A 72,089-nucleotide genomic window follows, 5' to 3' on the forward strand; every position below is an offset into this window, starting at 1 on the left:
AGATACCAGTGGATGGATTCAAAGTCAAGCACAAAACCCTGTTTAATGCCAAGCTCTGTGATATTGAAAGCAGGCTGACTGGTAAACTTCCCAATGCACCATACATCCGTCTTTTGCTGCAGCCTGATCGACTGAAGCTCTGATGTGCATCCTCTGCGGTAGAACCTGTGTGCAGCCTCTGCTTCCAGCAAGTTGGTACCAGTGCTATTCTCACTATGGCTGCAGCACACTTCTGCCTGTTGTCTCATTATCCATAGATCCTGTAAAATACATACTATGTCAATATTTGAGTTGGTTGCTTCGAGTATGAAATTGAATGCCTGTGTGCCTTCATGATTAATATCTTCCATCACTACCTGGACAGGTTGCAGGTATTTGATATCCAAAATGACAAAGGGCTGAAGGAAAGGTTGTGGCAAGGGGAAGTGGAAGCGTACGCCATTGGGATGAGGGGGAAGTGAGATGTGAGGAAGAGGATCAGGTATGAGGATTGTTTAAACTTCAACAGATTCACTTCCAGCGGTCATCATGGCCTCAGCAATGATCCTTCCTATATTGGTCAACACTGACTCCTCCGTAGACATGTCCTCTTCCTCACCAGATGCCTCTGGTTTTGCAACATCTTCTTTGGATTTCCCACCAGGTGCGGGGCATCATTAATTGCACTCATGTGGCTATGAAAGCACCCAGTGCTTGGCAATGTCAGCCTGATCAACATGAAGGGCTTCCACTCAGTCAACCTTTAACTGGTCAACAAGAACTTCCTGCGTGCACTCATTATGCTGGCAGCTGTGATGACCTCTTCACTCTCTGGCAATCCAGGCTCCTTCTGACCTTCACTTCACTACCAAAGTCTGCTCAGGACAATGTTATCCCTTAACAGATGGCTACTGACCCCTCTTTGCACCCTGCAATACGTTTTTGCAAGTGTCTCATTCATTGTGATGGGCTGCTACACTTTTCATAATATGATGCTCCAGAGACATGTGGGCCGTGAAGATGGTGATAGCCTGGAAAGTGACAGGTCATTGGAGGGAGAGAAGGATCAGGATGTGGAAGAGATTGAGGAAGAGAAGGCAGAGGAGGATTCAGATCATCGAGTTACTCCAGGTTCCAGTGAGGTGGCCAGGCCCAGCTTGAAGAAATCATCAGAATGCCATGACAGAGGGACCAAGGATGTTGAAAATGATGAAATTAGGTGCGGAACTGTCATTGTCCCCAATGGTATCCTTGATCCTTGGCCGGTGCTCCCCATATCTGCAGAAGAGCAACAGGTCGGGCACAACTGGCAACTCCTCCAGCATCTCTGCCCCCTGAGTGCCACTACCAGAACAATTCAATTAATCTTGCTCTCCCATCTTTTTTCTGCAGCCCTGAATTATTTTCTGTTCCGATAATCATCCATCTCGTTTTTGAAAGCCATGATTGAATTTCCCTCCATCACCCTTTCAGGCATTCCAGTTCCTAACTACTTGTGGTGCAAAAATGTTTTTCCTCACATCACTTTTGGTTAATTTGTCATTCACTTAACTCAGTGTCCTCTGGTTCTCAACCCTTCTGCCAATGGAAACAATTTATCCCAATGTACCGTGTCCAGACCCCTCATGATTTTGAGCACTTATATCAGACCTCTTTTCAATCTTCTCTTTAGTCAAGAAAATAAACTGAGCCTCTCCAGTCTGTAACTGGAGTTTCTCATCCCTGGAACCATTCTCATGAACTTTTTATGTACCACTTCCGATGCCTTCATTTCCTACTTCAAGGGTGTGTCCTACAGTGGACACAATCCACCAGTTGAAGCTAAAACAGTGTTTTATAAAGATGACCATAACTTCCTTGCTTTTGTATTCTACTTCTGTGCTGATAGTCACTCTTACTGAGTAAGAGGCACATGATCTGACCAACCAATCAGCACCTAGCGCAGGGAATCACTCTAAGGGGAGGAGCTTTCCTCGATGGAAAGAGTGTACTATGGATTACCCATAGAATTCTTACAGTGCAGAAGGAGGCCTTTCAAACTATCAAGTCTGCAGCGACTCTCTGAAAGAGCTGGCTCGAAGCATGCAGTTAATGAAGCACCTTGTAAATAAAGTTTGCTTGTTCAACATAAGAAGCCTGTGAGAGCACATCTTTACACCTGACAATGAGGATAAATAATCTTGGCTCTCCCTCTAGCCCTACACCTGACAGTATTATATTTTAAATGAACACTGAAGGGAAAAGAATCCTACTCACTAGAATGCCTCTTTTCAGGTGAATAGACCCATTCAACCCCTCCATGGGGGACCGGCATCAATACATTAAGTCCCTCAGGTTTTATTTCCAGGCAAACCACAATAGAGGAGGAGTCAAAGGGCACAGAATTCTCCTGAGCATCTGTAGAAGTCAGACCTAAAATCTTATTCGTAGTCTCACAGCCCCAAGCACACTCGATTCCAAATCATTCAGTGAGCTTTTGGAAGTAAGAAAGTGTCATTTGAACCCAAACCAGTCATAATCCAGAGATTAAAATTTAATTGGACCCCAGGCAAATCAATCGCGACTTCCATTGCTGAATTAAGCAATTAATAGAGCTTGTGATTTTGGAGCCACCCAAAATAACATGCTGATGGACTGGTTAGCTTGACAATGGCTCCATAATACAGCACCGATTATAACCATAAGTCAACATCAATTTCAAACGAGTAATGAAGAAGATTCATAAGAGCTGCGGTGCACACAAAATGGTGCCATATTCAATTAGAGTGGAAACCTGTCGCCAGCCATGGTGCCAAATCCATCAAAGTAGCTGCAAAGTGGGAAAGATTTCAAGTCACGCACAGAACAGAAAGATACAGCTGAGGAAATCGGACAATGATTCTTAAGGTGAAATCCTAATGACGTGGGGGTAACCACGCTCCTGAATCATGTAGATTTAAAGAGACTGAGGGCCCAATTTTACCATTTTAATTCTAAATTCTGGGCGGACTTGAATCGGGCAGTATTTCAGATCCGACGTTTAAACCCATTCTCCGGCGCCCCCATGCACACTCTGCTTGCAAAAAATCAGCGATTCTGAATCGTGCTGCAGAAGCCTGTGGGCAGGTCTTATTGCGCCCGAAACCCTGCAGCTCAGATCGGAACCTTCAGCTGCGCATGCGCAGTAAAACAAAGTGGAAAAACGCTCCCCTGCCACACCACTCCCGGGCTGGATAATGCCTCCCTCCTGGCCCCCACAGACATTGCCCCACCCCCACAACATTACTGTCCTCCCTATCTCGCCACCCACCCGCTACCCAGCCCGATCGCAGCCGCCTGCCCTTTTCCCCCCCACCGATCGCACATAGAGTGGCAGCGGACCCCGCCTCCTCCACACCGATCACACGCAGAGTGGCAGCGGACCCCCTTTTCCCCCACCAATCGCATGTAGAGTGGCAGCGGACTCCCCCTGCCCCCCAATCCCCACCCACCAGAGAGCCATCTGACCCGCCTCCCTCCCCCCTACCAGAGAGTCATCTGACCCACCTGCCCCCAACCCCACCAGAGAGCCATCTGACCCGCCTCCCTCCTCCCCCCACCAGAGAGTCATCTGACCCGCCTCCCTCCTCCCCCCACCAGAGAGCCATCTGACCCGCCTCCCCCCCACCCACCAGAGAGCCATCTGACCCACCTCACTCCACCCCCCAAACCACCGATCTGAGTCAGCGAGCCACCGGAAGCTCAGAAGCTGGAGCACCCGAATCGGACCTTTGCGGACCATGTCTGTTTCGTGCCGAATCCGGACGGGTGAACGTGGTAGTAAAGGGGAAAGTGCTGGTAAGTTTGGGTTTGCAGCCCATTAAGTCAATTTAAATGCATTTTGGGCGCAGTCCAGATGGTGGCCATTTTCGACGATTGGTCAAGGGGGAACGGGCGCGGAGGTGGGCGCGGATCGTGCTACTCGCCTCACGCCAGACTTTACCAAGTTTTTGCGCCCGAAAACGGGCACAACTTGATGGTAAAATCAGGCCCTGGTGTCATTATAGTCACAAATGAAAAAATGGTGCAGAGTTAAATCAAGACTGCCGAGTAGCCAATCAGCCAAGATGTTACAAGTGCCCAACATGGGAGAGCCTGATGCCATTGATTCTGATATTTACTCTTTTCAATCTTAAAGCAGTCATAGAATCATAGAAACCCTACAGTGCAGAAAGAGGCCATTTGGCCCATCGAGTCTGCACCGACCACAATCCCACCCAGGCCCTGCCCCCATATCCCTACATATTTTACCCGCTAATCCCTCCAACCTACGCATCCCAGGACACTAAGAGGTAATTTTTAGCATGGCCAATCAACCTAACCCGCACATCTTTGGAATGTGGGAGGAAACCGGAGCATCCGGAGGAAACCCACACAGACACAGGGAGAACATGCAAACTCCATAGAGACAGTGACCCAAGCCGGGAATCGAACCCAGGTCCCTGGAGCTGTGAAGTAGCAGTGCTAACCACTGTGCCACTGTGCCACCCAGTTCCCAGTCATGCCAGACTTTACTACTGCAACACTCTGTATAAATAGGAGGAACAACGGGACTGACCAGCTGGTTGCTCGAAATAAGCTGATCTGTATCTTTCATGTAGGTGAATCCCAGCTGACAGACGCTGCCAACGCCAATGGGAATCTTGGAATGACAAAATCATACAGAACAGACTTTTGGCCCATCGAGTCTGCAGCGACACATGAGAAACACCCAAACTCCCATCTAATCCCATCTACCAGAACTTGGTCCATAGCCTTAAATGTTATGATGTGCCAAGTGCTCATCCAGGTACTTTTGAAAGGATGTGAGGCAACTTGCCTCTACCACCCTCCCAGCAGCGCATTCCAGACCATCACCACCTTCTGGGTAAAAAGATTTTTCCTTACATCACCCCTAAACTTCCTTCCCCTCACCTTGAACCTATGTCCCCATGTATCTGATCCTCCAACTAAAGGAAACAGCTGCTCCTTATCCATTCTGTCCATGTCCCTCATAATCTTGTACCTCGATCAGATCGCCCTTCAGTCTACTAACCCTACCCTACTAATCAGCCCTTCTGCCTTCAGAGATCCATGGACAAACATGCTAAGACCCCTTTGTTCCATAGAACTTCCTAGTGTCCTACCATTCACTGGGTACTTTGTTGTCAAATTACTCTTTCCAAAGTGTATCACCTCACACTTTTCAGGGTTAAATTCCATCTGCCACTTATCTGCCCATTTGTTCATTCTGTCTATATCTTCTTGTAGCCCAAGACACTCTGCCTCACTGTTCACCACCTGGCCAATCTTTGTGTCATCCGCAAACTTACTAATTGTACCCCTCACATAGTCATCAATGTCATTTATATAAATGATGAATAATAGGGGACCCAACATAGATCCCTGTGGTACGCCATTGGACGCTGGTTTCCAGTCACTAAAGCATCCTTCTGTCATCACACTCTGTCTCCTACAACTGAGCCAATTTTGAATCCACTTTATTAATTATCCTGTGTCCCTTGTGCATTTACCTCCTTTACAAGTTTCCCATGTGGAACCTTGTCAAAGGCTTTGCTGAAATATATATAAACTACATCAACTGCACTACCCTCATCTACACACCTGATCACCCCTCAAAAAATGCAATCAAACTTGTTAGACATGATCTCCCTCTGACGAAGCCATGCTGACTATTCCTGATCAAGCTTTGCCTCTCCAAGTGGAGATAAACACTCTCCTTCAGAAGTTTCTCCAATAGTTTCCCTACCACTGATGTCAGACTCACTGGTCTGTAGTTTCCTGGCTTACCTCTATTATTTAACCTTTCTTAAATAGCAGAACCACATTAGCTGCTCTTCAGTCATATGGCAACTCCCGTGTGGCCAGAGAAGAATTGAAAATTTGTGTCAAAGCCCCTGCAATCTCCTCCCTTGCCTCCCACAGCAGCCTAGGGTACAGTTTATCTGAACCTGGATATTTATCCACTTTTAAGGCTGCCAACTCCAATCACTCCCGTTTTCCTACCCACCTGGGTACTTAGTTCTAATTCAGGAGAATCATGGTCATAGCTCCCAATCAAAGGCCTTTTGGGAATCCAGACTGATTACACCTATTCGATTCCTTATATCCATTCCCATTGTCCTCTCTTCAAAGAATTCAATCAGGTTGGTCAAGCAAGTCTTTTCCTTTTGAAATCGAGTGAAGTGAAAGACCTCCAGGGCATGAACATTAGCCTGGGAAAAGAAATATGCTTTTCTCTGATCTGCATGTATGTGGTCAAGTTATCATGACAAATTGTGCACTATGACCTTGGAATGGTTCAAAGTCTTTTCAGAAACCAGTCACTGATATTCTTTTTTAAAGCTCTGAGCCGATACATTCGAAGATGGGAGGCAATCACCAGATCAAAATGGGAAACTTTTTCTGGAATATTCTGATAAAACATAATGAGGCATGACTCAAACTACATTATCTGTTAATGTGAAAAATGTCTTTCGTATGTCCCTCCTGACCATAAGTTTATCTTTGACTATGTGTACGAGGATGATACCCGATCCAGGCTTCTCTGCCTCTTACTGCAACACAATTGAAAATTCAGGTCGCAAAATTATGATTTAAATGGACAGAGGTGGTCAGAGACGTAGACAGGCATTTACAAATTCTATGCACGAAGTAGGTTCCTTCAGAAAAAAAATCTTGATAGTTTAGTTTTTAATCAGTTTAACCCAATGCATCGGGCCCGGTTTTACCATTTCGATTCTAAGTGCTGAATTTGGGCGCAATTCAGATCCAACTTGGAAACCTGCTCTCAGGTGCCTCCATACGCACACAGCCTAAAAAAAATCGCGAGTCTGAATCGCGCTGTGGGCGGGGCTTATCTCGCCCGAAACTGCTCCTATCGGAGTCTTCAACTGTGCATGCGCAGTGAAAAAGAAAATTGAAAAACGCGCCCCTGTCACATTGCTCCCGGGCCGCAAAAAGCGGATAAAGCGACTCGGGAGTGATGGCCCCCACAGACATCGACCCACCCCCACAACATAACTGTCCCCCTTATTCCCGGATCCCCCCCCCCCACTATCAAGACCGATCGTAACCCCCTGCCCCCCTTTCCCCCCACCAATCGCACACAGGGTGGCAGTGGACCACCCTGCCCCTGCTTCCCTGCGCCCTCCCCACCAGAGATCCATCTGGCCTCCCTCCCCCCCACCTGAGAATGATCGGGCCGTCCTCTTCCTCCCCACCCCTCCCCCACCAGAGAGCGATTGGGCCTCACTCCCCCCCCTCCACCAGAGAATGATCGAGCCTCCTTCCTCCCTCCTCCCCCGTCAGAGAACCATCTGGCCTCCCTTCCCCGCCCCCCCCACCCGCCCCCCCCAGCAGAGCTACATCTGACCCGCATCCCTCCTCCCTCTCCCCCACCAGAGAATGATCGGGCCTCCCTCCTCCCCCACTCACCAGAGAATGATCCGGCCCGCCTCCACCCCCCCCCCACCCCCAACCTCCCCACCCCCAACCTCCCCACCCCCAACCTCCCCACTCCCACCACCGATCTGAGTCAGAGAGCCACTGGAAGCTCTGAACCTACCTCTTCAGAAGCTGGAGCGCCCAAAACAGACCTTTGTCGAGCATTTCTGTTTCGTGCTGAATCTGGTCGGGCGAACGTGATGGTAAAGGGGGAAATGTTGGTAAAGTTGGGCGAGCAGCCCATTAATTCAATTTAAATGCATGCAAATGCATTTCGGGCACATTTCGGATCACGGCCATTTTCGGGCCTTAGTAAAGTGGGCATCTGCACAGGCGTGCATCGCGCTAATCGCCTCACGCCCGACTTTATCAAGTTTTAACGCCCGCAATGGTAAAATCGGGCCCATCATGTCTGACTCTATACAAAGGCAGAAGATTCCTCTGGCATCCCTAATAGATCATTTTGGCTGTCAGGAAACTCCAACTGCTCTCCGATGTTATCACAAATCCTTATCTAATAATAACATTGAGATGTGATTAACTTTGCGGGGCAATATTCAAATTCTATCACAACTTTAAACGTGCGAGGGTGAGGTAAAAAATATGCGTGTTAAGTATGAGATAGAGGTTGTGCGTGGGTAAGTTTTGTGTTGTGTTTAATTGAACAGTAGCAGAGGCAAGTTGTGCAGTTTTTGAGATACGGCACATGCATTCACTGAATGTGGCCACTAATCTGAGTTCATCAAACTTCTCCATCTCGTTTCTTGGAGTCCTGGCTGACCCGTGTGGCTATCCATTCCCACTGCCCTGCCACCATGCACCTGCAGGTGGGCTTCACTCCCCTTGAAGAAAAAATATATCTTCCTCTTTTTTATTTCCCTACAGTGTAGCATCCAAAAGCTTTGGTGCATACTCTCTTCCATGGTCAGCCATTCTTTATTCTTTCCCAGGTCAGATACCGTAGCATGCCTTCCAGCACATGCTCCAGCCACAATGCACTTCCCCTTGAAGAGACATTGACTAACTTTAAGTAATGCAGGCTAGCTTAAAGATACTCATGACTTTGGGCCCCCTGCTGATGCCTTGGGATTAAACACAATTTCTAAATTTGCTGAAAATATTTACTTGATCAACCTCATTGAATTATTTGAAAAGAAAACAGCAAGAGTAGGCATGGGTAGATGTAATAAGTCAAGCTTTCCGAAAGGCTTTCCATAGGGAACTACATAATGGGCAAGATTTTATACGGCCCCCCCCCACAGTGTGGCGAGGGCAGCCCATCATTGGCCAAAGGCGGGATCTTCTGACCCCACCACTGTCAATGGGGTTTCCAATTCGATGCACCCCCCTGCCACCAGAAAACCCATAGCGGATGTATGCTGCCAACGTGATCATAAGGTCCCGCCGGTGAAAATGGCTGGAAAATTGCAGCCAATATCCTTGATGAATAAGGTTAAGTTTAAGTTTAAGAATTAGTGTCACAAGTAGGCTTATATTAACACTGCAATGAAGTTACTGTGAAAATCCCCTAGTCGCCACATTCCGGCATCTCTTCGGGTACACTGAGAGAAAGTTTAGCATGGCCAATGCACCTAACCAACATGTCTTTCGGACTGTGAGAGGAAACCAGAGCACCCAGAGGACACCCACGCAGACAAGAGGAGAATGTGCAGATTCCACACAGTCACCAAAGCCAGGAATCGAACCCGGGTCCCTGGCACTGTGAGACAGCAGTGCTAACCATTGTGCCACCGTACCATCCATGGAGTCAGAAGAAAGAAGCAGAATGGATAGCTAGTTAGCAGCAAGGCAGAAAAGAAAGAGTATTGGTAAAAAGTAGCTCTTCAAAAGCAAAAGTTGATAAATGAGGTACCACGAGAATCATTGCTGGAACCATGATTAAGAATTTATATTAACATTGGAAATAAAACAATTTTCAAATTTACTGACTGACACCAAATTGGGTGGGGTAATTGCAGAGAACTGCAAAACATTACAAGAAAACAGTGAAGATTGTGGATAATCATTATAATGAACAGGCACTACAGAGTATGTGTCCTGTCCACATTACACTGAACCAAGATTGGTTAATTGTGTCTGGTTTTGCCATTCTTGGATTCAAACTTCAACATCGAACTGTTTCCAATTGCTAACACAACTCCTTCAATCTACCGTTCTCAATTTAGTCATCTTACCACTTTGCACCTTTTCCTAACCCACTTAGAGATATAAAATATTCTTTCAACCTCCAGATGTGTGTATTTTAAGACACGAAGAGAGGTCATACGACATGTAGCGGGCTCCCTCTTTTTAACTCCACTCGTGGGCTTATTTTAGGTTTGGTTCTCCGTTACCAATGCCCGAGTGATTTTCTCTCTCGCCGATGGAACAACGGCCACCTTGCGCTTACTTCACTAGAGTAGCGCTCCCAAGAGAGAGAAAAGGAAACTGCTGCCTATCTACTACCTGGCAGCCTTTCCTGAGTGGGCGGGTTCGAATCGCCCAGAGTCCCCTCGGTTCTCGACTCCGGAATTATGGTAAGGGATATTAAAATGTGACCTGACCAGAGATAGCTGATGAGAAAATGAAAGAGCAAGATGGGCTCCAATCGAGTTCAAATCATATATCTTTTATTAAACACCAAAATTAAACCTCATCAACACCAGAAAACAACATATAGTTATCTTATACTCTATAACTATGAGAACAAAAACTAAAAGGGCACAACGTCAATTCTAATTTTAAACAGTGTTAGCAATATCTTATACTATGAAAAGGTTCATGCACCCACCATTCCCACAAAAGCCTCCACTGCTATGTTACCCTCGGGAACTTCACGAATTACTAGGAAATACTCAGTTGAGCTGACCTTGACCTTCTGGGCTGGCTGTGTGCTGGAAAACTGCTCTCTGCAACACAGTTCAGGAGGGTGAGAGAGTTGCCATGCTGGTCCGAAGAGAAAAGAGAGAAAATGGCTGCAAAACCACACTTTTTAAAGTTCAGATTTCAAAAGTCCCGTGAGCTCCGCCCCGACCAGCAATTGCAAGAACAATGGTCCTAGATCGCTATCAGCTCCTGTGATAGCACAGTCCATTGAAATCACAAATGGCTGAGACTGCCTTGTCCAGTATGAATGACCCATCGATGTTCCTAATCACTTTACCGGGGCTTACAGATTGTTTTCCCATCATGGAGATGGGTTTCTCCTTACTGCTGGATAGCCCCATTATCATATCTATTGTATCTTATCCAGGTATATTGTGGCTGGTATTGATCTTCCAATCTCGATGCAGGTCTAGTCTGGTGACGTCATCTGCTCCCTTTGTGATTCAGTTAACCTAATCAGCAGCCCATCTGGACTGTGACTGTGAATTTGACTGGAGGCAGGCAGGGCTGAGCCTGCTGGGAGAAAACAGCCAGTTTCTGCAGCCAAACGTGGCCACTTCTACCATTTAAATGGTCAATGTGCGTTTTACAGTCCTGATATGCGTTGGTGTTGCCCAAAAACTTACAGACACCAGGTTATAGTCCAACAGGTTTATTTGAAATCACAAGCTTTCAGAGCACTGTTCCTTCGTCAGTTCAACTGATGAAGAAGCAGCTCTCTGAAAGCTTGTGATTTCAAATAAACCTGTTGGACTATAACCTGGTGTCATACGACCTTTCATCTTGACCACCCCAGTCCAACACCGGCATCTCCACATCATGGCCACTATTTTAAGACAGTTAAAAAGTTTCCTCTTTTTCAGTCTGAAAAATTTGATTTCCCCATCATTTATTCCTTATTTTGTCATTCCTGGATCTGGTTTTGGGTCTAACCAATTTCAACCACCTTCCTGCACCATCACACCCCCTCCCCTCACCACCTGCAGGCTGCTTATTTAGCAGCTCTACCATTCCTGCACTCTTCAATCCAAGCTTGCTTCCTTCATTGCTTAAGTGGACATATCGTAGGTGGCATGGTGGCACAGTGGTTAGCACTGCTACTGTACAGCACCAGGGACCCAGGTTCAATTCCAGCCTCGGTCATTGTCTGTGTGGAGTTTGCACTTTCTCCCAGTTTCCTCTGGGTGCTCTAGTTTCCTCCCACAGTCCAAAGATATGCGGGTTAGGTTGATTGGCCATACTAAATTGACCCGAGTGTCAGGGGGATTAGCCAGGGTAAATGTGTGAGGTTACGGAAATAGGGCCTAGATGGAACTGCAGTCAGCACAGACTCGATGGGCCAAATGGCCTCCTTCTGCACTGTCGGGATTCTATGATTCTATGATCCCTATCCTGACTATCCACCTACTGTTAATGTGCCCATTTCTTTCTATAAGTGAATCAATTATCTTGAAACCGATACCAGCTCATGGCTGCAAGTAAAATATTAACAGATGAATGAAAGTGTCATTTAACAATAACATTCATCATAAAACAGGCATATTGTCTCAAAACCTTCAATACATTTTATTGTGCCTGTTCTTTTCAGAGACTGAGAACTGAATTACTTTTGATGGACAGAATATACGTAGATTTTACAGGAAGTGCGACAAAACTTTTAAGTAGCATTTCATGTAAAATTTACAGTCTCAAGCAATTTAAATGCAAATATTTTGTAATATGCAATTATTTAAAAAAGGCTGAAGGGTAAATTAGTCTTGATGAACGGAAATGACAAAACAATTTTCAATGAATAAACTATTTTAATTATGCCGCTGCAATATATGATAGTTTTCTCTTTAATAAACCACTATTTAACTTTGATGAGAACTTAGTTTAATTAAATAATTTTAGAGAGTAAATTTTACATTGGGTATTCACAGAGCACGCGAAGCACAAGTTATCCTTTCCCATTCATGAGAATGCACACAATTTAAATATTATGGCATCTGTCCTCTTTGAGGGGGCACTGACATGCATCAATGGATTTGTGACCTTGTAATATTATTTTACACGTAAGGATGGATCATACGTGCAAAGTTGTTTTAAACATCCACGCTGATTAAACAAAAATGAATCATTTATTAGGAAATCGTATCCAATTACCTTTAGCCTTGCTGTGGTTTTCGATTTGTTTATGTTGTGGCATTGAAACAATGACAATGCTTTACTGATGGATATGAAGAGATTAGGCGTTAATGCACAGAGGAGAATATATTTCTGAATGTCACTATATGTGGAATGAAATTCTTTGGATATTACTTCAAAACAGTTCATAATCTGTCTACATGCTTGAGTTGACACCCACCTAGCACTATACTGCAGTCTCGGATATTTGAAGATGAACCTCCAGAATATTGCTGAGACTTGGGAGAAAAAGCAGCTTCCAAAATTGTCTCCTTCAGACACTTCCATCCATTTATGATAAAATGTTGATAATAGGGAAAATTATGGCTGGAATGAATACTGTCAGGGCAGTGGAGGCACTGATGAAGGACTGGAAGATTGGGGGAATGCTCTCTTCATCAATTTTGGGAGCCCCCTGCCACATTTGAGGCCCACCTTCCCGAATGAGCTCCCATTAGGGCTCCAGTCGCTTTGGAGATTAGAGCATGTCTCCACACCCAAGCACGAGACACAGCAATGGGCACAAGGGGCATAGGGGGTGGCTGGGAATGACATGGGCGGTGGGGAGAGGGGGGAGTGGCTTTGCATGAGGTTGACCATTGCCACAGTGGACCATCTTTGATTAGCATTCATAATACTAAAAATTAAAGTGGAAAACATTTATCATATGTGCTTTCCTTCAGGATCAGGTCATGTCAGGAGCCTTTGTTTGTCCAGTAGATTATGTAATGCAATCTTCAAGAAAGCACCTGACCAGAATTGGCAAAACACTTCAATGCTTCAAAATGGATACTTATATAAAATGTACATGGAGGAAATACATGACTGCTAATGGCATTCGACAACCTTCGCATGAGTACTACATATTACCGGATCTGCAGAAAAAGATGACTTAAACTCGAATAAAGACCCCATAAATAGTTACAGAGTTACAGAGGGACTCTGTAACTAAGTTACAGAGGGACTCTGTAACTAAGTTACAGAGGGACAGAGATAGGATGCAAGACTGGGCGGAGAAGTGGCAGATGGACTTCAACCCAGATAAATGCGTAGCGGTCCATTTTGGCAGGTCAAATGGGGTGAAGGAGTACAATGTAAAGGGAAAGACTCTTAGTACTGTGGAGGATCAGAAGGACCTTGGGGTCCGGGTCCATAGGACTCTAAAATCGGCCCCGCAGGTGGAGGAGGTGGTTAAGAAGGCGTATGGTGTGCTGGCCTTTATCAATCGAGGGATTGAGTTTAGGAGTCCGGGGATAATGATGCAGCTATATAAGATCCTCGTCAGACCCCACTTGGAGTACTGTGCTCAGTTCTGGTCGCCTCATTACAGGAAGGATGTGGAAAAGATTGAAGTGGTGCAGAGGCGATTTACAAGGATGTTGCCTGGATTGAGTGGCATTCCTTATGAGAATAGGCTCAGGGAGCTCAGTCTTTTCTCCTTGGAGAGACGTCGGATGAGAGGAGACCTAATAGAGGTATGTAAGATGTTGAGAGGCATAGATCGGGTGGACTCTCAGAGGCTTTTTCCCAGGGTGGAAATGGCTGCTATGAGAGGACACAAGTTTATGATGCTGGGGTGTAGGTACAGGGGAAATGTTTGGGGGAAGTTTTTCACACAGAGGGTGGTGGGCGAGTGAAATCGGCTGCCGTCAGTGGTGGTGGAGGCAAACTCAATAGGGTCTTTTAAGAGACTCCTGGATGAGTACATGGGACTTAATAGGATGGAGGGTTACAGGTAGGCCTAAAAGGTAGGGATATGTTCGGCACAACTTGTGGGGCCGAACATGTTTTGTGCTGTAGTTTTCTATGTTTCTATGTTTCTAAATAACTGAGTCTTCACTCAAAAGTAAAACAACCTAACAGAGGACCCTCCCTTCATAGATTAAATCAAATCCTAAAGTAGTTCTGAAATTTCACTTTGTTGCATACAATTAAATAGGTCAGCAATAAGATTTACAGTAATATTCATATGTTTTACATATTTACACTTTATTTATATGCGTATCTACTTGTCACATTTTAGCATTCTTAACACTTTAGCCTTTGAGGAATTTTGGGTTAATTCATGTTAAGACATTCCTAGTAAATTAAGTTAATAACAGAAGTGATTAAATTCACACAAGGAAGGGGAAAGGGTCACGCTAACTTCAGTCACTAGATTAAAGAATAAACAACAGCGAATCAGTCATCAGTTTTCAGCCTAATTTTCTTTCCCATGGCTGTCGATAGAAAAGAAAGTCAGACAGGGTGTAGAATAGACCCCCAATCTGCTGTTGGCCATTTTTTTTTAACAATAAAAATTAAAATTATCTCCATGCTACATGAAAAAGCTGAGTCCAGATGAGGAGTATGATAGAGAGTTGTTTTTTGCATACAAATCAGTTTGAAAAAATGGGTTGGATTTGCCTGGGGGACAGTTTTGCCACTAAAAGGGGTTTGCATTGATTAAAAATGTACAATGTTCTCCTGATAGTAACTCTACTACACAAAGGCAGCCCACCACTATGTAGAGAAATACAGTGGTGCTGCTCCATACAGACCTTCAATAGCAGCACTAAATGTTCAAAAGGGGGCTTGAAGATTTAAAAGAAAATTGAAGAAATGTTTCTGAGCAGGATTCATCAATCTCACTCACCCCAACCCCACTGCCAGGGAGAACTGAGAATTTGGTGCTTAGTTTAATTCACTGCAGCGGGACTGGAAAATCCCAGACATGTTGAAGGTCACAGGTTTCTGGCATATGACTGAGTTGCAATCCCTTCCAGATCAGATGTGTGGATCGAAGAGAGCAATAAATGGCCAGTACTAGACCTTTTTCCTATGGCCATAATGCAGCGCCACCTTTCTTCTATCCATAGCTGAGATTGATCATGTTTCAAGCTGAATCCAGGGAATTTGCTTGGCTATCCTGGCCTTGCAACTCCACATAGATTGAACAGTTCAATTCTCAGGTGGGGGCAAGATGGTCATTCCTATCAGCAGTTTGAGAGGTCGGAGCCTTTTGGTAGGGCTTCTTGCCTATCTTCCTCCTTCACTTGCTCCACACTACCTGATATAGGTGTGACAAGGGCTGTGGTTTTGCTAATATATTCCCAGAGTATTTGCACATTATGCTGCACTAACCTAACTCATTTGGACATATTGAAAGTGTTGGGATGTATGGTGGCCAAGGAGAGATGGGGTGATAGGATGAGGAGGCGAGAATGGTTCCTAGATAAGTGTTGGCAAGTTTAATTGACAGCCAATAAAATCATAAGAAATAGGAGCAGAGTCCACCGTGGCATTTGATAAGGTAATGGCTGATCTGATTGTGGTCTTAACTCCACTTTCCTGCCAGTCCTTCATCAACCCTTGGATTGCCTTACAGATCAAGATTCCATCTATCTCAGCTTCTAATACATTCAAGGGTCCAGCATCCACTCTTGTTTGTGGATGGGAATTACAAGGACTAAGGACCCCCTGATAGAAGAAATTCCTCCCCATGCCATCTTAAATGGGAGACTCCTCTTCCCCCTGGTTGTAGATTCCTAGAAGCATTATCCCCTCAACAGCTATCCTGTCAAACCCTCCAGTATCTTATCTATTTCAATAAGATCGCCTCTCATTCTTCTAAACTCCACTGTATATACGCTCAACCTGCTCAACATTTCCTCACAAGATAACCCTTTTATCCCAGGAATCATCCCAGTGAACCCTCTCTGAACTTCTTTCAATGCAAGTGTATCCCTCCGTAAGTAAGGAGGACAGAACTGTACTTTAGGGGCCCAATATTACCATTGCGTCGCGCCCGTTTTTGGGCGCAAAAACTTGGTAAAGTTGGGTGTGAGGCCATTAATGCGATCTGTGCCCGCATCCGCGCAGATGCCCACTTTGCCAAGGCCCGAAAATGGCCGCAATCCGAATCGCGCCCGAAATGGGCACAACAGCGATTTAAATGTATTTGCATGGATTTAAATTGAATTAATAGGCTGCCTGCCCAACTTTACCAGCATTTCCCCCTTTACCATCGTGTTCGCACGTCCAGATTCGGCGTGAAACAGACATGTTTGGCAAAGGTCCGTTTCGGGCGTGCCAGCTTCTGAAGAGGTAAATTCAGAGCTTCCAATGGGTCTCTAACTCAGATCGGTGGTGGAGGGGGGAAGGAGGCAGGCCAGAACCATTCTCTGGTGAGGGGGGGGGGGGAGGGAGGAGGGAGGCCAGATCATTGTCTGGAGGTGGGGGAGGGTGGGGGGGGGGGGGTTGGAGGGAGGCCTGATCATTGTCTGGTGGCGAAGGAGTGGGGTGGGGGGGGGGGGTTGGAGGGAGGCCTCATCATTCTCTGGTGGGGCGGGCGGGAAGGAGGCGGGTAAAATGTATCTCTGATGGGGAGAGGGGCCCAATCGCTCACTGGTTGGGGGTGGAGGGGAGGGAGGCCAGATGGATCTCGGTGGGAGGGGCGGGGGAGGGGGCAGGGGGGTCCGCTGCCACTCTGCGGATGATCGGTGGGGGGGGGGAGGGGAGCAGGGGGTCGTGATCAGTCTGGGTAGCGAGGGGATGGGTGGATAAGGGGGACAGTTATGTTGTGGGATGGGGCGATGTCTGTGGGGGCCGTCACTCCCGGGCCACTTTATCCGGTTTTTGCAGCCCGGGAGCGATGTGACAAGGGCGTGTTTTTCAAATTTTTTTTCTCACTGCACATGCGCAGTTCAAAGCTCCGATCCTTGCTGCAGCGATTCGGGCGTGATAAGCCCCGCCCACAGCGCAATTCAGACTCGCAATTTCTTTTTCAGGCTGAGTGCATATGGGGGCGCCTGGGAACAGTTTCCCAAGTCGGATCTGAATTGCGCCCAAATTCAGCACTTAGAATCAAAATGTTAAAATCAGGCCCAAGGTGTGATCTCACCAACATCCTGTCACGACTTCCTTATTTCTATATTCCATCCCCCTTGCAACAAAAGTCAATAGTCCGTTTGCCTTCCTAATTACCTGCTGTACTTGCATGCTAACATTTTATGAGTTGTCTTCAAAGATTATTTATCTCCAACCCTGAGAACTCAAGGAGAATCACAAGTCATGGAGCTGAAATACTCATGCGGTTCGTCCAATAATCCATTTTAACTTCAGCAGAAGTTGAATAGAAACACTGGAAAATGGGCATACTGAGATTTCTGCAGAGTACATAGAATTGGGGGTGGGAGATGGTTAGTGTTGCACATCGGCCAGATAACCAAGTGGAAGAAAGGACAATACAAAATAATTTTAAATCATGAAGGCTTAAACTTACTGAAAATACTGAGCCAATTTCCCCTGCATAATAGGTACTAACAACAATAACCTTTGCCTTTGACACAATAAAATGCCTCAAGGTGCTTTGTAGTAGCATTATGGAGCAACATGAGACATCCAGCCACATAAGTCAATATTAAGGAAAATTGCCAAAATGCACACCTTGGTAGGTTTTAAGGCATGTCCTAAAGGAGGAAAGCCAGATACAGAGAGAATTTCAAAGCTTAAGGCTGAGGAAGTTCAAGAGATAGTCACCAAAGCAGCACTTTTTAAACTGGGGTACTTAAGAGACCCTAATTAGATTAGTGCAGCTATCTTGGAGAGTTGTTGGGTTGGAGGATATTACAAAGACAGGGAGGAATGATGCCATGAAAGGATTTAACAGCAAGGATGAGAATTTTAAAATTGAGGTGATACTCAAACGGGAGCCAATGTGGGGAAGGGCACACAGCGGTTGTGGTAACATGGCCCCTTTTCAGAGGCGATCCTTTGAGAGCCATATGTTTGGGTTGGCCCTTATGGAGAGGCCGTATGGAAAGCCGAGTGAATCGGGAGCCAGTAGAGCCCTAGAGGAATAGAACAGCACTGAGGGTGGAAGCTTGTTTTCAACGTAGGGGAGAGCACTCCCAAGAAATTTGCCGGTGCAGAAATTACATATGTTTCCATTGTAAAAGGAGGGATCTTTTACAGGCATGGTGGAGAATGAAGCAGCCAAGAGAAACATGATGGTTAGTTTAATTCTGTTAAATAAACTGGATGAGGGGACTAACAGGGGATTGAGCCGGACTCTATGGAAAGGCATATTGGGAAGCTGAGCCAATCGGGAGCAAGGGTGCATTTTCTGGGACAGGGAGGAACCTCAGTTGGAGCCAGGGAGGAGAAGAGAGTAGGCCTGTGTTGCAGTTCTGTCAGATCCTTATCTTGTATATATATTATTGTTAATAAATTAATTATTACTTGAAGGTATATTGAATCGTCTTCGACTTTATAACAATGGTGATGGGTTAAGGTGATTTTGTGCAAGTAAGGACACATGTAGCAGACTGTTGAATGATCTCAGTTTTAAAGAAGATAGAATGTGGGAGATAGAAAATGCTGGAAAGACTCAGCAGTTTTGGTAGCATCTGTGGAGAGAGAATCGGAGTTTTGAGTCCATATGGTTTTCCATCAGAGCTCTAGGACAAAGGAATTGAGACACATATTTGATTTGATTTAATTTGATTTGATTTTGGTTTGATTGATTTGATTGTCACATGTATTAGCATACGCGCTATACAGACAAAGCATACCGTTCATAGAGAAGGAAAGAGAGCAGAATGTAGTGTTATAGTTGTAACTCGGGTGTAGAGAAAGATCAGCTTAATGCGAGGTAGGTCCATTCAAAAGTCTGATGGCAGCAGGGAAGAAGCTGTTCTTGAGTCAGTCGGTATGTAACCTCAGAGTTTTTTATTTTTTTCCCGATGGAAGAAGGTGGAAGAGAGTATGTCAGGGGTGCATGGGATCTTTAATTATGCTGGCTGCTTTTCTGAGACAGCAGGAAGTGTAGACAGTGTCAATGGATAGGAGGCTGGTTTGAGTGATGAACTGGGCTTTTTTCATGACCCTTTGTAGTTTCTTGTGGTCTTGGGCAGAGCAGGAGCCATACCAAGCCGTGATACAACCAGAAAGAATGCTTTCTATGGTGCATCTGTAAAAGTTGATCAGAGTCATACTGGACGTGCCAAATTTTCTTTGTCTTCTGAGAAAGTAGAGGAATTGGTGCATTTTGTCAATTATAGTGTCGGCATGGAGGGAGCAGATCATTGGTGCTGATCTGGACACCTTAAAACTTTAAGCTCTCGACCATTTCTACTTCATCCCCATTGATGTAGACAGGGACATGTCCTCCACTATGCTTCCTGATGCTTCTTTGAGGAAGAGATTATTGCTATCACAGCAGTTCACCAGATTCTCTATCACTTTCCTGTACTTAGTCTCGTCATTTTTGAGATCCGACCCACTACGGTGGTGTCATCAGCAAACTTGAAAATCGAGTTGGAGGAGAATTTGGCCACACAGTCATAGGTGTATAAGGAGTATAGTAAGGGGCTGAGGACACGGCCTTGTGGGGCACTGGTATTGAGGATGATCGTGGAGGAGGTGTTGTTGCCTATCCTTACTGATTGCAGTCTGTGGGTTAGGAAGTTCAGGATCCAGTCGCAGAGGGAGGAGCTGTGCCCCAGGCCAGAGAGTTTGGAGATGAGTTTCATAGTAATAATGATGTTGAAGGGGAGCTGTAGTTAATAAATAGGAGTCTGAGATAAGTATCTTTGTTATCTAAGTGTTCCAGGGTTGAGTGCAGGGCCAGAGAGATGGCGTCTGCTGTGGACCTGTTGCAGTGGTAGGCGAACTGTAGTGTATCCAGGCTATCTGGGGGGCTGGAATTGATCCATGCCATGACTAACCTTTCGAAGAAGTTCATTATGATGGATGTCACAGCCACCGGACGATAGACATTAAGGGATGCTGCTTGGCTTTTCTTTGGTCCTGGGATGATGGTCATCTGTTATGTTAGAATCAGCTGCCTAAACAATTGTGGAGAGGTTGATTGACAATTATTTTGACTGTGAACACTAATTAAAGAGGCTGCATGCACTTTGGTGGTGAGTACATGAATTTCCAAACAGGTCCTCTCCTAACAGGAATTAGCTGAATTGGAGAAAACAAGTTGTTGCTGAGAGTTTTAAGTGTTGCTTAAATGTTGTAGACAGCTTTCACCATACACGTACTGCTGGAGGCTCAAAGAGAAATGTTGAAATACTTTGGGACACTTTGATAAAACTTCACTGACACTCAAACAAAATTAATTCCAGAGATCAACTGCTTCCCCATTGCTGGCACAGGACATGCCTGTTCCTCTGAACCTCCTCCACCAAGATCTCCAGACTGCGTCCAAGAACCTGTGCGCCCTCTCACTCAGTTCCTGATCGCTCCTGAAAAATGCCATTGTGTGTCAGCCAGCCCACTTCACACCATCAGTGGAAGTTTCCGCGAACATTGTCTCTAGTCAGCACCAAGGTTTTATCATTTCCCAGCAAGGTCAAATCATTGGTGATTGGCAATTGGGCCAAAGTTGTAAAACTAGACTTGCAAACAGGGCTTCTTAACATTAAAAGTATTTCCATTTCACCAAAATGACACCACCCCCTAGAGTATTTTCAATAGGTGTTGTGAAATTTAAGGAGATACTGGTCACTGCAGGAGCCAACAATGACAAGTAGAAATATTGTTTTTTTTTCAAAGTAAAATCAAAATACCTTTAAGGCATGAGGGGCAGTGGGAAGGGAAATGTTGTAGATTATATTTTATGAAAGGAAAACTTTTTAATAGAGCTGCCTGTTTGATATTTGTGGATGAGTCCAAACCAAAAGTAAATATGTAAGTTAATGGTGGCAATTCACTGGCCTCTTAAGTCCCAGGCACTAATCCCGCTGGGCCGGTGAATTCAGCAAGAGGCTCAAAACGGGATTTGTTCTAGGCATCAATCAGATTGCGATGCTCTTGGCCATTTTCAGCTGACTGTGATCAGAATCTCATCCAGAAGGTGTGAGAACCTGATCAGAACTAATTTACATTTGTTTAAATCTTATCAGTGTGATTAAAGTCGAATGCAGTGGCCTCCGGGTATGCTCCCACCCCCACAGTGGAACGTCACATGGAAACAAACTACAGATCCCTAAAAGTGGGGACCAGGTGTCATGGACCCCAAGCGGGAAGCGAGGAGATGAATACCATCTGTACACGTACCCCCAGGGTACTGATGTGCAAAGCAGCAGTGTCACGATGCAGAGGGAGGTCCTTCAATGGAGGTGGGGGTTGGCAGGCCTTGGGCTGGACTGGAGCTAATCAGGTCGGGCATCTCCCCTATGGCTAGTCTTCAATCTGTTGCTTTAAAAAGCTTTGAACTCTCTCCCAGCATGTCTATTTCAAAGAGCTGTAAGGTTCAAGTTGAAAGTCTTCTCTCTGTTGCTTTGAAAAGCTTTAAAGTGCTTTGTTTACATTCCATTTCATGCCCTATTAACTTTTACGAGCCCCTGGATTTGCTGAGATGCTCAAAATCTTTTAACTGCCTTGTATACATTCCATTTCAAGCTCTATCAACATTTGTAAGCCTCTTGAGTGACATCAGCAGGCTCTTTCGAAGGAGGAAATAGCTTTGTTTGTTTATTTAGCATTTCATGGTCCATTAGCTCTGAAGTGCTTTTTTTTGAGCAGGTGCCCTTTCAGATCATTTTTTTCTCAGTGTTTTTTATTTCAACCTCTCATGCCTGAACAGCAGGTTTACACTGGAGGTAATTTTCCACCATACAAGCAGTTGGCACCACTCAGACATTAAAGTGCAAGGCTCCTCAATGAGGATACTCTTGCAGCCACTTTTGAGTTCTCTGGATAGACATGATGACCGCACCTAGGACCTAGAGGCTATTGGCTGGACAATCCAATGACACTGGCCAGTGTCACTGGACTGTCTGGCAGTGCCATCACGGTAAGAAGTCTCACAACACCAGGTTAAAGTCCAACAAGTTTATTTGGTAGCAAATACCATAAGCTTTCGGAGCACTGCTCCTTCGTCAGATGGAGTGGAAATGTGCTCTCAAACAGTGCAAACGGACATCTCCACATCATGAGTGCCATCATGGCCAGTTTGGCACTGCCAAGAGGTGGGGCCTGAGGGGGAGCCTAAAGTGGGGGGGGGGGGGGGGGGGGGGAGGGGTGGGTTTCTGAACAAAAGGCCTGAAGGGGGGCTTGAAGGGCGGGTCTGAAGGGAGCAGAAGGGAGCTGTCGTTCACTTGGGGGTGCACTGGTACTGAAGATTGAGGTGGGGGGCGGGGGGGGGGGGGGGGGAAGCTTTGCTGATGCCGGTGACTGTGGGGAGCTTTTGCCAATGAGAAGTGGGGTGGGAGGGCTTTGTAGTGTTATTCTGAGATCGGGGGCTGTTTTTAAAGGAGGAGTTCTTGCTGGTGTCCTTAGGTCCTGTACATCTCATTCACAGTGCAAATCACCCCAAGCTCCAAAAGAATGTCGAAGTATGGATGGATTGCAATCGGGGATTGGAAACTGAAAGGATTCTGATAGAACACCTGATTGGAATCACACTGCGTTTCCCACCAGAGATCATACTTACATTTTTTTTTGGGAGAACTGAATCCAATATTTCTTTCAATTTCAGTTCTCCCAAAAAAAAATGTAAGTATGATTCCTCCTTCGAAAGAGCCTGCTGATGTCACTCAAGAGGCTTGCAAATGTTGATAGAGCTTGAAATGGAATGTATACAAGGCAGTTAAAAGATTTTGAGCATCTCAGCAAATCCAGGGGCTTGTAAAATATTTCTTTCAATTTAAACAAAAACTCACCTTGAGACCACTAGAGGCAGTTTGGGATTATAAATTCTGTATAACGTTTTAAAGTGATCCCTGTTCAAAGGCACTCAGGTTTGATCGAGGGACCTGGCATCGGAAAGAGGGGAGGTGCTAACAGCCAAACCCTGCCCTCGCAGCTGAACCCACGTTGCCCTCCCCGTGACATCCATCTGGCAAATGCTCCTCCCCATCCCACCCCTCTCCCCACACTAAAAGAGCCTGACAAAATACAAGTCGTGAAATTAAATTGAAAATTTACCTTTGGAAAGGTGGTTTGAAGAAAAACATAGTAAGGAGTCTAACAACACCAGGTTAAAGTCCAACAGGTTTATTTGGTAGCAAACGCCACCAGCTTTCGGAGCGCTGCTCCTTCGTCAGGTGAGTGGGAGATCTGCTCATAAACATCAAACAGGGCATATAAAGACACAAACTCAATTTACAGAAGGTTGATTGTAAATTGTAAATTGATCTGTAAATTGAGTTTGTGTCTTTATATGCCCTGTTTGCTGTTTATGAGCAGATCTCCCACTCACCTGACGAAGGAGCAGCGCTCCGAAAGCTAGTGGCGTTTGCTATCAAATAAACCTGTTGGACTTTAACCTGGTGTTGTTAGACTCCTTACTGTGTTTACCCCAGTCCAACGCCGGCATCTCACATCTTGAAGAAAAACATACATTTAAAAGTAAAATATATCAAAAAGAACACAAATTTGTCATTAAGGTGGCATCAACAGCACAGGGACATCCTCCAGAGCCAACTTGTTGCATAATCACTGTGACATGTTTGCATAGGCAGATGTAAGTAGGTCGGGAAACTGGCTTGTGCTGCTCTCCAAGTTTCAATTCCATAGAATCATAGAATCCCTACAGTGCAGAAAAGGCCATTCGGCCCATCGAGTCTGCACTGACTCTCCGACAGAGCATCTTACCCAGGCCCTAACCCTCACCCTTTCCCTGTAACTCTACACATTTTCCATGGCAAACCCTTTCCCTGTAACTCTACACATTTTCCATGGCAAATCCATCTTTGGGCACTTGGGCATAATTTACAATGGTCAGTCAGCCTAACCCGTACATCTTTGGACTGTGGAATGAAACCAGGAGCACCCTGAGGAAACCCATGCAGACACGGGGAGAATGTGCAAGTACCATACAGACAGTCACCCAAGGCCAGAATTGAACCCGGGTCCCTGGAACTGTGAGACAGAAGTGCTAACCACAACATTTTGAACAACATTTGGTTCCTACCTGGTCCCTTTATTTCAATTTTCCAGCTTCCACGATTCTTGGAAGTCTTTACTAAAAATGCAACAAAAATGGAGAACGGAAAGTGGTGCAAACAGGAATCATGCAAATATGCAAAGGAGTGGGGGTATCTGAATAGCCCCTGAAAGTAGACACAGGGATCACAATGAATGATTAACCCTGCTCTTTCAAAGAATGCAGACAGGATACAGATCTTATGCTGCTTAATAGTTATGATAGTGGCAGGTACACCAATGTTAAATGCACTGTTAAGTGGTGCTGAGCCTCACCAGGGGTCAGTTCAAACGAGGCTGAAGGAGGAAATTTTTCAGAAAACCATATTTTGTAGCATCAAACATATTTACTTATTGGACTAATTGGCACCACTCATAACGGGCCAACAATGCAGAGGGGCACCCCCGGATGGATATTCGATCGGGTCCCCCCCTGCACAGCTGAAAGACTCGCGAATTTCAAAGACTACGGAAGATCCCTAATCTGCCTAGCAACAGCGCGCAGCTGCATTTTAAACTGGCCAAGGACGATCAGGATCCTTACGAAACGAGACATAGAGTGGGTTATCAAAACCAAGCTATCACTGAAATATTACCAATTCGGCCAAGGCAGACATAAAAATCTGATAAACTAAGATATAAGAATAAAAGATTAGAATGAAATACTCCAGACATCCAACAGGACAGGATGACATTAACACTCAATCTCACAAGCAGGAAACACAGTCACGAAACAATAAGATCAATTCAGATAAGAGGACACATAGAGAAGATAATGGGAAACGCATTTAGACATCGGGGCAGGACCAAGTAATCCCATTAACACGAACACACACCATACAAATGCTAATCGATGAAACTTCCTAGGGACTTTTTAAACTGACAGACCACTTTATACATATTGTAAAAATGCATAATCAAATGTTCCCGCTCGAATTTGAAACTCTATAAAGATACACCGCTGATGTGATTTAATTGAGATCAACGTGGCCAAGCCACTGTTTCTGAGCTGGCTACGGGGGTCTCCCTGGGATCCCAGCAATTGTACAATAAAGACACGCTTTGAACCTTGATTTGCGACTCAACTTCTATTCTGCACTGGTAAAGGGATATTTCCCTACAACAAAATGGCGTAGTCAGCAGGATTTTATATCTGACTTCTGACTGATGGCCACAGTTTGAAAGTCGGGATCAAATTTAAACGAATCTGATACAAATCCAGAGCAGTCAAAGGCGAGTGCAGGTCTCCGTTCAAAGTGAGGTACCTTTAAGGGTTAGGGTTTGTCTGTTTTAAGTATTGTTGTCTTGTAGAACTGTATAATCTTGCCTAAGTTTTTAAATTGAAACAGAAGTCCGCACTAAAGAGGTACAGGTCAGAACGACCGCGTGGAAGAAGGTAAGTAACTTTTAACTTTAATAGGAGTAAAGGACCAGAGGTAAAGATAACAGGTTTTGGGCTATTTGATAACAGGAATTAAGACTAATATAAAGATAAGTACCGCATGCAGAACTAATTGGTGTAACTAACCCAGGATTGTAAATAAAACCGCTGTCTGTGCCAAGGCAATAGGACAAGGGAGTGCTTGACTCAAGGTGCCCTACCCTAAACTGGACGTTAAGAGGAGAAATCTCCCACGCTAAGGTTGGGTTTTGAAGCGGGCGCTAAGAGCCACAGGCACTCAGGGTGCAAGGCACGGACAGTGTAAATCGGGTAACAACACTGACTCTGAAGGGACGAACAACCTCAGAGTCGATACAGTTACTAACTATAACAGGGGCTTTGATAACAGAATACATATGTGTAAGTGTTGAGGAAAAGGGGACCCGATCCATCCTGACCAAGAGACACGACGACGGAGGATCCATTAGGGACCCGGGCGGAGTTTGATAACCTTGTTCGTCTGTAGGGAACACCACAGCCCATAGCAGGATACCCGGTTTTGGGGTAACGGATCAACCCTGCTAGTGGGGGTGGTGGCCGAGCGGGAGGCGTTGTACTTAGAGGGGCTGGGAACAGGGGCCGACAAACCCACTAAACAACCAGCACACATCCCAATAAGACAACACAAAATAGACCAAGCGTGAGGTGTCAGGAATAGTTGGGGGAGCCCAGGGGAAAGAGACCCACTGGGACCCCACTACGAGGCCCTACAGCAATACAGACGGTGCTGGGGCAGTATCAGTGACAGGAGATAAGGGAGAGAGTTGAGGCACTTATACTGTTGGAGCCAGCATACGGGGGTTGCAGGACTGCTAGACAGAAGAATGGCAGACCACGTTGTTAAGGGAGAAACTGCAGTAGCTCTCATTTTGAAGTATCTGTTAGCCAGAGAAGCGATTGTTGCAAAGATGAAACGGAACGGGTGGAACGCATCACAAACTTTAGAAGATCAAAGAAAGTGGGTAGACGGAGTTAAACGGGACAAAACAAAAGTAATGGGAGTAATATTAGTGACCCAGTTAGCTGGACTAATTGAGGAAGTAAATGCCTCAATGGAGGAGAGACACAAAGAGACAGAACAAATTAAAGTATTACAGGAGAGAGTGAGGGAATTAGAACACAGAAGCCACACTGCGGAGATAACGCAGAGATCAGAGGAAACGGACCCTCGGCGCCCATACGAGTCAGTGCAGATACATACAGCCACTCCAGCATCAGAAGAAAACATAGAAAATTATAATCTAGCGCCAGTCACGAGAGGAGGGACGTTAGCACAACCAAAGGCAACCTATGAATTGGTAGAATGGGCTAGTGGCATACCTGCAGATGGATAGGAGAGATCTTAGTTTTTGTATTTCAGTGTGTTTGTGAGATCTGGTAGCTTGTCGAATGTAGGTGGTTGTTGTTGTAATTAGATTGAGAGCAGGGAGCTCTTTGTTCCTGTGGAATGTTTGCTACAGGCAGTGGGTGCAGTACATTGCACCTTGGTTTAGCCTCAGGGGGCTGGGAGAGTGTTAAAACTGTTAAAGATTAAAGTGATAGGATTTCTTGAATTTACTTCTGTTTTGAGTTAATTACAGTTTGGAAGAAAGAAGAATAAAAGCGATTGTCTTAATCAATGTTCTGTATTCTCTTTGAATGTTTTACACTCATCCCAGTCTGAAATGATAAGTTTGAATGAAAAAGGATGTACTGTGGAATGACTTTTGGAAGCTTCCATGTGTATGTGTGTGTGTGTTTAAACAAAGTGGTTGCGTGGATGCTTTGTTGTTGTTTGTTTTAATGTTAAGAAAGGATTTAAACCTTGGAAGGAAGCATGTGCTCTTTCCTTTGTCTTGAAGTAGAAATTATAAGAGTTAGTTGAGGAGTTAAGAGAAGAAAATAAGTTATTTTGTGGAAAGGTAGAAAAGCAGGAACAAAAGACTGAGGTCTATGAATTAGTTTAAAGTATATCAAGTCAGTGAAATACAGTATTAATCGCAGAATATCGCGATTTGCGAACGTCAGATAGTTTAGTATTCTGAACTAGTTAAAATTATGTACTGCCGTCGGAATTTCATGAGCCATCAAGGTTCAAGGTTTGCCAAATATAAAAGCACTGCAAAGCTTAAAACCTAGCCAGTTAAGAAACCAAAATGTTCCTAATCAAATAACTGGTATGTATTGTACCTGCTTTGATTTTGATTCGGCGCCTGTTACTTTTCCTAGAGTGCGGGGGTTTCGATCTGGAGCTCAGTTTAAAAAAAAGAAACGGCTTAAATTAAAAGGGTTTGGATATCACGGGTACGATGTGTAAAGTGGTATGATACAACTGCCGCTTGATTATTTTTATTATACAGTATAGCACTGCCATATAGACACAAGAATAACATCAAATCCTGAAAAGCCTTAACCAACTTTGTATGATATATTCATATACTATATTGGGTATTGATAAAGACATAATTATTTTGTGAAGTACTGTGGTGTAGCGCTTGCACGCAAACAAATGATCAAATTAGAGACAGTGTAAGAGTACTCATATAAAGATCGGAACTGTATGGCATGTGATTTTAATGGGGAAAGCGATGTCTTTTGATAAGATTACATACAAATGAATGGATGTCCAATTGCAGCCAAAAAAGGCCAGTACAAAGTGTTATTTAATTCACACTAAGCTTGCTATGGATGGGGGATGCCAATTCAAGTTGATTCGGACCAGGGAACACATTTCACAGGAAAGGTTCTGAAAAACATTTGCCAACTATTAGGAATAAAACAAAAATTTCACATCCCCTATCACCCACAAAGTTCCGGGATGGTGGAGAGGATGAATCGGACTCTAAAAATAACAATGGCAAAAGCAATGCAATCCTCAGGTAGAAATTGGACAGAAGTCCTACCTGCAGTTCTGATGAGGCTTAGGGCGACCACAAATCGAACTACCGGCTTGACTCCATACGAGCTGATGACCGGGCGAGCAATGCACTTACCCGAAAACATTATTACAGGCTGGACAGATGTGGGTCCGATAAAAGATAGGATCCGACAATACATCCGAGACCTTAGCACCCAATTGAAGGGGATGCGCCGGTCCGTAATTTCTAATCAGGCACAGGTCGACGCAGAGGGGGACTCAGAAATATTACCAGAAGTCCCAAAAGCCGGGAGCCGGGTATTAACAAAAGTGCTTCCTGCAAAACCAGGATTTTCCCCAAGATGGCACGGACCTTACGAGGTCATTATTAGCGGAGATACCTGTGCCTGTATAGATATAAGGGGACAGGGGGTCTGGAAACACTGGACCCAATTAAAACTATATGAGGACAAATGAACTAAAAAAATACCGTTTTGCTCATTCAACTTCCACAGGAACCAGGACCAGATCTACTATCAAGACGTCGGAACCAACTACTTTTAATTTGATTGCCTGTTTATTTTCTGTATAATACTGTAATTGTAAAATACTGTTGAAAAAAAAAGAGCGATATGGGAACAGGGACATATCTGATAATAACCCTGACCATTGTAAATACACTCCAACATATGGGGGTTAGGGGAGCAGAACCACCAATCATGGAAGGAAACCTATTCCTGAAAACACACCTCCAGATCTATGGGAATAGGACCGCTTGTTACCCCTCAGCGCGATCAGTAAACTCCCTATTCATCGCAACACCAGGGTGGCTCCCACAAGAGTTATTCACTATTGACACATCGGGGGCACCCTGCAAAGAACATATTGGGTACTTTAAGCAAGGGATACAAGGAAGGTGTGTAGAGCTCACTGAGCCGGGAATTCTAAGGGGGACGGGACCCCAACCGGAGGAGACACATGGGAACTACCCACAATGTTTTAAGGGAGAGGGATGGGGGTGCGTGCATGCCTTTGTCCCTAAAAATGATTCGTGCGCTGAGGCACATTGTGCTCTCCAGGAGTGCCGGGTCCGGGAAGGACACTTCACTTGTGACTGCAAGCAACAAAAATGCATTGCAGTCACCGCGGGTAGGCAGCTTATGTGTGGCAAGTGCAACAGCACCCACGTAAGCTCAGCCTCAGGGACATATCCATTTGATTCTCACCAAGAGGTACAATCAAGTGGACAGTCCAGGGGGAGGGAAGGTTCCACAAGATGGGGCCATGCGGTCAAACGACCCCGGGGTAATGCATGTTATCGGGTTAAAGACGGGTACGTGTTTTTATTTAAAAATGTATATATGACGGCCACAGACAGGCCTCCAAGGTTCTTTTCCGTAGGGACAATCAGACCTCTCACGGTTCCATGCCCAAGTGAAGGGCATGTCCAGAAACGCATAGTGACCAGGGCCATCAGCGCAGAATTTTGCGCCAACTGGCAGGCCCCTGTCACACTAGGGTCTTCTTTAGGATATGGATTTCTGGGGACACTATCCCTGGGAGGCGCCGCAGGGGTGATCAGTGCCAGTAATAGGAACTTCTTCATATGTGGACTGACCATTTTAGGAAACAACACCCTACAAGCATTAGGCGCAATTGACCAAGAACTCGCAGAACTCAGACTATACACACAACAAACGAGATATGCGGTGGACTATCAGCTAGCCAGACAAGGGGGGGTATGCACCATCATCAAGGAAAAATGCATCACATACGTACACGACGAGACACTAAACATAACAGCAGCCATGTCCGGGATACAAAAGCAATTGAATAACTTGAAACAGGGGTTAACAGGGACTGATGGGTGGTTAGGATGGCTGTTTAACACAGTTTGGGGAGCATATATTATGAAGGGATTAATCCTAGTAGTAGCCATCCTGTTCACACTCTGCCTTGGCCTAACCTGTATTAAAGTGATATGTGCAAATATTACATCAAGAATGCTACCCACTGCCAGTATCCAGATGCAAGAACTTAACAACGACACAGAAGAAGAGGAACAACGGCAAGGACAACAGCTGTACAAATCACTGTTCCTCTGAAGGTCGTCCATGGGGGGTCAGCCATGAATGGGACCCCCTGGACGAGAGGAGGGACTGAAGGAGGAAATTTTTCAGAAAACCATATTTTGTATCATCAAACATATTTACTTATTGGACTAATTGGCACCACTCATAACGGGCCAACAATGCAGAGGGGCACCCCCGGATGGATATTCGATCGGGTCCCCCCCTGCACAGCTGAAAGACTCGCGAATTTCAAAGACTACGGAAGATCCCTAATCTGCCTAGCAACAGCGCGCAGCTGCATTTTAAACTGGCCAAGGACGATCAAGATCCCTACGAAACGAGACATAGAGTGGGTTATCAAAACCAAGCTATCACTGAAATATTACCAATTCGGCCAAGGCAGACATAAAAATCTGATAAACTAAGATATAAGAATAAAAGATTAGAATGAAATACTCCAGACATCCAACAGGACAGGATGACATTAACACTCAATCTCACAAGCAGGAAACACAGACACGAAACAATAAGATCAATTCAGATAAGAGGACACATAGAGATGATAATGGGAAACGCATTTAGACATCGGGGCAGGACCAAGTAATCCCATTAACACGAACACACACCATACAAATGCTAATCGATGAAACTTCCTAGGGACTTTTTAAACTGACAGACCACTTTATACATATTGTAAAAATGCATAATCAAATGTTCCCGCTCGAATTTGAAACTCTATAAAGATACACCGCTGATGTGATTTAATTGAGATCAACGTGGCCAAGCCACTGTTTCTGAGCTGGCTACGGGGGTCTCCCTGGGATCCCAGCAATTGTACAATAAAGACACGCTTTGAACCTTGATTTGCGACTCAACTTCTATTCTGCACTGGTAAAGGGATATTTCCCTACAACAAGGCTAACACCACTTAAAGCTCACCTGTACCGCTTAGAACCAGTCTTCAAATCTTGAAGGCTGGGTGCATTCTGGCTGCAGCAAGGGCTGATCGTGGATAAAGAGAAGTTAATGGGCAAGAGGAACCTGGGCAAATTCCAAAACAGACCTAGATCATGCCCCAAAGTTTTCAGTTGAGAATTGGAGGACTTGGCACAGGAAATGCACAGGAGAAAGGAGGTTCTCTTTCTTCCAGACAGACACTCTAAAGGCAATGGTAACAGAGAGCCATTGTGGTAATGCCTGAAGACATGGTAGTGCCTGATGACCTGCAATAAGTTTAAGACATTATCTAGGTGGTAAGGTCAGAGAATGTTATATTCTTACAAATAAACCACTAGCCTCACATACCACTCTATTCACCAAGCCTCCTTCACTCCTCCTTCACTATCAATAAATTTCATCATATGTAATTCAGGTCTCACATTCATAGTCTTGCTTCATCCTCACGCACTTAGCACTGCCACAAGCCTCACATCCACATCTTCTAGCTTGCAGGCTGCCAGGTGTTCAACTGTAACAGGAGCAGCACCCAAACATGTTGCACTATCTATACTCGCTAGCATACCAACTCACTCTTGCAGGACAAGCTGGTTCATAATTGGAGTCAGCAGCGGCTACCTGGCTGGGGACAGGCACTGCATATTCTTACTGCCATGGCAGAGAATGCTGGCAATCATTGGTGCAACTATGACTGAGAACAAGGCCAGAGGCAGGGCTGGAACCACCGAGAATGGTCATATGTTCAATATATATGTTCAATAAGGTCATGTGTTCCTTCCTAATCTATTTTCTTATATTCTACTTCATCCACTCCACTATCTGTTGTAATTCGCAAGCTACAAATAATGTAAGAATGCACTTATTTCCATTACTTCTTTCACCCCAATTTGACCTTTGTGCAACAGGCAACCCAAAATTGCTGCCTGATTGGCAACAGTGTGGGAGTCTAAAGTGAAAAGAAGGAGGCATACATGAATTTCAGGAAATTGAAAATGGATAAGGCTCTTGAGGAATGCAAAGGTAGCAGGAAAGAGCTTAAACAGGGACTTAGGAGGGCAAAAAGGGGTCATGAAATGTCTTGGCTTTGGTGAGGCTGCATTTGGAGTATTGGGTACAATGCTGGTCACCACGGAAGATTGTTGATGCATTGGAAAGGGTGCAGAAGATATTTACCAGGATGATGCCTGGTTTGGAGGATATGGACTATGAAGAAAGGTTGAACAAACTTGGATTGTGTTCATTGTAGTGTTGGAGGATGAGGGGGAACCTGGTCGAGGTTTACAAGGTTATGACAGCTTGGATAAAGTGGATAGTCACTATTTTTTTCAGGGTCAAAGGGTCAATTACTCAGGGGTATGGGTTGAAAGTGAGAGGGGAAATGTTTAAAATAAATGTATGGTCTAAGTTTTTCACACAGAGGATGGTGAATGCCTGAACGTCAGAGGAGGTAGTGGAAGCAGATTCTATAATAAATTTCAAGAGGCATCTGGATAGATACATGAACAGGCAGGGAATAGAGGGATATGGACCACATAGAGGCAAGAAAATATTAGATTAGAGAGGCATCTGTGTCAGCACAGACTTGGTGGGCCAAAGGGCCTGTCCTATTCTTTGTTCTTTGTTCTTTGCAAGAGAAATAAAAGACCAATGAAAAAGAAACATTTTGACCAAAGTTGTCTGGCTGTTCCTATTGGTGGGATCTTTCGGTCTCACCGATAGCGACCTACCGAGCCACATTCCCCAGCGGCAAAACCCCATAGATATTGGAGGGACCAGAAGATCCTGCCACTGGCCAAGAATGGAACACCTCCACCACCTCCACCACCAGAAATTACGCTGCAGGGAAGCCGGATGATCCCACTCATTCACTTCATATGGCAGTCACTGCCACCAGCTCAGATACTGACACTGCACTGAATTTAGAGAGTAAATGAAGGTCGAATCTGCACATACTGACTCACTAGGCAGCAAGGACAGGAGGAATGGATAATACTGGTGCTAGCTCACTGGAGAGTGAGGTCACACATGATTTCTGTTGCGGAAGCTGCAATCTCTTCTCCCTCGCACCCTTTCATAGACCTTTCCTCCTGTTCTTCCTCCGCCTCTAGAGGAATAAAGGCATGAATGCAAATACATGCAAATTGGGGTCGAATAAGGTAATTAGGACTCTGATTACAGTTCACCAAGTTAGGTTTCCAGTGACAGCCGCCATAGTCTGTGAAACTTGCAAGGGTTTAATTTAACTCACTCAAAATCCATTTGTTCACACAGTTAAAATCTGATCTCTATACGTTAAAATAGATGACATTAAGGGGGGGGGGGGGGGGGGGGGAGGCGGGGGGGGGGGGGGGGAGGCGGGGGGGGGGGGGGGGGGGCACTCGTCCTGCTTTCCCCCACCATCCCAAAACCCCACTCCCAATTAACACCCCCCCCCCCGATATAACATTGTCAAAGCATGAAATGTAATTTGTGTAATGTATTACCATTTCAAATATATTTACAATTCATTTCTGAAGGTCTCCAGGAAAATTAATGTTCACGAGTTAATGAATTAAATCCTTTTACCAGTTATTAAAATAACCAACAAAAGTGCTTTCTGAACTATAAATTGATGACTTTACATGTTTGAATTGCACAGTATTTCATAATAACAACGTAATTACTCAGGGAGTTCAGTGATCATTCGCAAGTTGTTGACAGGAGGCTGGAATACATTAATCATACAGGGCAATCTAGTTAAAGGGCAAAAGTATTGAAAAGCTATCCTTAATAGTGCAGAGTGAGTGAGGAAAATCAGAATGATCACCAAAAAAGATAAAGTAACTAAGAAGTCATAGATTGGTTAACCAGGCCTCATAATTGACAGGATCAGTTGCAGGGGCATTGCCAAGTGGGTGGGGGGGGGGGGGGGGGGGGGGGGGGGGCGGGGGGAGTGGAGGGAGGGGAATTAGTTACTGCCACAGCATTGCCATGGTTGTGGCAGTGTCAATACCGGACCTATGACTGAGTAGCTGCATCTGTCCCCTGACTGAGGCACTATGCCCACTTAAATCATAGAAATCACAGAAACCCTACAGTGCAGAAGGAGGCCATTCGGCCCATCGAGTCTGCACCGACCACAATCCCACCCAGGCCCTACCCCCACATATTTACCCGCTAATCCCCCCAACCTACGCATTTTAGGACTCGAAGTGGCAATTTTTAACCGGGCCAATCAACCTAACCCACACATCTTTGGACTGTGGGAGGAAACCGGAGCACCCGGAGGAAACCCACGCAGACACGAGGAGAATGTGCAAACTCCACACAGACAGTGACCCAAGCCGGGAATCAAACCCAGGCCCCTGGAGCTGTGAAGCAGCAGTGCTAACCACTGTGCTACCGTGCCGCCCCTAGTGTTGATTGAAGTCCTAGGAACCTAATGTTGTGAGAACTGCCAATGGCCTTTTGATTCTGAACTGGACAACATGTTCATCATCCATGCACCAAACAATATCAGCTTGTGACCCAAACTGAGAAGACCCCAAATGTAAATCTTTCCTCATTTCCTGGCATGCTGGAAGGGACAGAGTTGCTGCACTGAGTCCCCACATTGATCCGAATGACCCTTTGGCCCTGGTGGCTTGGAGTCTGAACAGGTCACCCAATTTTATGTAGATCTGGAACTGGTGGGTTGCCCACATCTGACTCAATGCTGATGAAGATCAAGCATCTCAGAGGGACCACTGACAGCCAACCAGTGCATTCTCCTGACCAGCTGCTTAACCTTCATGTGTCTAAATGAAACATTCTTACATAAATACAACTAACTGGCACCTAGCCAGTGCTAAGCATCAGGAGCACAGAAAAAAATAACTATCTCCAGGTTTTACTAAGTTTTAGCTACAGTTAATAGGTACACCCCATTGATTAATATTGAGAGCATCTCCATATTACGGTGTTAAATCAGCCCATTAGTCAGAATCATGCTACTGCTTTTCCAATGGAAAAAGACTAGATGTTACTGTGAACCTCATTAACTCTCTTAATGATTACATTACATTCTGGAAATGACAAAAATCAATACCAGTTAAAGAAGAAAATGTTCACTATAATGCAAAGACTCCGAGGTCATTCCTTGAACATTCATTAAAAAGAGCATTTCTTTGCTAAACTTGTGGCCAAATTAGTGCCCCTTTTATTTTCTCAATACTTCATCAGAAAACCTTGTCTTTGATTGGCGTGAATGGTGTATTTTATTGGTGTTTACTTCTAGCTTGTGTTCAATCACTTCATTCATTGAAAATCACAACATTCATCATATGAACAGCTATTGAACCATACACTGAAAACACTTAAGATAAGAAATGCTAAAAAGACCATCTTCATGCACATGATCCTTCTCGTCTGATGGGAAGGAGGTGATTGCACCCCAGAAATGGTAAGGGAGGGCCTATGGCCCTCTTCCTTGCTGCTGTCAATCAATCTCATAAGAGAATGTTAACTAAAGTAGAAGCCCATAGAATTGAGGGCAAATTACTGACATGGGTGGCAACACAGGTGGAGAAGGTGGTGAAGAAGGCATATGGTATGCTTGCCTTTATAGGACGGGGTATAGAGTATAAAAGCTGGAGTCTGATGATGCAGCTGTATAGAACGCTGGTTAGGCCACATTTGGAGTACTGCGTCCAGTTCTGGTCGCCGCACTACCAGAAGGACGTGGAGGCGTTAGAGAGAGTGCAGAGAAGGTTTACCAGGATGTTGCCTGGTATGGAGGGTCTTAGCTATGAGGAGAGATTGGGTAGACTGGGCTTGTTCTCCTTGGAAAGACGGAGAATGAGGGGAGATCTAATAGAGGTGTACAAGATTATGAAGGGTATAGATAGGGTGAACAGTGGGAAGCTTTTTCCCAGGTCGGAGGTGACGATCACGAGGGGTCACGGGCTCAAGCTGAGAGAGGCGAAGTATAACTCAGATATCAGAGGGACGTTTTTTACACAGAGGGTGGTGGGGGCCTGGAATGCGCTGCCAAGTAGGGTGGTGGAGGCAGGCACGCTGACATCGTTTAAGACTTACCTGGATAGTCACATGAGCAGCCTGGGAATGGAGGGATACAAACGATTGGTCTAGTTGGACCAAGGAGCGGCACAGGCTTGGAGGGCCGAAGGGCCTGTTTCCTGTGCTGTACTGTTCTTTGTTCTTTGTTCTTTATGGCTAGGAAATTGGTTGTGTGGCAGAGGGTAGGGTTAATGGATGGGTACTCAAATTGGTGGGATGTGTTTTCCCACAGAGTTTTGTGTTAGGGCCTCAATTATTCATATTACTTCTAAATGGCTTGGATAATGGCTTAGAAAGTCTTATATTTAAATTTGCTGATGACACAAAATTAGGCAGCATTGTGGACAGTGCAGATAATAGTGTAAAATGACAAAGGGGTATTGATAGGCTAGGTGAATGGGCAAAATTGTGGCAGATGGATTTCAATCTAAGCAAATGTGAGGTTATTCATTTTGGACCGAAAAAAGATAGATCAGACAACTTTTCAGATAATATGAAATTAAATACAGTATATGTCCAAAGAGACTTGGGAGGTGCACAGATCTTTAAAATACCACAAATAGGTGCAGAAAATAATCAAGAAGCCTAATGCAATGCTGGCCTATATATTGAGAGGACTGAAGTATAAGGATGCAGATGTTCCGCTGTACAGAACCCTAGTTAGACCTGACTTGGAGTACTGTGAGTAGATCTGGACATCACAGCTTAGGAAGGATGTATTGGCCATGGAGGGAATGCAGTGTATGTTTACTGGAATCATACCTGGACTTCAGGGCTTTAATTATGAGGAAAGATTATACAAATTAGGCTGGTTTTTTCTAGAATTTAGAAGGTTAAGGGGTGGTCTGATCAAAGATGCGAACAGGAAAATAGATAGATACAGATAAACTATTTCCACTGGTTGGAGATTCTAGAACTAGGGGGTATAATCTAAAACTTGGGGCCAAATTGTTCAGGAGAGATGTTAGGAAACATTTCTATAGACAAAGTATGGGAGAGGTTTGGAACTCTCTTCCGCAAATTCTATTCTATGACAAATGGCAGTTGATGCGAGATCATTTGCTATCTTTAAATCTGAGATAGATACATTTTTGTTAAGCAAAGGTATTAAGGGATATGGAGTTAGGCCACAGATCAGCCATGATCTCATTAAATAGCAGAACTGGCTCAATGGGCTCAATGGCCTACTCCTGTTCCTATGTTGTCCTTTCATGGATCCTCCCCCTGAGAGCTTAGAAGATGTAACTTGACGCAGGTCATTCTTGCATCCAAGATATGCTTGTAATAAAGTGAATGTCCATGAGCCTCATGCTAATTAGGCATCCATCTGTTGACACACATACCCCAGTAAGGCCAATGCAGAAAAGAACAAGCAGATGAGAAGCCACCATAAATGCTGGGATTAGGAATTTGGAATTTTGGTCCCAAGGGATTTCTTTGAAAAGGAAGATTAAGACTAAAGTGGGGACAATGGGAAGATGAAGTCTATAGATCTGAAAGAGTGGCACAGAATTATTTGATAGAATGATAATAATGAAAGCTTGAAAGAGAAATGAGAAAGCAAAAGAAATGTAGATAATCTGTTGGATATGGATTCTTGGTTCTAAGTAGGCTGACCTGCCAGGCACAAGGTGACAAAATTCCGTGGATCACTGTGCTTTTCATATCTTCTGCATTGTCAACTGAACTACCATTTAAATACCTATATAATCTCTACAGTGCAGAAGGAGGCCATTCGGCCCATCAAGTCTACACTGACAACAATCCCACTTAGGCTCTATCCCCATAACCCCACATATTAATCTGCTAATCCCACTAACCTACGCATCCCAGGACACTAAGGGGCAATTTAGCATGGCCAATGCACCTAACCCACACATCTTTGGACTGTGAGAGGAAACCGGAGCAGCCCAAGGAAACCCACACAGCCAGGGGGAAGAATGTGCAAACTCCACACAGACAGTGACCCAAGCTGGAAATTGAATCCAGGTCTCTGGAGCTGTGAGGCAGCAGTGCTAACCACTGTGCCACCATGCCACCCAGGGATCATTAGGTCTGTTTTTGACAATGTTATCCAAGTAAATAGGAAGTGAATTCTAAATGACAATGGAAAACTCCCTTCTGCACACCACTAAAATGTCATACAATTTCTAATTGTGTGATTAATTGAGTAATCATTGTACCTCTGACAAGTACAAATAACTGAAGTGATAAAGTGATAATGAGCATATTACTCTATGCAATTTACATTTTATTTGCATGGATTTGATAACAATATCATAAATGTTTTTTCTTATTTGGTTGAGGGGGGAGCATAAATCAATAGAATTATTAGATAAAAATCAGCATGTTATTGCCAAATGGTAGGAATCTATTCAGAAACCAGCTGCCCTGTTTCTTATTTTTCCATGTTTATATAACTTCTAAATTTAGTTGACATATTAAATTATCTAAAATAAATGCATCATCAGCTTCAAAACCTATTTGCAGGAGTTCAGCTTGCATATGTATCAAGCATTTGCTAAATGTCTCAGCTGGCTGCTCTGCAAACAGTCTTCATGTTAAATTATTAATCCTCCTTTGGAGCAAAGTATAAGGTAAGGTGGATTATCTCTTGCCAACAGGCACATATATCTGGTTAGCTTCTTGAAACACAACATTTCCTTACAGAGAAAAATATTGGCAGTGTTTTCAAATCGCCTCACGGGATTAGACAACAAATAAAGATGTGGGGAGAATAGAATAGGTTGGAAGCTGGAGTAATAAGTGAATGCGAACTATTTGTCGCAAACCTGGAATATTCTAATTATTACTGTTGTTTATGAATAGTCCATAAACATTACTCCCTATTGAGCAGATGGTAATATGTGGTATCGCTCCAATGTAACAATGAAGTACAAGTTCAGGAAAACAAATATGCAATGGGTGAAGGATGCAGAGTAAACAAATCCAACCATTGAAGCTTGCAGTCTCTGGTGACTTGGAAGAAATAGCAGAGGTACTTACTGAATACTTTACTTCAGTATTCACTATGGAAAAGGATCTTGGTGGTTGTAGTGCAGACTTGCACCGGACTGAAAAGCTTGAGCATGTAGATAGTAAGAAAGAGGATGTGTTGGAGCTTTTGAAAAGCATCAAGATAAGTCGCCGGGACCGGATGAGATGTACCCCAGGCTACTGTGGGAGGCGAGGGAGGAGATTGCTGAGCATCTGGCGATGATCTTTTCATCATCAATGGAGACGGGAGAGGTTCTGGAGGATTGGAGGATTGCAGATGTTGTTCCTTTATTCAAGAAAGGGAGTAGAGATAGCCCTGGAAATTATAGACCAGTGAGTCTAACCTCAGTGGTTGGTAAGTTGATGAAGAAGATCCTGAAAGGCAGGATTTATGAACATGTGGAGAGGTATAATATGATTAAGAATAGTCAGAATAGCTTTGTCAAGGCAGATCATGCCTTACGAGCCTGACTGAATTTTTGAGGATGTGACTAAACACATTGATGAAGGAAGAGCAGTAGATGTAGTATATATGGACTTCAGCAAGGCATTTGATAAGGTGCCCCATGCAAGGCTTATTGAGAAAGTGAGAGGGCATGGGATCCAAGGGGACATTGCTTTGTGGATCCAGAACTGGCTTGCCCACAGAAGGCAAAGAGTGGTTATAGATGGGTCATATTCTGCATGGAGGTCAGTCACTAGTGCAGTACCCCAGGGATCTGTTCTGGGACCCTTACTCTTTGTGACTTTCATAAATGACCTGGATGAGGAAGTGGAGGGGTGGGCTGGTAAGTGTGCTGATGACTCAAAGGTTGGAGGTGTTGTGAATAGTGTGGAGGGATGTCAGAAGTTGCAGCGAGACATTGATAGGATGTAAGACTGGGTGGAGAAGTGGCAGATGGAGTTCAACCCAGATAAGTGTGAGGTGGTTCATTTTGGCAGGTCAAATAGGATGGCAGAATATAATATTAATGGTAGGACTCTTGGCAGTGTGGAAGTTCAGAAGGATCTTGGGGTCCGAGTTCATAGGATGCTCAAAGCAGCTGTGCAGGTTGAGGCTGTGGTTAAGAAGGTGTATGGTATACTGGCCTTTATCAATCGAGGAATTGAGTCCAGGAGTCATGAGATAATGTTGCAGCTATATAGGACCTTGGTCGGACCCCACTTGGAGTTCTGTGCTCAGTTCTGGTCACCTCATTACAGGAAGGATGTGGAAGCCATAGAAAGAGTGCAGAGGAGATTTACAAGGATGTTGCCTGGGTTGGGCAGCATGCCTTATGAGGATAGCTTGAGTGAGCTCGGCCTTTTCTCCTTGGAGAGACGAAGGATGAGGGGTGACCTGATAGAGGTGTATAAGATGTTGAGAGGTATTGATCAAGTGGACAGTCAGAGGCTTTTTCCAAGGGCTTAAATGGTTGCCACAAGAGGACACAGGTTTAAGGTGCTGGGGAGTAGGTACAGAGGAGATGTCAGGGGTAAGTTTTTCACTCAGAGGGTGGTGGGTGTGTGGAATGGGCTGCCAGCAATGGTGATGGAGGCGGATTCCATCGGGTCTTTTAAGAGACTTTTAGATATTTACATGGAGCTTAGTAAGATAGAGGGTTATAGGTAAGCCTAGTAATCGCTAAGGTAGGGACATGCTCGGCACAACTTTGTGGGCTGAAGGGCCTGTGTTGTGCTGTAGTTTTTCTATGTTTCTATGATATAGAAGAAGTCACATTGCCCTTGAAATGTTAACTTGGTTTCTCTCTGGTGCTGCCAGACTGGCTGAGTTTTTCTAGCACTTTCTGTTTTTAATTAGTAAGTATCAATGTGCTTGCTTGATATAGGGCAGCACGGTAGCCCAGCGGTTAGCACTTCTGGTTTGATTCCAGCCTTGGGTGACCGCCTGTGTAGTTTTCATAGCCTATTTACTAATGTATCACTCAACGCACCACAGAGATTTGCACCATGTTACTATACCATGGTGATCTAGGCATGCCGTCATTGTCAGAATCTGTATTCATTTAACGATGAACTCAACAACTCGCACAGCTGAGTTCAGTTTTATTGACATCATGTATGCCCTAATAGTTGATATTGCCATAGATCCCATTTTGGCCTAGCTCCAACCAACATCTTTGTCAGTTTCCAGAAGAAACATGTCTGTGATGGAATTACCCCTAACCTCCAACTCCTTGACATGTTTCTGATACATAGATGATACATTTGCTATTTTTAAAACATGCAGCTGCATGTGAGAATTTCCTTGCCCATATTAATGTGCAAATTCACTTTTGAAATGGAGCAATCAAATGAGCTCCCTTTCCTGAATGTGCTCATTGAGAAATCTGCCAATGGGTTCTCTATTACTGTCTACCGCAAGCAAATTACTGGTCAATAGATGTATTGGCATTCCTACAGTTCCATGCTATAAGTTTGGTCTTACCACCAATCTCTCACATGGGGGTTGAGCCATTTGCTCACCATGTAAGCTTGATTCTTAAAAAAAGCTGCATCAAAGTTATCCTGCAGAATATTGGCTAACCCAATCAGATCATTGCTCACTGCATATTATGCAAAATCATGAATGGACCGAAGGCTGCCACTTTCATTCTTGGAAAGTGCTTGGCCTACCTCATATTATCCAGGAAGGGTAAGCTGTCTCAAAAATGTGAGCAAAAGGTGAAGCTAGCTGTTTTTCTGCTTTTACACAGAGGCAACACAAGTGGTATTCTCTAACAGGATACTGCCGTCACATCAAAAATACATTTTTGCTCCCACACAAATGAGCAATGTGGTATATGAATTTCAATGCCGCTGCAATGCCAGGTACTTCTGGTGTACGCATCTTTGGCTGTTTGCAGCAGTCAAAGTATTGACCACACTCAACCAACCCCTGCTTGCAAAACTCAGAACATAATGTCCAATATCTGCGATTGGGCAACATTTACTAAACAATCCCAAGTGAGCTAAGAATTAAAGTGAAAGCCAATTTAAGATTATCAGTCTAGTTTGCAGTGTGGCTCACTTACCCATACTGAAAGCTACATATATATTCACATGTAGTGCTCTGTCTTCTGAACACAGAAGCAAGTCTGTGCATTGTGCCATTTAGGGTACAGCCATTCTCTGGATTCTTTCCCATGGCAATGCTTTGACCAATCAGAGTCGACTTGCCTGATTTGAATTTAAACAAATCCTTGGCAGTTAACTGTTCCCTGATGCTTTCTTTATAATATATGGATAGTAAATAATACATATCATTAATTGTATTGTATTATTATATTTTAGCATTTAGAAGCAAAAACATCTATTTTTTGAAACAATTGCTATGTTGGATGCAATTCTATCAAAATGGATGGTTAGATCCAGTTCGTCTCGAATGAATTATTCAGTAAGGTCTATAAGAACCCTATAGAATTATATATAGATTTTGAAGCCCTCATCCTTCTTTTATCCTGAGGAGAATGCAGTTGAAAACTTGTGGCACTGCCACTGTCTGCTGATGGACTCAGATTTTGCCTCCAGCAATTTTCACATTGTTTATCAAATCTCTTTTTGCTCTGGTTTGTATTGCTTTAGGCAATTACTAGCAGCCATTGAGCTAGTTATTTGAACCAATATATAAACAACAACAATTTGTACTTGTACACTACCTTTATAATTACTTAATTACTCAAGTACTTAACAGAGCATTCTTAAGCATGATCTAATACTGAACCACATATTAGGACAGACAATCAAAAGATTGGTCAGAGAGGTAGATTTGAAGGGATGATTTAAAGGGGGAATGGGAAGCAGAATGGTTTATGGCGTGACTTCCAGACCTTAGTAACTGAAGACCCACCAGTGGTAGAGCAATGAAAATTGGGGATACTCAGTTGATCACCAGCTAAAAACATAAATTAAAGTTAATATAATTGTGGGAAAGAAATAAGCAATTATTCTGGACTCCTCTTCCCATTTGAAAGAATTTCATGTTTTGAAATTCAACCTATTGAGATGGTTACTCACTATTACTCAAATATATTTTGCAAAAATCATGCTACTCATGATATATCAATGATCTTTGTTTATGTCATTCTTCAGGTAACTTGTGGCCTAATCAGTATTAGGAAGGTGTGGTGTCACCAGACAGTATGTTGGAAGGACAGTACTTTTCTCATAATATTCTCCAGTTTCTTGACAGAGTTTCTCCTTACCAAGTTGGTCACAGGAAGTCAACTCGGAAGTCACATCGCAGACTGATGGAAACTTCCAGCAGGACTGATTGCAATGAGCTGTGTAGTCTTGATATATAAGCAGAGCACCGACTCTTGCTGGAGAGAAAACCAACTTGCTGAATGTGAGGAAGGTGCTTTAAACGGTGAAGAATTTGCTGTGTGCATAACTGTTTGTTGCTGACCTTGGACTGTACAAAAACCTTGATATGGATTGAACTTTGGCCAGTAGGAGAAACCACTCTGGTAATTTAACCTTCTTTGTCCATGTTTTGACCTTTCCGCTGCCTTGCCCTCTTGAAGAACTGCTGCTGTCATATATTGTGTTGAGCTTTCCGTGGGAAACTGAGTAGTCATCCAGCTTTCAATTGGGATACATTGGGTGGAATTTTCCTAAGCAATGGCTAAGTGTCATTTTGGACAAGAAAACCGATGTATTTGTGCCAGCCAAATCTTAGTAGTTTTTGGGGAGAGTGATGAGTTTTGCACTGGTTCTGAAAAGGGTGGAACCTAAACATGCTGGTAAGCCCACACAAATCAAGCACTCATTTTAAAGGTGCACCAATATTAAAATGAAACTGATGATTCCCCCCCATCCCCTCATTCAAGCGATGTTTACCCAGCCCCTTCCCCAACAAAGATCGCAACCATTGGGGCCCTCCCAATGGGTCCCCCTTCATGACTCTCTTCATCACCACCCCTTCATGAGCTCCCACTTCATGACTCCCTTAAGCCCAGCCCCCTCATGCCCCAACCCCTTTGCCATTGTCTCTGCCACTGTGGATGTGCCCACATGGCAGTGCCAGGGTAACAGGCTGGCACTGCTGGATGGGCAATACCTAACCATGTCCCCGAACACTGGGGGCTTCAATGGCTCCTGAACCCCTCCAACCCTGGCATGGCCATGATTCCTGGCCTTTGTCTATGGAGACCGGTAGTGACTCTCGGCGGTTCTTGCTGTGCCAGAGGGTCAGAGAATCCTGGGAACAGGGAATATCCGGACTCAAATGACTCTGCATATTTAAAAGCTCATTCAATATATGCCGATCTGACCCCCGGCCTTACTGGGTGGGAACTAGATTATGTTGGGGAACAGCCAATGGGAAGGTTACGATGAGGTTTAGTTTTGGCACAGAACGCGCTAAACCACTCACCTGTGATTCTCCGGCCCCTCTCCAGTCGAATACGTTCTGCGCTGGGTGCGACACGGCCGAAAAACCACAACTATTGTGTGTAAAGTTAGGTTCAATTTATTGGTATTTATTTCCTTTCTTTTCTGTTTTGCTGAGTATCCGAAGAACTTTAAATAAGAGTTCATTTTTGTACGTGGACAATTGTGTGAGCTATTGAACTGAGTGAACTCCACCGCCACTTATCACAATCTCCTTGCCATATCAGGGGGTTCATTCTATTCACAAGTGACTGAGGTCAAACTCAGAGATTTCTTCAAACTGACTTAATTTACATATATATTATATATACAATAAGCTTCAAAGTGAGTACATCTCTCTTGTGTACGGACTATTCCCTCTCTCTACTGAGTCTCTAGCACGTAACTGCTGATGTTACTGTTACAACATGATACATATTATTATCTCATTACCAGAACTACTAACCCATGATGCAATATTTCCTTTTAAATATAATCACAACTTTTTAATAACAATCTTAAGCTATTTCTTGAACCTATTTGCATTACATTTTTGAATCTCTGTAATGCCTTTACAGTTACAGATTCTAACACCTATTGTATCTGCCACAGTGTTCCTTCTCTCTGACAGGCTTTGTGCAGTAATGCAGTCAATTGTTTCTCTCCTGGAAACCAACAAAGTCAACGGAATGAGAGAGTAGCTGTCCAGGCCAGCTGCTAACTGGGTGTGAACTTCCCAAAAGTTGAGCTATATGGGTCTTTACAATGAAAGACTGATCCAAGAGAGAAGACTGCTGGACATAAATAATTCCACTCTCCTCAACAGGAAGAAGACAAACTAACATTCACTCAGGAAACCTCTGCTCTCTCTTCGCGCTCCACCAAAATACCCAAGAAAATGAAGTATCTTCTACTCCAATGAAGAATTGCACAGGTGCATCATTCCCTGTTGCTTTGTGGATGAAAATTGTGTCCAATTTCTGAGATTTCAATACATCTGGATGATAAGAAGAATGATGAAATTTCATAGACATTGCAGGAGACGAAGATTAGACTTCCTTGCTACACTTTAGGAAATTACGTTCACTTTCTGTAGGTGGTGGTAACTTTGCTACACTTGCTTCAGCATGAGGTCACTCTGCTACAGGCAATGTGATAATTATGTCAGCATAAGAAGCTAGGAAAACACATCTTAGCAATGGAATTAATTCCCAGAATTCAAGTGAGAATAAAATTATTGTGTCAGACTCTTCAACTGTAGAAACTTTGTAATTTTTGCCTTTGCTTCTGGGCTGAAGGGCATCTTTAACGGAAGGATGGTTTTCTGATGATAGATGCCAACTTACTTTCGCCCAAGCTAATATGTTGTACCATTGCTCTGGCAGCGTGATTCACTATGAAATCAAACATCTTGTTCCACCCAGACAATTCATTATAGTCAGCCAGAGACAAATAATTGTATCATTGGTAGGTTCATTAAAACAAAGATACAATTTCAGCAACAGAAGCTTCATATGCTTCAGCAGTAGATTTTAAGAGTGCAGCATCCTCTAGGAGCTTTTTCTTCCCAATAGGTCACTCGATGCGACAACAGCTTCTTTCTCATAACTTTCTTCAGTAAAGAGTCAATCTAAATCTAGTAGGACCTCATGTGATGGTCAGCATCTGCTACAGTGCCTCCTGTTTACGCACCTTCTGGCCCTATCTTCAAGAAGAATTGAGATATCTATGATTTCCTCCTGGAGTCTAGTGGATGGTGGCACTGTAAGGAAAATGCTGAATGAATAATCCTTACCAGCTGCTCTTGAATTTAAATCCATCGGTTCTGTGCCTGACTTTACAAATTCCTTCATGAAAGGTGCCCAGTTGTACTGTGGCTGCTGTTTATAGAATGCCCAGAGGCATGCATGCATTTCCACGCAGTAAAGATGTGCTTTGATTTATTTTGATTATGCAAGATACAGGGTCTCAATAATCTGTTGTCACCACCACCCCACCCCCCACCTGCATCAATCCATTCCAGATGATCAGCCAGGATTGTAACACCAGCACCCAATATCAAGTTTGAAGTCAGTTTTATCACTTTTAACTTCCAAAACTCCTCTTCTTGATCCTTGATGCGCGATATTACTCACGAGGCTTGAGATGCTCAAGGAAATAAAGGCTTTTATTTACTATTACAACGAAGCTACCATATATAGTACACGATCCCAGACTGAGGGGTCCCAGACAGAGCAGTGACCTTTATACCTCTCCCAGGAGGCGGAGCCCGACTGGGATGTACCATAATAACTATATTACAGGTAGAACAGCCCAACCCTAATCCCAACAGTAACAAGTAGAACAACCCAACCCGAACCCCAACAGCAACATATATACAGACTCGTAGTACTGGCCAGACCCTGGCTCAGTACTACCGAGTGGGATCCAACGATCGTTCACCACATTCACCCCTCCTTTGAAGACAAAGGCCGGCGGGGTACAAAAAAAACACAGAATAATTTGTCATCAGTCGATAAGTTCAGACGGTCAGGGGGACCGCACCGTCGTTGTGACCTCCTCAACACCGATGATGACACCGGAGTAGGCACTCGCGGTGGCGTTCTCCCCAAGGCGATGTCCAACGGTTCCTCCACGGTCTCACGGGCCGGTTGACCCCGAGATGATGACAATCCGTTGAGTTCCGACACGCCATGAAGTGGCGACCATCTCCTGGACTCAGGCAAGCTGTACACGGGAGTAAAAGGGTTAAGTGATGGTCCCGATGCTGCCCGCGCCATGTCAGGAGGGGAAACAATAGTTGGGGGATCTCTAACAGGAGGTATTGGAGCGACAGGGGTTTTTAAGTCCCCTGCTGGCGCCAGGTCTCGAATCGAGACTGTGTCCTCTCGCCCGTCAGGGTATGCCACATAGGCATACTGAGGGTTGGCGTGGAGGAGATGGACCTGTTCGACCAAAGGGTCGGACTTGCGGGCCCTAACATGTCGCCGCAGGAGGACAGGTCCTGAGTACGTCAACCAAGACGGTAATGAGGTCCCAGAGGAAGACTTCCGAGAGAATGAAAACAGCCTCTCATGGGGAGTAGCGTTGGTTGCCGTACACAGGAGTGAGCGTATGGAATGGAGCGCATCAGGGAGCACCTCTTGCCAATGGGAAACTGGAAGGCTTTTTGACTTCAACGCCAGTAAGACAGCCTTCCAGACTGTAGCATTCTCACGTTCCACCTGTCCGTTACCCCTAGGGTTGTAGCTCGTGGTTCTACTAGAGGCAATCCCGTATGAGAGCAGGTATTGCCTCAAGTCATCGCTCATGAACAACGAGCCACTATCGCTGTGAATGTAGCAGGGGTACCCGAACAGGGTGAAAAGATCACAGAATGCCTTGATAACCGTGGCAGCGGATGTATCAGAGCAGAGAATAACAAAAGGGAATCTGGAGTACTCATCAATGATGTTGAGGAAGTACACATTCCGATCTGTCGAGGGAAGGGGGCCCTTAAAGTCCACACTCAGTCTTTCGAAGGGACGAGTGGCCTTGACGAGTTGTGCCCGGTCAGGTCGGTAAAAGTGCGGTTTGCATTCCGCGCATACCCGACAGCTTCTCGTTATGGACCTGACATCCTCCACCGAGTAGGGTAGATTGCGGGCTTTTATGAAGTGGTAGAGCTGAGTGACCCCTGGATGGCAGAGGTCATTGTGGAGAGCCTGCAAACGGTCCTCCTGTATACTGGCGCATGTTCCACGCGAGAGGGCATCCGAGGGCTCATTGAGTTTCCCTGGACGGTACATGATGTCGTAATTATAGGTGGAGAGTTCGATTCTCCACCTCAAGATCTTGTCGTTCTTGATCTTGCCCCGTAATGTGTTATTGAACATGAACACCACGGACCGCTGGTCCGTGATCAGGGTGAACCGTTTTCCCGCCAAGTAATGGCGCCAATGCCTGACGGCCTCCACAATGGCCTGGGCCTAGTTTTCCACCGCTGAATGTCGAATTTCGGGGCCTTGGAGGGTGCGAGAAAAAAAGGCGACGGGCCTGCCCGCCTGGTTAAGTGTGGCGGCCAGGGCGAAATCAGATGCATCGCTCTCCACCTGAAAGGGGATGGACTCATCAACAGCGTGCATCGTGGCTTTCGCGATGTCGACTTTTAGTTTATCAAAGGCCAATCGAGCCTCTGGTGCTAGGGGAAAAGAGGTAGACTTGATGAGCGGACGGGCTTTGCCCACGTAATTGGGAACCCACTGTGCGTAGTAAGAGAAGAAGCTTAAGAATCTTCTCAGTGCTTTTGCGCTAGTGGGCAGGGGAAGTTCAAGGAGGGGACGCATACGGTCTGGATCAGGGCCAATGACCCCGTTTTCCACCACGTATCCGAGGATGGCTAAGCGGCGCGTACGAAATACACACTTCTCCCTGTTGTAGGTCAGATTCAGGCGAGATGCAGTGCGTAGGAACTTAAGAAGATTGATATCGTGATCCTGCTGGTCATGGCCGCAGATGGTGACGTTATCCAGGTACGGGAAGGTAGCCCGCAGTCCGTTATGGTCCACCATTCGGTCCATAGCACGCTGGAAGACCGAGACCCCATTGGTGACACCAAAAGGAACCCTGAGAAAGTGATACAAGCGACCATCCGCCTCAAAAGCCGTGTATTGTCGGTTCTCTGGGCGAATGGGGAGTTGGTGGTAGGCAGACTTTAGGTCTATGGTGGAGAACACCCGGTACTGTGCAATCTGGTTGACCATGTCAGATATGCGCGGGAGGGGATACGCATCCAGCTGCGTGTATCGATTAATGGTCTGACTATAGTCAATGACCATCCGGGGTTTGTTCCCACTCTTGACCACCACGACCTGCGCTCTCCATGGACTAGCGCTAGATTGTATGATCCCTTCCTTGAGGAGCCGCTGAACTTCAGATCGAATGAAGATCCGATCCTCAGCGCTGTAACGCCTACTCTTAGTCGCGATGGGCTTGCAGCCTGGCACAAGATTCTGGAACAGGGAGGGTGTGGTAATCTTCAGCGTCGAGAGGCTACAGGCGGGGCGCGTTGGGCAATTTGGAGGCTGCTGTTCTCCCACTGAAAGCGGAGGGAGTGGCCCACCGTACTGTAGGGTTACACTCTTCAAGTGGACCATGAAATTTAGTCCAAGGAGTATTGGCGCGCAAAGGTGCAGTAACACCAGGAGCTTGAAGCTCTCATAAACCGTCCCCTGCTCCGTTCAATTTACCACGCAACTCCCTAGCACGGTGATAGACCGGGACCTTGATGCCATCGAAATCGTCTGCTTGACAGGTTGGATCTGGAGGCCACACCGCTTCACAGCGTCTGGGTGAATAAAACTCTCCGTGCTCCCGCTGTCAAACAGACAATAAATCAAGCGTTTGTTTACCTGTATGTCCATCATAGACTTGTCGAGTCTGTGAGGCTTGGCCTGGTCCAGGATGATCGACACCACCGTTGGTTCATGAGTGCCACTGCAGGCAGCTGAGATGGATGAAGATGACCACTGCTGGTCGTTCGCGGTCGGTGCCGACCAAAATGGCTGCTCCCATAGGTCGCACGTGGGTGATGGCGCCAAAATCAGCGACCCCTGGTGGTCGCGCGTCTCTTGCGACTCCGTCGTCTGTAATGGCGACGATGAAGAACCGGGCTCCGGGAAGTCGCAGGCCGCACTGCTGTTCCTGGAAGTAAGTTTGGATCGACATACCTTCGAATAGTGTCCCTTCTTACCGCAGGCGGAGCATAACACTGCTTTAGCGGGACATTGCTGCCGTGTGTGCTTCACTCCCCCACAGATGTAACACCGCGGGCCGCCTGGAGCTGCTGCTGTCGTCAGGCCTGAGTGTGGGCACGCCATCACACAGCTTTTCGGACCCGAGGGACGAGGTGGGATCTGCGACTGCTCCTGCCACGCTGTCTCCATGTGGTCTTCGGGATACAACGCTAGGCTTTTGGAGGCCGTCTCCAACGTATCCGCTAGTTCTATCGACTTAGTGAGATCAAGATTACCTTGCTCCAACAGTCTGAGTCGGATATAAGATGATCCGATTCCCGCCACAAACGCATCTCGAGCGAGCTCATTCATGTTCTGGTCTGCTGACACTGCTTTGCAGTTACAGCCCCTGGCTAGCTGTAGGAGCTCGCACGCGTACTGTTCCGTTGTTTCGCCAGGCTGCCGTCTTTGAGTGGCTAAGAGATATCGAGCATGCATCTCGTTTGGCGGTTTAATGTAGTGCTTCTTAAGAAGCTCGAGGGCCCCTTTGTAGTCGGTGGCCGCACGGATCGCTAAATATACAGCGTCGCTTACCCTCGCGTGGAGGACCCGGAGTCTGTCGTTGTCCGTGGTGACCACTGCAGAGGCTGCAAGATAGTCCTGAAAACATTTCAACCAGTGGTCGAAGGTGTTGGAGGCGCCCGCCGCACGTGGGTCCAGTGTAAGACGTTCGGGTTTTAACATTTGCTCCATGCTCTCTGTATCGTTTTCCTTTTTTTTTAACGACGAGAGTTTAATTAATAGTAAATAAAATTAATGCGCGATATTACTCACGAGGCTTGAGATGCTCAATGAAATAAAGGCTTTTATTTACTATTACAACGAAGCTACCATATATAGTACACGATCCCAGACTGAGGGGTCCCAGACTGAGGTGTCCCAGACAGAGCAGTGACCTTTATACCTCTCCCAGGAGACGGAGCCCGACTGGGATGTACCATAATAACTATAATACAGGTAGAACAGCCCAACCCTAACCCCAACAGTAACAAGTAGAACAACCCAACCCGAACCCCAACAGCAACATATATACAGACTCGTAGTACTGGCCAGACCCTGGCTCAGTACTACCGAGTGGGAACCAATGATGGTTCACCACAATCCTTTACTTTTCCTGGGAAATCTATGATCTAATTTCTTCCCTCACTGCCAAATTCTTGAATTGTCTGCATTAATAGACATTCTCTTGCTTTGTACATTGAATGAACTTTTTCATCACAGAAGTGCTTGAAGTGTTCTGTCGTTCCACATTGGAAACACTCTGCACCGCCTACTGAGATATGTTTGTTTATTTACTTATTAGTGTCACAAGTAAGCTTGCACTAATACTGCAATGAAGCAACTGTGAAAATCCCCTAGTGCCACACTCTAGTGCCTATAGGGGTAAACTGAGGGAGAATTTAACATGGCCAATGCACCTAACCAGCATGTCTTTCGGTCTGTGGGAGGAAACCAGAGCACCCGGAGGAAACCCACGCAGACACAGAGAAAACATGCAGACTCCACACAGACAGTGACCCAAGCTGGGAATCGAACCCAGGTCCCTGATGCTGTGAGGTAGCAGTGCTAACCACTGTTGCACCCAATATCATGCCTTCTGTGCTGCTTTTTAACACCACAATGCATACACTTCAAAATGGTTGCTGTAGGGTTTCCCGCCCTTTTGCCTGTGTTGGTACATGCAGTTGCTATCTTTGGGCATTCCCAGCTGACAAAGTTGCCTGAAGTCTTGGTATTTAAATGGATCTGTTCTCGAAGTTTGACCCGCTTAGTGTATTGAACTCTTGATTGAGAGATCGTCTTAAAAATCTAACAGCTTTTTGTTGTGGGCTCTGATGACAATGCTGTCATGAATAAGTTCATCTTCAAATGCACCATTACACAACTGATTAGCCTGTACAAGTCTGTAAAAAATAATGGATCCCACTGAACTTTGGGATCTCTGATTGAATCAAGCTCATTTGATTATGAGCATCCATTTTGGGTTGAAAAATGCTAATAGGATGATCTTGAAGTCTGTGAAGGTTTCTTCTATCGCCTGTCTCAGGAAGGCATAATTGGCAACAGGATCTATGGCATAGAGGAATGAATTAACCTGGTGCTTTTGCTCTTTGATATGCAATCCCAATGCTGCTCAATACCTCAGGACATGTTGTTTCCATAATTCCCAAAGCTGATCTCCCTGAGGACCTTTGAACCTTTTGAACAGTCATGGAAGGAATAGCGGCTGCTTGACTGGTGCTGACATTGTTATCAATTCTCAGGGTGCTTCTCACTAAGAAAGTCTTCTGATTCTTCCTTTGAAGACATCTTCTGATATCTCCCCATGGGCATTCTGTCAATTGAGCATTCTGATATCTCCCCATGGGCATTCTGTCAATTAAGGATTGCAGTGAAGCATCACATCCACGTGGTTTAACAAACACCAGAATAAGGCCCATCATGCTTCACAATGTCTGTTGTTTCAAGAGTGACGAATGAAGACAATGCCTGCACACCAATTGACCAAATTTGATATCCTAACATTTGCCGAAATCCTGCTACCATTCACACCAGTGGGATCCTGTGTTCGGGCCAACAGCAGTCCCGCTGTAGGTCTTCTGGTGGCAATGGGTGTGTTAAAAGGGAAACCTCATTGACAAGGGCAGGATCATAAGATTGCACTGCCAGTGAGTGTGCGCCACCTCCCGTCGCTGCAAAACACACCGCAGAGCGGGAGAAAAATCCTGCCCACTGTTTCAAACCTAATGTGTGAAGACATCATGATAACATCCATTCAAGACCTGAATGCAACAACAGGGGAAACACCTGAATTCACCACTCCAATGCGTGAACACTGCATGGGACATATAGAAAACAATCAATGCAACATCACAAACAGAAACCTACGGTAAGCCTGTGAGGAACAAAAATAGAACCATGAATGAATTACAATGACAGATCGGGTCAATAGCTGGAGAAATTAGAGGCAATTGTGTCATAGGAAGAAGTAGATTTAAATGCACTCATTGAAACTTGGTTGCAAGTTGCATGAGCATGAAAGGGAGGAATTAGTTATCTCGGGTGAAGACAGAGAAATTAGCATACAGGATTGTACATCAACAATCAGTTGTTTTTTCTTTTAAGGTTGATTGTTTAGTTGCTGAGTATCCATACATCAGTAACACAGACTCCTATTCATTGACTACAGCTCAGCCTTGAACACCATTATTCCAATGAAACTCATTCCCAAGCTGCGTGGCCTGGGCTTGGCTCCTCCCTCTGTACTGGATCTTAAACTTCCGAACCCAAAGACCACAATCAGAAAGGATAAGCAACAAAACCTCCTCCACAATCATCCTCAACACCGGTGCCTCACAAGGTTGTGTCCTCAGCCCCTTGCTATACTCCTTATACACTTATGAGTGTTGGCCAAATTCCCCTCCAATTTGATTTTCAAGTTTGCTGATGACCCCGCGGCAGTGGGTCAGATCTCAAACAATGACAAGATGGAGTACAGGAAAGAGATAGAGAAACTGGTGTGATGACAATAGTCTCTCCCTCAATGTCAACAAAGCGAAAGACATAGTGATCGACATCAGGAAACGTAGTGGAGGACATGCCCCTGTCTACATCAATGGGGATGAAGTAGAAATGGTTGAGAGCTTCAAGTTTTTAGGTGTCCAGATCACCAACAACCTGTCCTGGTCCCTCCATGCTGACGCTATAGCTAAGAAAGCCCACCAACACCTCCACTTTCTCAGGAGACAAAGGACATTTGGCATGTCCGCAATAACTCTTACCATCTTTTACAGATGCACCATAGAAAGCATTCTTTCTGGTTGTATCACGGTTTGGTATGGCTCCTGCTCTGCTCAAAACCGCAAGAAACTACAAAGGGTCCTGAACGAAGGCCAGTCCATCACTCAAACCAACCTCTCATCCATTGATTCTGTCTGTACTTCCTGTTGCCTTGGAAAAGCAGCCAGCATAATCAAGGACCACATAAACCCCAGACATACTCTCTTCCACCTTCTTCCATCGGGAAAAAGATACAAAAGTCTGAGGTCACGTACCAACTGACTCAAGAACAGCTTCTTCCCTGCTGCCATCAGACTTTGGAAAGTACCTACCTCACATTAAGTTGATCTGTCTCTGCACCCTAGCTATGACTATAACACTACATTCTGCACTCTCTCCTTTCCTTCCCCACGTACGGTATACTTTGTCTGTACAGCGCGCAAGAAACAATACTTTTCACTGTATACTAATACATGTGACAATAATAAATCAAATCACAGGAGGCTATTTTACATTTTGGAGTTCTGCAAATTAGGTTCAGTTCCCGCGCAATACCAGGTACATAGGGTGTCTGTTTGTAATCGGCTGCACTTAACCAGCTGATGCTTACAGGACTCAGAACATAACTTTGAACATACACTCTCTGTGTGCAGGAATGGCAGCATGAGCACAAAATCTGCAGAGACTCAGAAAATGCGATTCATGCTGGTGGGTTTCTGATTTTCCAGCCCCCTCGCGGGTGGAGCAGTGTGAAGCATGCAGCAGGACTACAGAGAGCTCATTCTAATACAGTAGCATGTCATTAGCGAGCACTTTGTCCGGGATCTCCCCCCGCACTGGATATTCAGCGTGACATCATGCCGGCACTATTCACGACAGTTCTACATCAGCCTGAACCTGGTACCTTCACTTCCAAGAGGAATTTCAGAATTGAGCAGTCAGGCAGGCAGAATACTCCATGGTGTTCACTGTTCGGGGCACTGGAGAGGACGCGGTGGAGTCACAGATAAGTTTGAATTACCATCTCAGGGAGTGGGGTCAAGAGGGATCTGATTTTTCCTTCATTTCACGATGCACCTTGCTTTAGAGGGGTTGTGAAGGCTGATATCAGGCATGCTGCCTGTGTCCTCTTTCCTGGCTTCATGTCCATAACACAGCTCAGGGATTGCCCTTCCTTAGTGGGAGCAGGCCAGAGGGTGGGAGGAGTTGAAAACAAGAGGCTCAGCACTGGGGGCATCCTTCCAAACCCGTAACCACTATCCCCCAGCAGGACAAGGGCAGCAAATGCATGGGGACACCACCTCCTGCAATTTCCCCTCCAAATCATATCCTGACTTGGAACAATGTTACCATTCGTTCATTGTCACTCGGTCAAAATCCTGGAACTCCCTTTCTAACACACTGGATGTTCCGACAACACATGGGCCGGAGTGTTACTACCCCACCTGCCACGAGAATCTGAGCAGGCAAGGAGTGGAGCGTGGGAAGGTCTGTTGACCTCAGGTCGGATTTTACGGTTTCGGGACAAGCAAGGCCGTAAAATCCCATCCACAATCCTAAGCGGTTGAAAGTAACAGCTTACCACCACCTTCTCAAGGGCAATTAAGAATGGGCAATAAATGCTGGTTCAGCCAGCAAGGCACACATCCCATAAAGTCATTTTTAAAATCAGGACATTCTATTTTACTTTAAAATAAAGAAATCAGTTTAAAGCACGACCACTTCTTAAGTCTCACATTCCTAACACCCTTATGAAAAAAGAAAATTCAAGGAAATAAGCTAAGAGTTTAAGGATGGGATAAGGGAAGCAAAGTGGGAAGGAAAATTTTGAAAAATATTCTATAAATATTAGCAGTTAAAGAATGGTTGTTAAATATGAGGGGGAACCCTGGGTTTGGGAAATTCATTGCAATAAGCACAACCTGGCAGGGATACTTGACAAGAACGAAGTGAGCTTCAGTATTGAGTGAAGAGAAGAATATTGAGGAGGGCGTAACTCCTAAATTAGTTAAAAACAAGATGGAAATTGTGATAAAACAAAAGGAAAGTCTTCGAGATGTTAGTTCAAGTAAAAAGGGACACAATATTGTGTCCTAATGGGAAGGAATTTCTGAGAGAATCACAGAGGGCTGAATATGAATTCCACAAAAGCGAGATTGTGCCTGCTAAGTCGAATTGTCTTTTGGTTGAGGGGTGACAGCTAAGCATTGGATTGCAGTGTGGGCGGTGTGGCTGGATTTTCAGTAAACATCGACAAGAAAATTCAGACTATTGGACAAGATTAAGAGATGTGAAATTTCTGGGAACGCAAGGAACGGGATTAAAAATGATGAGAAAGGGGGAAGCAAAGAGTAGGAGCTGAGGGCAGTTTTCTTTTTCTTCAGATGCATGGAAGTAGATAGAATGTGCCGTGGAATTCTCTTCTGAGACTGCTGCTGTTTACTGTGAACATCAATAATTTGAATACAGGGCTCGGGGAATTGGTGTCCAGATTTGCGAAAGAAAAAATACCACAACAGGCGGCAGAGAAAATAATTCTGGGCATCAAAGGAAGCTGCGATGGGAATCTGCATAGGATTGTGGAATGGGCAAATAGAATTCTAAGCTTGCAAATATGTGAGATGTTTTCTCTGGTTGAAGAAAATAAAAGTAATAACTATTTTGAATGGAGGAAAATTGGGTGATAAGGAAGAGTAAAGGGAGTTGGTATTTCAATTTTATAAAACAGTAAATAGTTGATGTGATTTTGAAGATAATGGCGCAATAGGTAATGTGGCAAGAGACATAGAATGTAAATATCTAGGTGAAATGGCATGTTTATATAAAAGACCACAGTTAAGGTTCAATTCAATTGGATGGATCAGAATGCAATAGAGAGTCCTGATTTATTAGGATGTTTTTTATTCATTCGTGCGACATGGGTTTCGCTGGCTGGCCAGCATTTATTGCCCATTCTGAGTTGTCCTTGGTGAGCAGTTGAGAGTCAACCACATTGCTGTGGCTCTGGAGTCACATGTAGGCCAGACCAGGTAAGGGCAGCAGATTTCCTTCCCTAAAGACATAGGGGGCAATTCGCCCAAAATATTCTCTGCACTGCAGAGTGCACCAGCGTGAATCTCGTGACAAATTAGTGGGTGGGGCCTATTCCCAATGGAGATGCTAGCAGCATAGCGTTGAGCGGGCCACTGCGCACATGCCGAGATCGGCACATGTGCAGTAGCCCCGTACTGCCGGCCTCCCGATCGCTGGTCAGCCCTGCGACCCCTCATTGCTGGCCCGCCCCGATCATTGGCCTCCCTCCCTCTGTCACACATCCTGAGTGCAGAGTGGCAACAAGCCTTCCACCCTCCTATTAGGCCCTAGCCCTGCCTCCTTGACACTGGCTGATGTCCGAGGGGCCTCAATTGGCATCCCTTCATTCCAGCGGGGTCAGGTCGCCAGCTCCCCGCTAGTGGGGAGCTATTGCAAACCCGACTAGAGTGAAACACCCGGGGGATGGGGGCGGGGGGAGGAGGGGAGAGAGGCTGGTGGGCCCAGAGGCTTTAGTCCCGGGCCTGCTAATTAGATCAAAATTGTATGGAAATCAGCATCTACATAACTTATTCAGTTCCACGCTACTTTCTGGCGCGGAGCTGATGACACTGGAAATACGGTGTTCAGAGACTTACGGAAGCTGTGGTGCCCAACAGGAAGCCCACAAAATGGCCTTCGCTTGAGTCTCCCCCATTTTATTGAATTCAAATTCCACCATCTGCCATGGTGGAATTTGAACCCAGGTCCCCCAGACATTAACTGGATTTCTGGATTAATAGGCAAGCGATAATAGCACTAGGCTGTTACCCTTCCAATTTTAGCTGATGTGAGATTAGGCAAATAAAAAAGCTTGAAATTGTGACTTTTCATTATTACAAGATCATTACGTGGGACATTTATGAAGAATAAATAGAATCAAATAAAACAGACTATTCTCCGAGATTTAACAATTTAGAATAAATGGTCATGGATATACAATTGAATGTGAGAACATTGTAACAAAAGTGGGTCATTGAGTCCCTCTAACCATTTCAGCCATTCAATGTGGTCAAGGTTGATTAGTATCCGTTTTCTATGTCTCCCTAATGCTTAATATCTTTAGCTAGACATTCTATCAATTTCAAACTTATGATTATTAACTGAACTAGCATTTTCTGCTTTTTTGTGAAAGAGAGTTTTACTCTGCTGTCACACTTTTGCAAAGAAGTGCTTTCCTCACGACCCCTTGAGCAACCTGACTTTGATTGTAGGTTTATGGTCCCTTCACCTCTACACCTAAACACTGGAAAAAGTTTCTATCTAACCTACAAATTTATATTCAAACCCGAAAACCTCAATCAATTCACTCCCTACCCTTCTAACTTCCAGGGAATGCAATTCTAATTATGAATCTCTACTCATAATCTCACCCCTGGGGACTTGGTACTATTCTTTTGAATCGGTCTGCACTCATTCAAAGGCCAATATATAATTTTAAATTGCAATGTTTTGAAATGTAGACAATACTCCAGATGCAGTTGAATCAGGGCTCTGCATACTTGGAACAGAACTTACTGCCCTTTATATACTGGCTCCATAGATGTAAAGCCAATATTCTACATTACTTATTCCTTTTGGTTTTTCCTTGTAATTGACTATGACATTTTTGTGATTCATGCACCTGGATCGTTAAACCTCTTTGAATTTCCACTGTTCCCAGCTTTTCGCAATTTAATCTATCTTTTTTTGGTCCAAAATGGATGAACTCAGTTATCCACCTGCCATAGTTTTTCCCACTCACTTAATCTATCAATGTCTCTTTGCAATGTTGTGCTCCCAAGCACATTACTTGCTGTGTAAGCAATCATTTTGATTGAGGAATGAGAGTAGGAGAAACTTTTTTACACAGGGGATGTTAGGCTGTGGAATATATTAGCAGATTTAGTAATTGAGCTGGAGATCTATGTCAGTGTTTAGAAAAGTGTTTGAAGGAAATGGTATTGAAGAACACTGAGCATAAAGTGGGCATATGGGATTAAGATTATTGATTATACAACATGGATTTGATGGCCCAAGTGAATTTTTTCTCTTGGAAATTCAATGTAATTCTCCATGGCCCAAGAAAATTGATGATCTTTTAAGGTTTATGACAAACAACAAGTTATTGCTTATGAAATCCTAAAATAAATTTGCAACAAGGAAGAAGACCATTTGACACAGCATACCTGTACCAATTGATAAATAGCCATCCAGCATAATCCCACTTTCTAGCTCTTGGTCCATTCCCTTGGAGGTTACAACCAAATACTTTTTTGATGTTATGAGAGTTTCTGCCTCTACCATCCTTCTTGACAGTGAATTCCAAATCTCTACATGAGGTCTCTACCACATGACCAATTCTTGCATTGTCTGCAAACATCCTAATATTACTCTTTATGTTCTAGTCCAAATCATTGATTATAAAGGCCTGGTACTGAGTTCAATGGACCGTCACTGGTAACAACCTTTCAGACACAAAACCACACATCTTTCATCATGATTCTTGCCTCTGAGCCAATTTTGGATCCATCTTGCCACTTTGCCTTGTATCCCACAGCCTTTTACACTTGTGAACAGTCTGCTATGTAGGATTTTATCAAAAGCCTTGCTAAAATCCATATTGCCTACAACCAAAGCACCACCCTCCTTTTTACCTCCTCAAAAAGAATCATGTGAGCCAAACACCACCTTCCCTTAACAAATCTATTCTAACCAATCTTTGATTGTGTCTTTCTGAATGAAGATTTATCCTGTTCCTTGGAATTGTTTCCAATAATTGTCTGGCCACTGAGGTTAGGCTGACTGATGTGTAATTACTCAGGCCTATTCTTTTCTCACTTTTTAAGCAATGGTACGATGTTGGCATCCTCCAGTATTCTGGCACTGCACCTGTAACCAGCGAGGATTGGAAAACAATGCCCAGCACCTCCGCTATTACTTATTTTAACAGCACAGGAGACATTGCAACCAAACCTGGGGATTTATCCACTTCAAAGATGTTAAACTGCTTAATACATCCTCTCTCACTATATAAATTTTAACCAATATATCACACTGCTCCACCTTTAGGTATCCAGATCACCAACAACCTGTCCTGTTCCCCCCATACCAACACTACAGTTAAGGAAGCCCACCAACGCCTCTACTTTCTCAGAAGACAAAGGAAATTTGGCATGTCAGCTATGACTCTCACCAACTTTTACAGATGCACCATAAAAAGCATTCTTCCTGGTTGTATCACAGCTTGGTATGGCTCCTGTTTTGCCCAAGACCGTAAGGAACTACAAAAGATAGTGAATGTAGCCCAATCCAACACGCAAACCAGCCTCCCATCCATTGACTCTGTCTACTCTTCCCGCTGCCTTGGCAAAGCAGCCAGCATAATTAAGGACTCCATGCTTCCATCTTCTTCTGTCGGTAAAAAGATACAAAAGTCTGAGATCACGTACCAACCGAATCAAGAACAGCTTCTTCCCTGCTGCTGTCAGACTTTTGAATGGACTTACCTTGCATTAAGTTGATCTTTCTCTCCACCCTAGCTATGACTGTAACATTACATTCTGCACTCTCTCGTTTCCTTCTCTATGAACGATATGCTTTGTCTGCATAGCGCACAAGGAACAATGCTTTTCACTGTATGTTAATACATGTAACAATAATAAATCAAATCAAAATCATCATTAAAAGATCTTGGGGCCATTTTTATGACCTCACCGCTCCAGGCGCAGATTGTGCCAATTCTGGAAAATATCATGCAGGCCTAAAAATCAGTTCCATGCCCAGCACCCAGCAAATGGTTTGCAATCGTCCCAATCCCTTTCTGCTGGCACAAACTGGATTGTACCCAGAAAGGGGGTATGAGCATGACAGTGCTCACCGGAAACCCTGGCAGGGCAAGTTTGGCACGGTCACTGTGCCAGAGGCAGTGCCAAGGAGGTGGGGCTTCAGTGGGGGTGGGGCTTGAGTAGAGGCTATGATGGGGGTTCATGAGTGGGGGCAATACAAGTGGGGTTATGACAGGGTGGCTATGCAAGGGGGGATCCTGCAGAGGGTGCATACAGGGGTGGATCATGATGAGGGGTATGTCAGGGTCATGATTGTGGGCATGTCAGGGGTCAGGATTGGGGGGCATGTTGGGATCATGCAGGAGGACCTTTTGAGAGGGTCCCAATGCCAGAGACCTGGGGCAGTATGATGGCACAGTAGTTAACACTGTTGCCGCACAGCGCCAGGGACCCGGGTTCAATTCTGGCCTCGGGTGACTGTCTGTGCAGAGTTTGCACATTCTCCTCGTGTCTGCATGGGTTTCCTCTGGGTGCTCCGGTTTCCTCCCACAGTCTGAAGATGTGCGGGATCGGTTGATTGGCCATTGCCCTTTAGTGTCAAAGGGATTAAGAGGGTAAATATATGGGGTTAAGGGGAAAGGGCCTGGGTGGGATTGTTGTTGGTGCAGGGTCGATGGGCTGAATGGCCTTCTTCTGCACTGTAGATTCTATGATTCTATGATATGTGTCAGGGAGGAGTTGGGGGAACATGCTACCGATGACGGAGGGTTGTCCCAATGTCTGTGGAGGGAGGGGGGCTCCCAGTGCACTATGAGTTTGGGATGCCCTTGTGAAACAGCACACGAGCGCTCTTCAGCTGGACTCATCATAGTGTTAGGCCTCTGCATGCAACTCACCACTCTCCAAAAAAGTGATTGATTGTGGGATAATTGTGGTCCGGAGCGCACCTGATCATTTCCGCCCATAGTATTTTTTTGGAAAAAATTTGCCCTATTCTTTCTTCAGTTATCATCTCGCTTTTTATATGTCATTTAAAAAAGAAGACGTCTTTTTCCTTGATATTACTTGCCAATATTTATTCCTAATTTCCTTATTCATTTCAGCCCAGCACTATTTGTGCTCCAGGTTTTTTTACAGTAACTCTCGGTATCTGTCATAAACTTCCCCTTCTACCTTTATCTTTTCCTTCAAGATCCTTGACATTCAGAGTGCTCTATATTTGTTCATTCCAGCCTTTATCTTGAGGGGAAAGTACTTGCTCTGAACTCTCACTATCATCTCTTGAATGCCTCTGATTGATCTGGCACTGATTTACCTTCAAGTAGCTGTTTCCAGTCCACTTTAGATAAATCACCTCTCTGCTTAGTAACATTGGCTTTACCCAGTTTTATTCCTGCTCTATCTTTGTTCCTTTCCATAAGCATCTTAAATCTATCTGAATGATGATCACTGCAATCAAAATGCCCCCCAACTGATCCCCTTTCCACCTGCCCAGCATCAGTCTCTAAAACTAATTCTAGATTCACCCCTTGTTGAGATTGCTACCTACCAGCTTAAAATATTCTCACGAATTTTGCTCCCTCTGTGGTGTTTTCACTATTTTTATCCCAATCAATTTCCATTTACAACAGCTCCACACAAGCGTGAACCTGGCATCTTCACCTCCGAGGGGCAGTTCGGAGGTGAACAGTGAGGTAGCTGTCATCCTCAGGGGTGTTCACCACTCAGGGTGCACCGGAGAGGATGCAGGGGACACAGATAAGTGCATCTCGGGGTTGGGGTTGGGGTCCCACATTCGCCATATCGGGGGAGGTGTCTAAAGGGGTCAGTTGCAGGCCTTACCTTTCCTTCATGCTGGGCCACCCCTTGCTTTGAAGGGTTGTGAAGGCTGGTATGCAGGCAGCACTTCCCATGTTCTCCCTCCTGGGTTCCTGTCCATATTACAGCTGGGGGAGTGCCCTTCCATAGTGAGGGCTGGCAAGAAGATGGGAGGGCTTGAAAACAAGAGGCTCAGCACTGGGGGGGGGGGTGACTGAGTTAACGGGTTGGGTCCCATGAGCGGCCGGGCTGTCAGGCACAGTAGGGAAATCAGGAATGGGTTATGTCTCTCCTGGTGCAGCCTCAAGGGCATCGCACTCAGGAGGGAGGATGACTGCAGTGTGATTGGAACCCACAATCAGGCAGCGATGTGAGGACAAAGGATAGAAGCTGCCGGAAGTCCAAAGCCAATTGGGGTGTTTGCGTGTAATGGTAGATCTCAATGGGTCATGGAAGGCTGCTCAACTCTGCACCTCTTGTGACCAGGGAGAAACAGGGTGCACTCTGGGAATGAGTTGGATATGCTAATTGCTGACCTCATGGCTCAGCTGTGCATCATCTGCCACAAGAGGCAGACACTTAGCTGAACAGCCACCCCAGCCTACTCGTGACTTTGCCATTATTTAAGACACATTTGGTGTGCAGCTAAAAGTCACTGTCGTTTCATGGATGCCAACTTTTAACCCTTTGCAAGCCAATGCCTCGGGCATTGAGCTGTCATTCCCAATAAGGTTGCAACATCACATGACACTGATGTACCTCCCTATGCAAGGCACGATGGTGACGTCGATCATCACACATCCGAATCAAGGTCATGATAGGATGCACCGGCAAGGTCTCTAATTAGGATGCAAACACTGGTCACATGCAGCCATTTAATTGCTGTTGAACATGACACCAGGGCCCCAATTCTCCCAGCCCGACATGCACGTATTTTGGCAAGTCAAGATGGGAGATGCGTGCGTCGGCCATTTTGTGGGATTCACGCATGCGTTCTCGACGCATGCACGTCTCCTACAGCTGGAGAGCAGGTGCAGATGGGATCACGCTGGAAACTGGCGGGAAGACAAGGTAAGTGATTGAAATCTATTTTTAATCTATTTTAAATGTCATTATTGGGCCTGGGACTGAATTCTCCGGGCCCGATAGCATCTCCCAGCCTGCCAGGAGTATTTCACTCTGGCAGGGTTTAGAGTCATTCCCCACGTTCGGTGAACTGATGGAAGATCCCACTGGAGTGAGGGGGGGGCAATTGGGGGCCCCCCAGGGGGTCGGGCGGCGGTGGGGATGTGCCCCAAGGCATGGGCACCCTGGCAGTGCCAGCCTGTGGCCCCGGCACTGCCCAAGGGGCAAAGTGTCCATGCCCAAGGGTCACCTTGGCACTGCCCACTGGGCATTGAGCAGGGCCTCAGGGGCAGGGTCTATTGTGGGAGAGACCTAGAGTGATCATTGATTTGCAGAGTCCTGCTGCCAGCCTGCAGGTAGGATCGGTCAGGGCTGGAGGGAGGCCAGCGATTGGGACGGGCCGGGGGGTGGCCACCCGTGGGGGGGTTCTGTCTTCTGGGGAGTTGGGGGGGGGCGGTCTGCCGAAAGGGGGTGGAGGGGAATTGTCACTGCTGTGGGAGACAGGGGGCTGGGGATTGCAGTGCTTCGGGCCGGGAGGGGGGTCGGGGCTGGCCTGGGAATGGTTGTGGGGGGCCGCAATCAGACCATAGAGGGGGGTATAGGGCAGCAGCGTGAGGGTCTCGGGCTGGCCAGTAAATTGCAGCCTGACAGTTCGGGGCCACTGCGCATGTGCAGAGGCCCGGAACTGTCAGACTGCAGCGTGAATAGACCCCGCCTCTCGAGCATTTAATGATATCCATGATTGTGACCTCTGCATTGCAGAGTGTGGGAGATTTGGGTCTAAACTCCCACTGAAAAAACAATCGTGAATTACACCAGCTTTCCCGCGAATTCAGCACTTAGAATTTTTTGGGGAGATGCAGGCCTCAGATTCCTTTGGCAGGGTTTGGGGGCTGGGGGATGCAGGCGTTTGGTGCCACTGAGACCCTGGTGGGTTCACACACCACATCCTGCTGGACTTGACAAGCACCAATGTGGAGATGTGGCTATAGTGCCAGAGTGGAAGGTGAGAGGGATGGTGTTGAGGCACTTACTGAGTGTGCTGCCATTGGGTGATAGGCCCAGAGGAATCGAGGGAGGAGAGTCTCACAAACCCTTATAGCTCACTGTGGTTTTCTCTTTACAGTGCATGGTCTGGAGGACCATGGAGCTTGTTGATTTGGCTATTCTACTTATTGCAATAGAGCAGCAGCAGAGACACCAACATGCCATGGCACCAGGCCAGAACCCGCATCCTGCAGAGAAGGGAGAGGCTGGGTCTGTTGCTAGTCCAGGAGCAGCACTGTGTGTGCTTGGGAAACTGCCGAGGGTATTCTGACGTTGGTCATTATACCTGCAGATGTCAGGGATTCAGTGCCGCAGTGGCTGCATATGTCCTGGGAACAGCGGACCACCTCTGCCAGACCCTGCAAGAGCTGGCACCACATGGGATGGAAAGACACCCACTGTCTGTAGCCCTTCAACTCTCAGCTTCTCTGAATTTCTCTGCAACTGGCACATTCCAGGGCACCATGAGCGACTTATGTAGCATCTCCCAGTCGGTCACACACCGATGTATCCCAGAGGTTTCAGATGCTCTTTATGCAAGAGCTCACAAGTTTATCAACACTGGACCGGGACCAGGCGAGCCAAGATGCCAGTGCCACGGGCTTCACCACCTTTGCAGGCTTGCCCCAGGTAAAGTTTGATTGTCTGCACCCCCCTACACATTCCATGTGGCACCATTCATGAACTGCAAGGGATACTCGTGCCTCAACGGGCCTGATTTTACCAAAACTTCGCGCCCGTTTTCAGGCGTGAAATCGCGGTAAAGTTGGGCGTCGGGCCTATACCGCGATCTGCACCCGATTCCGAGCAGATCGCGGCTTTACCGACACCCGATTCGGGCACGGGTCTGAGGATGAGACGTCACATCTCCTCTCCAACGCCCCCCCCCAGGGCTTGATCGGTCACACCCCATCTTCCTCCCGCCCACCCCCCCACCAAGAGGATGAGACGTCACACACCCTCTCTTCCCCACGCCCCCCCCCCCCCTAGAGGATGAGACGTCACCCCCCCCCCCCCCAGGGGATGATCGGTCACACCCCCTCCCCACGTCCCCCCCCCCCCCCCCCCCCCGGCCAGGGGATGATACATCACACCCCCTCTCCTCCCTCCCCACCCAGGGGATAATATGTCACACCCCCTCTCCACCGCCCTCCCAGGAGATGATCGGCCACACCCCCTCCCCTCCCACCACCCCCCCCACCCCCGACCAGAGGATGAACGTCAGAGAGCCGCTCTCTCCGCTTTCTGCTTTTTTTTACGCGCCCGGGCGCTCTGTCAGATTTTTTTCGAACTGTGCATGCGCAGTTCAGAGCTCCGATCGGTCTGCCGGCGCTAAGCCCCGCCTACAGCGCAGATCGAGCTGGAGCCGGCAAAACGCGTATGGGCGCACTGGAAAGAGGATTCCAGGCGCGGATCTATCTGACGCCTGGATTCGGCACTTAGACTCAAAATGGTAAAATTGCCCCCAATGTGTAGCTTATCTGTGACCACATGATGTGCTCCATGCAGGTGTGTGCCCGTTGTCCGAGGAGTGTCAATACAATTACATCTTGCAGCTTTCTCAGATACTCGCTGTCTTTGAGAGAAAGCGGCGGCTGGACAGATGGTCCCTCAGGGACAAGGGGTGATTTCCATATGATAATCAGCTCTGCACTGGAAATCATCAAAACTGCGTCAAAACGTTTAGTCCCAGAGACGCACGGAAGCTGTGACGCCCAGATTCCAGTGGAAATCCCACGAAATGCCCCCTGCTGATGTCTCCCTAGGAGCATCGCCCCCATAGTGTCTCGCTTCAGGGGCAAGCAGGACTAGGGAGCAAAGTGTTCTCTCACCATGGGGATGAACACCTAACCAGGAATGTGGTGCCAGCAGTGTGCTCCCATGCTGCTGCCAGGCGTCATGCGCAGGGCCCTGAAGTTTTTGGCTGGACTCTGCGGGAGAATGTTGATGACTGAAATGGAGGACAGAGCAATGCTCCTCTCATCCTCAGCGATATGTCTGACTCTTGCCTGACAGAAAGCTTCACGCATCCTACTAAGGACATGCCAGCAGCAGCACCTCCTTACTGCATCGCCAGTGTGGGAGGGCTATAGCATTGCCATTCTTACACTCCACAGGTGTGAAGCACCAGGTGAATGTGGTGGTTCCCCCAATCTTGGTTGCATGAACAGACAGGGTGGAGGCTCTGCAGGTGAACAAAATGAAATTTAATGCCAATAGTGACCTATCTACACTAGTGCCTCCGTTCACTCACATCCTCCAAGTGCCTCCGGTTTCTTAATCTTCCTGACCCTCACACTATTTTTTAAAATTCATTCATGGGACATGGGTTTCGCTGGCTGGCCATCATTTATTGCCCATCCCTAGTTGCAATTGGAGGGCAGTTGAAAGTCAACCATATTGCTGTGGCTCTGGAGTCACATGTAGGCCAGACCAGATAAGGACAGTAGATTTCCTTCTCTCAAGGACATTAGTGAACAGATGGATTTTTCTGACAATCCACAATGGTTTCATGGTCATCGGTAGATCCTTAATTCCAGATTTTTTTAAATTGAATTCAAATTCCACCTTCTGCCGTGTCGAGATTCAAACCTGGGTCCCCACAACATTAGCTGAGTTTCTGAATTAATAAGTCTAGCGATAATAACACTAGGCCATCACATTCCCATGTCTAGGTTTATCCCCGGGATCCACAGCTCAGGTTGAGGCGGCCTCCTGACTTCCATGCCCCTTGACCTGAGATAGCCTTGGTGACTATCCCCCAGGGGGGGATAGTCCAGGACATTGAGGGTCCATGTCTACTTTCCAGCAGCATGGATGGTTGACTGCTGCCCTCCTCAGTGTCAGGGGTTGGAGGGTGGTGTCAGATGGGCTGGAGATGCCCAGGGTCCCTGGCTAGAGGCCCCAGGTTGTACTCCTGCTGATCCTCTTGCCTTCGGGTTCCCAGAGACTGCTGTGTTCCCCCACAGGGGTAGCTGGAGTGAGATCCAAAAGTACCATTGTCCTGAGGTAGACAGTCGTGGATTCCCATCAGTGTCAGCACCATGCAGACGAAGTCCTGCACTGTGGAGTTCATGCCCTCAGACATGGGGCCATGAGCTGAACCATGGAGCAGATATCTCCTGCCATGTCGTGCACGTTCTGCGCCAAGGTCTCTACTGCAGATGCTACCCTTGCAGTGATGGCACCATCTCCTCAGGGATGGGGCTCCTCCAATCGGCCTTGCAGTCTGAGCAAGGATGCTGCCATCCCTTTCTGATACTCACAACTCTGCCTTTGCAGCTCCAGCAGCTGTGGGATGACCGGGTCCAGGGATGCATCATCAGCAAGGAACTCAGCAGAGTCCATCCCTGTGAGTTCTCTGCCACATCCCTGCCTACCCGCCGTAAATCTTCAGCTGTGAGGTGCTCACCAATGAGTGATCCAGAAGCCCGCCTACTTAGTGATCCCATCAAGATGTGAGTATCTGTGAATGTGGGTGACAGCTTTGACGACTCTTCCACGGTGGGGTTGGAGAACTCCCGTTCTGAGCTGCTGGAGTCTGGTGGATCTAGGGGGCACAAGGATGGTTCGGCCTGTTCCACTGGTCAACCTGCAAGAGCAGGGAGGTGGTATCAGTGCAATACAGAGGATACGGAGGGAACATTGATTAGTCATTTGAGACTTGAGGAATGATAATATGTGTTGAGGATGCTCATGTTTCTCTGCTGCCCCCACTTAACCAATAGTGCAGGCACATTCTTCCTCCTCCCCAGCTAGCACGAGGACTTGTGCTGCAAAACTCGTGAGGGTTCAGAGCTCGAGCGTGACTCCAGCTGGTTGCGCCCGCTCACGGATGTTGTGGTTGAGTTTGTCCTTGAATAACACAGATGGGGAGAGTGTAGGTGGGAGTGTTGACATTTATGATGGCGATGTGTTGTGGCAGGCGTGGGACTTGGGTGGGAGCTGGAGTGTCAAGAGAATAGCAGCGACTGGGGGAACATGGTGATTGTGGGAGGGAGGGGGAGGAACCTGGTGCCTGGTGTTGGCAAAAGCCAAGGTGGCTGAGTGAGAGGGTTAGAGGTGCAAGGGCGTCCAGTGAGTGAGTGGGGAAGTTTCACTTACCCTGGTTGAGCGAAGAAGATCATTCATCCTCTTCTGGAGTGCACGTGCACTGACCAGGGCTGTTCCCATCCCAGGCAGGAGTGGTGACCCTGCTGGAAGGCCGTCTTGTGTGTCCCCCCTCTGCTGCAGCATCCTGGTGAGGGCCTGGTGAAAAGCACCATGCTACTTCTTGGCTGTCATCACCTTCAGTTGTTATGGAACAAGTGCTGGGGGGTGCTAGGGAGCCATTAATATGGAGGTCCCCAGTGCTTGCAGCAGTCGCATCATTTGCGGGGCAGATGAATCAGATAGAAGACGCCACAAGTGCGATGTGATACTCATGGGCATAGAAATTATTGTGAATGAGACATTAGATTCAGCCCTAAAACACACCATTGGCAGGAAATTCTGTTTTTTGTGCAGGAATCAACACTGCCATTTTGGTAGGATTTCGCAGGTTGGATCATTAAGTTCCACATTTTGAATTTATTTGAGTGGAAAAATGTACTTAGCTGATAAACTATTTATATTATGTAAGCAGTGTTATCTTGGACTGTGGTAAATTGATAATGTCCCCTTTCCTGGTGGAGATGACATATATATTTAACCATTCTGGCACCTTGCTGTCAGATTATTTCCATTGGTAAACTAGGAAGCTCATGCTTGGAAGGCTTGATTTTAGTCAGCAGAATTCACAGCTAAATATATTAATACATGTGGGCAGCAGGGTCATTACAGAGTGATTAGAATCTAGAGCTTTTTTGATTCCACCATCTCCAGCACCATTACATGGAAAGCAATTGCAATACGATTTCTGTTGGCCTGGGAAAATAAGGCAGCTCAAGTGTTTGAACTTGTCTGGTCTGCACGGCTTATATGGTACATTTTCCACTAAGTCAGCAGGGAAACTCAGCGTTCCTACAAATTTAACGACCGTACGGATAACATTATTTAAATTCCTCCTTTTCAGTATCTTCATTATTTTATTTATTGCTTCTAAGTAAATCATTATCACTGTACCAAACATATTAAACCATGTACAATTTTATGTTCATATGGTCACCTTGATATTTTTCACCAATTGGAAATAGGTCGGCTTAATGTCCTTCACTGTCGTATACATTCCATAAAATGACAATGGCTGTGTGAGAGTGGCAAAGTGAACACTACTTTATTTCAGGATTCAAGTGGCAATAAACCACTCAAACATTTTTTCTTTCAATTGATGGTCGCATGTGAACTTATCAAGGAATTCATTTCCTTGTCATTACTAACACCTACATATTGTTGTCTTTTCTTCAATATTTTTGAAAGAGCCCTTTTTTTTACAATTAGCAACAGCCAAACTCCACGAAGAGAGAGGACACAGCTGAGAATAGCTGTGAACTCCTTGCATATCTCTACACGTCAACGATGCAATTTTCAGTAGGTGTGATGATACTAATCATTAGAAATACAAATGGAGAACAAAGAACATTGAGTACCATGGTGAAGGGAAAGAACTTTATTCTAGGGGTTTTGGGATGAACATACTTTTGATATAAAGCAAATAAATAATTAATTTTTCTACATTGGATTTCTTTGCTTATCATTTTTCATATTTTTGCAGAATTAAGTTTGGTGAGATTCAATTTAAATATTTTTTTTTGGTCAGGACAATTGTCGAGCTGATAATCATCATAGAATCCCTACAGTGCAGAAGGAGGCCATTCGGCTCAGCGAGACTGCACTGACCACAATCTCACCCAGGCCCTATCCCCTTAATCCACGTATTTACCCTGCCCATGACATTAAGGGACAATTTAGCATGGCCAACCAACCTAACCTGCACATCTTTGGACTGTGGGAGGAAACCGGAGCACCCAGAGGAAACCCACGCAGACACTGGAGAATGTGCAAACTCCCCACGCAATCACCCAAGGCCAGAATTGAAACTGGGTCCCTGGCACTGTGACGCAGTAGTGTTAGCCACTGTGCCACCATGCTGCCAAATTATTTTATGAAATAATATTTCATAAAACCTCTTGCAGGATGTCCCAACTGAATCACTCCAACACAGTCTATGAGTCAATTATATAGTGCCAAATGAGAATATTTTAGGATTTTCACATCAGTTCTTAACAAAATTCCAAAGGATCTTGAAAGAAATTCACTTGGGAAATTGCCAAACCACATGTCAATTCACTCCTGAGTTTAGATACATGTAATATATCCTTGTAAAGATAGGAGTGAGATGAATATAGATCAACTTGTAAGTAAAATGGATGAAGATTGAGAATGGGGTTGAATTTAGTGCAGTTCATGCTGATAGGAAACATATTAGCTGGTCCCACTTAATTATTGAGAATGGCCACATGCCAGCGTGAAAACCACTCGTGATTAAGTGGGTGTGCAGAAAGGACATGTCAAGGATTCTCACCAATGGCAGGATGTCAATTAATCTCAATAATGAGCAAATTGACATCCACTATCCCTGAGTTGACTACAATTCAATGGTGGCTCAGAGATTAAATAGGG

Source organism: Mustelus asterias, chromosome 10 (assembly GCF_964213995.1).
Source record: "Mustelus asterias chromosome 10, sMusAst1.hap1.1, whole genome shotgun sequence".
Lineage (NCBI taxonomy): Eukaryota > Metazoa > Chordata > Chondrichthyes > Carcharhiniformes > Triakidae > Mustelus > Mustelus asterias.